The sequence below is a fragment of the Oryza glaberrima genome, chromosome 12, assembly GCF_000147395.1.
Source record: "Oryza glaberrima chromosome 12, OglaRS2, whole genome shotgun sequence".
In the NCBI taxonomy this organism is placed as follows: Eukaryota; Viridiplantae; Streptophyta; class Magnoliopsida; order Poales; family Poaceae; genus Oryza; species Oryza glaberrima.
Genome location: NC_068337.1, coordinates 8,266,636 through 8,338,724, shown reverse-complemented (window position 1 = coordinate 8,338,724; position 72,089 = coordinate 8,266,636). Strand labels below are relative to the sequence as shown.

General features: G+C 41.7%; 3 protein-coding genes and 1 pseudogene across 5 annotated transcripts; 3 read left to right on the top strand and 1 right to left on the bottom strand.

The window, feature by feature from the left end:
- The first annotated feature begins 14,025 nt into the window (after positions 1 to 14,025).
- LOC127756441 (isoflavone reductase homolog) lies at positions 14,026 to 17,407 on the top strand. The gene is made up of 4 exons (XM_052281773.1): positions 14,026 to 14,454; positions 15,507 to 15,747; positions 16,481 to 16,684; positions 17,022 to 17,407. The coding sequence occupies exons 1-4, from the start codon at positions 14,125 to 14,127 to the stop codon at positions 17,183 to 17,185; spliced, it is 939 nt and encodes a 312-aa protein (XP_052137733.1). The 5' UTR covers positions 14,026 to 14,124; the 3' UTR covers positions 17,186 to 17,407.
- A 15,451-nt stretch (positions 17,408 to 32,858) lies between these two features.
- Positions 32,859 to 45,555, bottom strand: LOC127758040 (3-hydroxyisobutyryl-CoA hydrolase 1-like). Of its 3 annotated transcripts, none has more exons than XM_052283658.1 (15): positions 45,534 to 45,553; positions 45,324 to 45,440; positions 41,460 to 41,540; positions 41,264 to 41,332; positions 40,746 to 40,809; positions 40,469 to 40,548; positions 40,289 to 40,372; positions 40,053 to 40,137; positions 38,780 to 38,869; positions 38,482 to 38,620; positions 36,702 to 36,762; positions 36,524 to 36,622; positions 33,643 to 33,744; positions 33,523 to 33,564; positions 32,859 to 33,418 (listed from the first exon to the last, which is right to left on the bottom strand). In XM_052283658.1, the coding sequence occupies exons 2-15, from the start codon at positions 45,330 to 45,332 to the stop codon at positions 33,281 to 33,283; spliced, it is 1,143 nt and encodes a 380-aa protein (XP_052139618.1). In that variant the 5' UTR covers positions 45,333 to 45,440; positions 45,534 to 45,553; the 3' UTR covers positions 32,859 to 33,280. The 3 variants fall into 3 exon arrangements, 2 of the variants coding, with proteins under 2 accessions (XP_052139618.1, XP_052139619.1); XM_052283659.1 differs by having other exon boundaries at positions 38,482 to 38,603; positions 38,784 to 38,869; positions 45,534 to 45,552; XR_008013576.1 differs by lacking the exons at positions 32,859 to 33,418; positions 33,523 to 33,564 and having other exon boundaries at positions 33,901 to 36,622; positions 38,482 to 38,603; positions 38,784 to 38,869; positions 45,534 to 45,555.
- A 2,808-nt stretch (positions 45,556 to 48,363) lies between these two features.
- On the top strand, positions 48,364 to 53,663 carry LOC127756880 (uncharacterized; annotated as a pseudogene).
- A 12,303-nt stretch (positions 53,664 to 65,966) lies between these two features.
- LOC127756791 (isoflavone reductase homolog) lies at positions 65,967 to 70,149 on the top strand. The gene is made up of 3 exons (XM_052282164.1): positions 65,967 to 66,192; positions 66,742 to 66,945; positions 69,986 to 70,149. Exons 1-3 carry the CDS (start codon positions 65,982 to 65,984, stop codon positions 70,147 to 70,149), a joined length of 579 nt encoding a protein of 192 aa, XP_052138124.1. The 5' UTR covers positions 65,967 to 65,981.
- The last annotated feature ends 1,940 nt before the right edge of the window (positions 70,150 to 72,089 follow it).

The window sequence follows — 72,089 nt, the reverse complement described above, 5'->3', positions numbered from 1 at the left end:
CAAGTATAACAGTGAGCTATAAGCCTACTATAAGTTTAGGTGGAAGAGAGAGGTAGTGAAAAATCAAGGGGGCTGGCTCTCATGCAAGAGCTAGCTTATCACAAGTTTCAAGACAAATACATTAAATGTATAAGTGAGAGATAGAGAGAGGAGAAAAAAATTATAGCCAACCATATAGCTAATCTATTATATATGTTGGTTTAAGATGAGCTAATAGTAGGAAGTGGGCTATACTATTATCCTTGCTCTTAGGCAGTCCGTCGAGGCTGAAATACGCAAATTGCATTCAATTGGGAACGTCAAAACATCATATACACAAATTTTTAAGACATTTTAAAGTATCTCACATGTGTGGAGATTATGGGTACCCCATACCCACACGGTATGGTTATCCGACTAGTCATAGGGGATAGATTATATCTATGGAATATGTAACAGATCATAACTTAGGTATTACGTTTCCTTTTATATAATGGAGCGGCCTAAAGTCTTGATTTGATAATATTGTAAAATAGATTTAGGAAACTGATAACGTATTGGTTAAGGTTTCTATCTTGTAATCCTGCCCCTCATCCTATATAAGGTGGGCAGTAGGCCCTCTAGAGGGTATGAGACAACCAGATCGTCAGAATTTTAGGGTTCCTTTTTTATCGAATAAGAAGTATTCTTCCATTCTCTTTTCTTTGCTTTGGGGAAAACCCGAACTAAAACTTTTCGAGGGAGCGGAATTCCTAGTAAAAAAATCCTGGACCCGTCCACTTAGATGAAAAGGAAAATCTATACTGCACCCGGCGGATTCAAATCCCCAAACAGGAGTAGGGTATTACCTCTCATTGAGGCCTGAACCTGTCTAAATCCTTGTCTCCGCATCCATCCACTTTTTAGTCTCGTGCGCTACCCCTTTTTATTATTGCTGGCGCGTCAGGTAGGGCTTGCGTCGAGTTTTTCGTCGAGAAGTGCGATGGAACTATTTTCCAGCATCGTTGGTGCTACTCTCGTCCTAGCCATGTTCTTCTCAATAAGATCGGCCGGAGCCATCATCGCCAAAAATTTCTACTGGATCAAGCCAAGTCAACTAGAAGATTAACCACCGATCAATCTAATCTGCAACGGGCGTCGGTCGCCGAGTTATTTTCTGGCCATCAAGATTTTTGGCCGACCAATCAGGAGCTATCAGCGACACTTTCATCCCAGATTGGCATAATGTGCCCCGCGCCATTATTAATCATGAATTGGCGTCGACGGCTGCGCTCAGTTTCCCAAGAAAAACGCTAGTTACAGCGCTTATCAGCTCATCAATTAATTTTCCTCGAGATTGAGTTTTTGCACTTAAAGTCCGAAGCGGAGTCTACTGGCATCAGATCAATCTGGAGCCATACACAGCAGGGTAATTTCCGAGTTGATTTATGTCTGTTAGAAGAGCACGTCAAGCAATCAGGAAGGAATTGTCTAGTTACTGCTCTTGATGGTGTATTACTTGGCCTATGCTGTGCTGTACATGTCTCCAATTATGAAGCTATCAACTGGCCAGACAATCTTTAATTATCTGTCTACAATGCAAGCATGCTTCTAGCGACATAGTCTTGCATCAAGATAACCAAGGTCCCAGTTCGGCTATTTCGAGTTGATTTATATAAGTCACAAAAATCCGGGCTGCCATGGTTTGGATCAAAGAGCCTGGATCACTCACAATTACCAGTCGACTGCCTTCGTCGCCGCTGACTGGTATCTTCGCCTTCACAGTTGGTTGGTCACACCACTGTTGATGGGCGTCTACGTCTTCACCACCGGCTTGTCTTCGTCGCCGCCGACTGGAGTCCTCGCCTCCATGGTTGGTGTGCACCGCCGCCGTTGATGATGGCAATAACGTCTTCACCAACCGGCCGCCTCGTCCGCCGCCAACTGGTGTTTCCGCCTGCACGGCTGGCCTATTATGCTGCCTTTGATTGGCGTCTACATCTTTACCGACCGGCCACCTAGTCTGCCGCCTACTGGTGTCTCCGCCTGCACGGCTGGCCTATTAAGCCGCTGTTGTTGGGCGTCTACGTTTTCACCGATCGGCCGTCTCGTCCGCCGCCAACTGGTGTTTCTGCCTGCACGGCTGGCCTATTATGCCGTCGTTGTTGGGCGTCTACGTTTTTCACCGACCAGTCGCCTCGTCCGCCGCCAACTGGTGTTTTCCGCCTGCACGGCTAGCCTATTATGCCGCCGTTGTTGGGCGTTTACGCCTTCATCGCTGGCCTAACTCCGTCGCTGCCGACTGGTATCTCCACCTACACGGCTGGCCTATCATGCCGTTGTTGGGCGTCTACGTCTTCACTGCTGGCCTGCTTCCGTCGCCGCCGACTGGTGTCTCCGTCTACACGGCTGGCCTATCATGCCGTCATTATAGGACGTCTACGACTTCACCGATCGGCTTGTCTTCGCTGCCGCTGACTGGTGTCTCCACCTCCACGGCAGGCCTATTATGCCGCCATTGTTGGGCGTCTACGACCTCACCATCGGCCTGCCTCCGTCGCCGCCGATTGGTGTCTTCGCTTACACGGTTGGTTGGTCACACCACCGTTGATGGGCATTTATTTACCTACACCGTCAGTCACCACAGCTGCTTGCACGGTTGGTGCTTTTATTGCCATTGATGGACGACTTTGTTCCCACATCAGCCACCACCGCCGTCATCAAGAGGACACAAAGCTAAGTCATCATTTTTCCTTATATGATATTTTCCTTTTCCTCTGCCTCACTACATCAAATGGTTCGCCGTTGACTAGTTAGTCGGGGGCTACAGATATTATATCATATTTTTCAACAATTTTTATAATATTTATCTTGATTGCTTGTGAAATAATCCGAGTAATAATAAAGTGCCTATCGAGTTATGGAGTTCTATCTTCCTATACTTTCCGTTTGGTTTGTCAATGGATAGTTGCCTTTGGGCCGATTCCTTGCACCCGGGGGCTCGTTTGGATGGACCGAGTAACGCAAGGTGCTAAGTATTACTCGGAAGAAATCAAAAGCATAGAGATAAGATAATTTATTTTCTACTCTTAAGAATTGCAAAAGTACCTGAGTAGTAAACTCCAATCTGTGAAACTTTGTTCCAGTAATGACGAACTCATGTCACTCATATGCATGTTTAGGAAGTGCCTAGGCCGACTCCCAGTGCTAGGGGGTTATGACTAGTCGGGTAGAGTGTTTAAACGTAAGGAGTCATGTTCTCGGGGAAATCAAGATTGACAAGAGGAGAAATACATATTTAAAAACATTTTACATCAGATACTACTCATCCTATATATTTGTTCTGCAGGATCCAGATCCAGATATGCACAAAAGGGATTCATAGCTTTAAGCTTATCTCTTACGCTCCAGGAATGGATCAGTCAGAACATCACCACCGGCTTGCCGTCGTCGCCGCCGACTGGTGTCTTCGCCTGTACGGTTGGTTGGTCACACCACCATTGTTAGGCGTCTACGTCTTCACCGACCGGCTTGCCTTCGCCGCCGCCGACTGGTGTCTCCGCCTGCACGGCTGGTCTATTATGCCGCCGTTGTTGGGCGTCTACGTCTTCACCGACCGGCTTGCCTTCGTCGCCGCCGACTGGTGTCTTCGCCTGTACGATTGGTTGGTCACACCACCGTTGTTGGGCGTCAACATCTTCACTGACCAGCTGGCCTTGTCCGCCGCCGACTGGTGTTTCCGCCTGCACGGCTGGCCTATTATGCCGCCGTTGTTGGGCGTCTACGTCTTCACCGACCGGCCGCCTCGTCCGCCGCCGACTGGTGTTTCCGCCTGCACGGCTGGCCTATTATGCCGCCGTTGTTGGGTGTCTACGTCTTCACCGACCGGCCGCCTCGTCCGTTGCCGACTGGTGTGTCCGCCTACACGGCTGGCCTATTATGCCGCCGTTGTTGGGCGTCTACCTCTTCACCGACCGGCCGCCTCGTCCGCCGCCGACTGGTGTTTCCGCCTGCACGGCTGGCCTGTTATGACGCCAACTGATGCTATCTTCTTCACGGCTGGTTACGTTGCCGTCACCGCTAATAGGCGTCATCATCTTCAACGCAAGCTATCTACGTCTGCTGCCGACTAGTCTATTCACTTCCATAGCTGCATGATTCTGCTAGTGTTGATTGGCCTTATCTTCTTCACCGCTGGTCGTCTCGTCTGCTGCTGACTAGTGCCCTTGCCTCTACAGCTGGTTTATACCTCTACCACTACTGATGGATGTCATCGTTTTTTATTGCTGGTCGCCTTGTCTGACACCGGCTGGTTTGTTCGCCTTCATGGCTGCGCGTCTTTGCTACCGGTTTGCTTCTGTTGCCGCCGACTCATGTTCACTTCATCACGGCTGCGCAACTTTGTCACCATGGTGGAGCTACTTCATCTTCATTATTTTCGGCACCGGCAAACTCTATAGCCTCTACTTCGCATGATTTGCCACGTCACCAACCACGACGTCTACAAGAGCCTCGACATCTCGGCATGTCTCACGAAATATGATGCCGTGTTATTTTACTACAACAAGTGATATTCCAATCTTCAATATTTCTACTCGGACATCTTCAACACATATCTTCACTAAAGCAATGGCTACTCGACGACAAGAAGCTACAGTTCATTAGCTGCCTCGCCTGTCATCGACTGATTATTTCGCTGCCATGGCTACACAACATTATCGCTGGGCGCCTTCATCTTCATTGCTGACTGACCTGACTGCTGCCGACTGGTTTCTTCGCCTCCACGGCTGTGCAACTTCATCACTTTTGATTGGTATCACTATCTTCACTACCACCAATATTTTTGCCACCTCTGGTGGGCAATATTATCTCTATATTGGTCGTCTTATCTCTATGCCAACTGCGTCAGTTACCATCAATGGACAATTGTGACTATGACAGAAGGACAAGCTATATGCTCAGGGGCTTACTAGCTCAAACACAAGTATCATACCTTCAATTTGGACTTGTTCCAGATACATGCAACATGAATTCATGATCATGGGTCTATTTTCTATGCTCAAAGACTGGACTATTTATTATTCCCCGTAAGGGTTATCAACCGAATACTTGTGCCAGTCGGGATTCAATTATTATATCTATTTTGGAGTATCACATCTATACTAATATAAAAAGGAGGAGTTGGCTCCCTGCAATCGTATGGTGAAATCACCGAAAAAATCGCTCGACGTGGGGACGTGCCGAATCCTCGTCCCCGCCGCCGTAAATTCCTCCAAGCACTAACCTACCGCAACAAATCCCTTGCCCTACTCCCTCCATCACCGCATCGTTGTTTCCCCTCATCCCGCCGCCGATAGCTTCCTCCTCCCCCTTGATCTCGCCCTCCACAAAATCGCTCAGCCTACACACGATTTCGCCATCCACAAAATTGCTCAATCTCCTCCTCTCAATCTCGCTAACCATCTCCTTCACCACCACTGCACGCAGCCTCGCCGGAGATCCGCCTGACGGTGGGGTTTGAGGCGGCACGACAGAGATCAACGAAGACCAGTCCCTTCCCGCGAGGATGGCCTCGACAGCGCTTCCTTCTTCCCACCTGACCCCAAGAACGGTGCCGCCGCACCTCATCCCAGTCATCATCGCCATGACGAAGCAAGGTAACATCCTGTTATTGACCTATTGGGTGATTGCTTATAAGCTTGGAATTATATTGGCTAAGTATTAGCAAGTTTAATCTCTAATTTCTCCTGTGTGTAGAATTGCAGATCATGAGATCAACAACGGTAGGGACAGAGCGAAGGCAAATAAATTGGTAACAGCAGTTCCTGCTCCTCTACTTTCTTAATTTCTCTATAAAACAATGGATGCTCTGATACAGGATGAGCACACCCAGTGATGAGTAATTTCTATAAGATTAGTTGCACGCCTGATTTTACATGACATACGGAGTTGTGAAAGTGATGGGCAAATATCTTATTCGTACACGGTATCAGGTCACAAAGATATCCTAGCACGCCATGACCTACCTGCTCCTGATGCCCCTCAAACAGCAACAGGCACAACTGAACTGAACATGATTATGCAAAACCCAAGGTGATTCTCATCTTCCACATCTTTCTTTCTATGTTTTTCCCATGGGATAAATAAGTATTCTATTAACCTGTTTATAGTGATATATTGTCATCTAATTGAAGTAACATTGTCATCATCTGATAAATGTAATGTGCAGGTTTTGGGTTCAAGCATGGTATAAAGCGATGAAAATTTTGTATCATAGTTGCTGCAGTAGTTAGTGAAGGAATATCTATTTTAGAAAATAAAATAGCTACTAGAAAGATATTTTATCTACAACATGGTCGATTTGTCGAAGCAAGAGATAAGAGGAGTTGATCAAGAAGGCACACTTCTATTCCATAATGAGTCAGTGTTGCAGGACAAAATGCATGCAGCTCTGATAGGCATACCACATCAATTGAGATCTGTGAATGTTCTTCCTGATGATTTATGACAAATTGTTTGAAAGCTAGAGCTTTCAATTGTGACCTCTGGTTTTCTGCCCAGGGGTTTGAAAGCTGTGGTGGTTCAGATACTTGGTGCTTATATTTTGGATAGATATGGTTTTGTCCTTTGGTTGATGCTAAGATGAAAAGATGGTGCTGGATGGAAGATGGAGTTTCCAGCAGTAGAACTTTTTACTTTTCCTTGTGTAGATTTATCTTTCAGTTTGTTCTTCGTTTGTGTAAGACTCTGTTTCAGTTTGGGCTTTCTTTAAAAGCCAGGTAATGCAATGGCCTGTTCTGTGAAAAAAAATTGTACTGTGGGATGTTGAGGACTTAAGGTATGATAAAGGATTTGAAGGTATGTTTTCAGAACATTATTTACTTGCATGATTTTTCATGTAAAGAACTTTGATCCACTGCTGTAGAAACAACCTGTGATGATTGCCAGTTAGTTAACACCGGGTACATGTATTGTTGACCTGAACATGGAGTTGGATCAACTAATATAATTTCCAACATGAATCGAGTAATATATACTATGCTAAAATGAGCTGAAATGACATAAATTGGCTTCATGTTGATGTGTCTGTCTTTTGTACATTACTGCTTATAGTTATACTCTTACAATGTCACCTTCCAAACAAAATCTGTATAAATTAGCTATTACTATTTCAAATCCAACAATTGTACTACATGAAACAATCTGGACTTTGTCCTACCATTTTATGCAAATGGTCGGTATAGTTGTAAAAAAAATAAATAGGTCATTTTCTAATATAAGTATAGCGTAAATACAGTCTTGGGAAACATAGTCTTAAATTTTTTGTAATGTGCATCTGAATATAATTGCACATAATATATATTGTGAATAACGTGCATTGCACGTGTATGATTACTAGTAAGGGATAATCACTCAGATCAGAAGCTATTCATATGAGCTACACTTGGTCTATATTACCCGGAAGATTTATTACTCGGGAGCATGTTACATGCGTTATCCTTTAAAGGGTGTCGAAGGCATATTTTTTGGCCTAGGCCTAATATGTCTACAGCCCATATTTTCAGGTGTGGCCTGTCATGTTGTTTTAGGGACTTAGGCACTTTTTGCTTAGGCCAAAGTGTGTGTGATCAAGTGCCCAATATCTTAAAATCCTTTTATATCGCAGTTACTCAACTTTTTAGGAGTTGGTACAATGCATCTTAAAAAGTATCAAACAGTAAAGCTTTATATAGCTGCCCCGCTGACTTTTTTATATAAGTCAAGGTGTTGTTTGGGTTTTTGAGCAATTGATTGGATACAATATCATTGCTTTTTGCCACGTAAGTGTGTATTTTTATTGACCAATATTATGGCTTAGGCTGATTATATATTGTGGTCATTTTCTAGGCGGTTGGTAAATCTTTTATGAGTTTATTTACTCGGATTTTTCATCACATATGCCATATATTTCCAGGTGTGGTGAAACCATGTGTCTTTTAGGAACTTCAGCACATCTGTTAAAGCAGTGTGCATATGGTGTATGCCCAATACTTTGGAAATTTCTTTATTCACAGCATTCAAGCTTTTTTATAGCTGTTTTGTTATGTGAATTTTCAATGATGTAGTCAACTTTAGGTTGCTCGCATCAATTTTTACAAAGCAGTCGGTATATCACTTGGATCATGTTATTTGGGGGATTCACACCGCATATGCTATATATTGATATCAAGTCACTTGGTTGATTACAATTATCAAAACCACTCGGTTGGTTGGATTATTTATTCCTTGACTACATGCTTAGTTTGTTCAGCTAACCACATAGTCGGGGGTTACACCTATTAGGAGCATCTAGTCGATTCACCTGACTTTATTTTTCATCCCTCCACAGTCTTCATATTTGGTAAAAGTACTCGGGAGACCATGGCAAAGATGATTGAAGCACTTGGCTTTGGAGTAATCTGGTTCGAGAGAAGATTATCTTTTCAACTGTGAAGATCTCAGGGGCTACTATGGAGATTATGTGTACCCCATACCCACACGGCATGGTTATCCGACTAGTCATAGGGGATAGATTATATCTATGGAATATGTAACAGATCATGACTTGGGTATTACGTTTCCTTTTATATTATGGAGCGGCCTAAAGTCTTGATTTGATAATATTGTAAAATAGATTTAGAAAACCGATACTGTATTGGTTAAGGTTTGTATCTTGTAATCCTGCCCCCTATCCTATATAAGGTGGGCAGGAGGCCCTCTAGGGAGCATGAGACAACTAGATCGTCAGATCTATACTACACCCGACGGATTTAAATCCCCAAACAGGAGTAGGGTATTACCTCTCATTGAGAGGCCTGAATCTGTCTAAATCCTGGTCTCCGCATCCATCCACTTTTAGGTCTTGTGCGCTACCCATTTTATTATTGCCGAATTCATGTTTCGACACATGTATGGCAAGGAATCATATTGAACAGCTAAAAAATATATTAAAGATCAAACTCGATTTCAGGAAGAGCCTAAGGTTGCAGGCTTGCAGCCAGCAGCTTAATTTGGCCGGTCAACGGTGAGTTCACTAGCAGAGAACTCATTTTTTATACAGTATAGGTTGGAAACTCTATGAATCCTAGTTATAACAACTATGATTAATAAATTGAGACACCGGTTAAAATAACCTGTACTAACTATACTTTCTCCGTTTCATAAGGTAAGTCATTTTAATATTTTTCACATTATTACAATGTGAAATGGAGAGAGTACTAAATAAAAAATATATACGGGATGACTAGAGAGAAGATGGCTTAAGGGAGAAGATGGCTTAGATAATGGTTATGATGTGATCCACGAGAAAACGACGCGTTGCCAGAACTTCTCGTGTGGATGGGTGTGAGCTTGGTGTGCCTGCTCGATTGTTCGGCCGTACGTGGCGTCTATGCGTACATCTTTGCTGATCCAACTTGTCGTCCAACGGGCGGAGACGTCCTGCTTACGAGAACCTTACCCCAACACACACTGTTGCATAATATGTCATATGTGCTGGTTTAGGTTTATAGGTGCTGGATTTTCATCCGGTACCAATTTATCAGAATCATCAATAGAAGATACCGGCACCTATAAAAAAAAATAAGGCTCGCACAGGCTTTTAAAAAAAGAGAGCTAGCTCGAATCGAGTTAAACTCACCACCGTGTCATGCCCCACATCGAGTTGCTCTCATTGTGCCTCAAATCTAAATTGAAATCCGCAAATCAAAATTAGATCATCACCAAGATCGATTGACATCACAGAATGAATTAACATATACAACAACAAAAATCATCCACCATTCCAAAAAACATTCACAACCGAGACTGTAGAGGGCTTCTCTGCTCTACCAGGGTGTCGCGCCCCAGCCACTGCCTCCCTTGCCGTTGCCTCCCCTCTCGCCGGACATGGCGGAGGGGAGGGCACCGTCACCGCCCACCACCACCCCTTCTGCCGGATCTGGCGGATGGGAGAGCGCCGCTCGCTACCAACGTCGCCTCGCCTACCACCGCCGCCATATCCGCCATGGGAGAAGCTGTCGCCGCCGCCGCCGCCGCCGCCGGATGCGGGGAGAGTACAGGGTGAGAGAGAGAAGCGCGAGCGAGATAGACGAGAGCGAGAGAGAGATAGGTGAGAGTGGATAAGGATAGGGGTGACAGAGGAGACGGATAAGGATAAGGGCGCGCCATCGGCTTGGCCAGTTTGGCTCGGTTTGGGATGGGTGCCGGTAACTATAATATATTATGGGTGTCAGTTTTTAATTAACTGACAACTATAATACATTAAATGTGTAGTTTTTTTAAGAAAAGATAAGCACATATAGCATAAGTGCCGGTTAGAACCGGCGACTATAATTGCTTAAAGGTGCTAGTTTTGAATGTCTTCAGCTCGCGGAAGTGGGAAAAGCACTATATGTATTAGTTTTATTTGTTCCGGTACCCTTAGTATCTACCCCTATGTGTATTTTTTAGTAGTATGTGCCGGATGTGACCTCTCCAGACTAGTAGTATTAGAACGTCTCACATTCATATTAGTATTAGGTTTGTTTTCATGGAATAGAGAGAGTACTGTGTAAGTGCGAAAATTTAGGATGTTAGCAGTGAAATTTCCATGTGTATCACTGTAATATTTGTTAGAATTAAATGACTTAGGTCCAATTTAATCCTAGAAAATTTCATAGGTCCACAGCTAATATTAAGAGATTAATACAACTTTGAAAACTAACGTGGATGTGTCTCGACATAGATAGGTAATTAATTGCGAACATATGTTGAGCGGTTAAAGTGGTGATGGGACTGACACACGCATGCATGCGGAGCTGGACCGTGGGAAGGGCTACTGCTCTCTCTAATGTTATGTTTTGATGGAAAACGTAACTGACCGAGGCACTCGTCACTCCAGCAATGGACGGGAATTTAATCGGATTGATTCGGTAGTTAATCATGTAACATGGGATAGAAAAAACCTATTCCTTTCGTCTAAAAAATCTAAAATCTAGTACCGAGGCACTTTAATAGGATATAATCTAGTACAATAAATTTGGACAGGAGTCTGTTTATATTTATTATACTATATTATGTTCTACCAAAGTACTTGGTTAGATTTTTTTGGACTGAGAGAGTAACCGACACACGACACAGGTGCTCGTCACTCTAGTAACGGACATGAATCTCGCTCTAGCAACGGACGGGAATTTAATCGAAATGACTTGGTAGTTACTCATGTAACGGATGGACAAATCAATCCTGATTTCATTTCTCCCCGGAAAGTTTCTCTCACAATATAACTCCCACCTCAGTTGATAGACAGAGAAAATATGCTCAGCCTATTAGTTCAAACTGTGGGATTAAAGTAATATATTCTAAATTCATAGCCTAAGATGAACCGTACGCACAACTCCATAGTTATTTTTTAAGTATAGTAGCCTAATTAGTATAGGTATAGGTATAGATATATGTATAGGTATAGATAGATAGATATGGTCTGTTTGGCATAGCTCCATTTCCACCTCCACTTTTTCTGAAGCTGGAGCTCAGACGAACAAATTCAGCTCTACCTAAAATGAGAGCGGAGCTAAGTGGAGCGCTCTGATCACAAAATGAACTAAAGAGGTGGAGCTAGGTTCAGTTTGCTCCATAGCTGCACTTCAGATCCAACTCTTGGAGCTACATTTTAGAGTTGGAGCTCTAGCAAATATGCTCTTAGTATAGTGATAGATAGATAGATCCAATGGTCTAAAATAATTAGTTCTAAGAAAATTAATTGGTAGATATGTTGCTATCATTTTCATAATTATTAGGTTGGTTTTCCTAATTTATTAGAGTGTCACATGACAGTTTTGGTGCTATTTAAGAGTTGAGAGCATTTGTAGAAAACTTAATGGATTTTTATTATATAATAGATAAATATATATTTTTAGTGAAATGGTATGTAGCTTAGTGGTTGTAGTGACCTGAGTAGCACCCCAAGGTGCTGAGTTCAAATCTCCATAGGATCCTAATTTAAAAAGACTGTATGCACTGCTGGAGAAACCATCTTTGATCGGATTGGGAAAATCCACAATAGTCCCGTTCCAAAAAGAACCGGGACTAAAGATTGTTTTTAGTCCTGGTTATAAAAATTTTGATCTTTAGTCCCAGTTGGTGTTTTAGTGTTACCAACTGGGACTAAAGATAATCTTTAGTCTCGGTTCATCCCCTGACTGATGTATATCAGGGGGCCGAGGATCTTTAGTCCCGGTTGGTGTCAATAATTGAGACTAAAGATCACCACTTTAGTCACAGTTGGTATTACCAACCGGAACTAAAGATCAAGTAAACCAATCGGGACTAAAATTGAACACGTAGTATATAATCCCTATCACTTATCATCTCCTCCACAGTTACAACTTAGGCAGATCGAATCTTTCCCCCTCTCCTCAGATCTATCCTCTCTAACTCTCTTCCTCATCCCCTCTCCTCCAACTCCTCCCCTTCCTCTTCTCCTCCCCCTCCTCCCCTTCCCATCTGGCGGGCCGGCGGGTGGCGGGGCAGCGCCCGGCGGAGGGCGACGGGGCCGCGGCCGGCGGCGGGCGGCGGCAGCCAAGGCCGCGCGGAGGGCGGGGGGCCGTGGCCGGCGATCGTGGCGAGCGGCGGTAGCGGCATTGTTTTTTCTTTTTTTAAAAAAAATTGTGATTCATTGAGATGTACAAATTTGTGATTCATTGTTTGGATCTGTGTTGTATTTGAGTAATTTTTTTAGGATTTTGTGATGTATTTTATTTGTGTGTATAAATAACTTTTTGATTTATGATGTGGATTTGGTGATGTGAATTTGGGATGTTACTTTGATTTGGGGATTTACCTACTTGATTCGAGAGAAAATAAAAAAGGAAAAAAAAAAGAAAAGGGGACCATCTGGTACTGCCGCTATTGTCTCTTTAGTCTCGGTTGGTAACATCAACCGGGACTAAATATCCTCTCTCTTTAGTCCCGGTTGGTGGTGATGTGCATCAAAACCGGGACTAAAGGGGATTTCCAACCGAGAGTAAAGATGGTTTCTCCACCAGTAATATTGGTTGGATGTAGAGGCTAGATAAAAATACCCTTCTCTAGAAAAAAATAGATAAATAGATAATAGGGACATTAAATGCAGAATGTTGAGGTGAGTAGGGGTGGGTGTTTGTTTTTATCAGGTTAATTGGCTCGGTTTGCTTGTTTTCTTCATAGATCAGTTTTTTTAAAATATTAGCCGAGAAAAAAAATACAAACCGAGGAAAAAAAAGGCCGAACAAAATGGTTTCCTTTTTTCGGGGTTTGGATTTTACGGAAGTACTCGGGTGAGAGAAAAGGCACAGCTACTCTCGGAGGATCGCGACTCGCAAAAGAAATCCCAGAAAAAACGTGTGGTGTGGGCCGTGTGGCTGCAGGTTCTTGTTTGCCTCCTCATCTCCTATATGTGGGCTTTTCTATCCCAATTAGACCCTATTTAGTTCCGAAAAAACTTTTCTCAAAAGCATCACATTAAATCTTTGGACACATGTATAGTGCATTAAATATAGATAAAAAGAAAAACTAATTGCACAGTTTGCATGTAAATCACGACACGAATATTTTTAGCCTAATTAGTCCATGATTAGCCATACATGTTACAGTAACCCACATGTGCTAATGACGACTTAATTAGACTTAAAATATTCGTCTCGCGGTTTCTAGGCGAGTTATGAAATTAGTTTTTTCATTCGTGTCCAAAAATCATTTTCGATATCCGGTCAAACGTTCAATGTGACACCTAAAAATTTTTATTTCACCAACCAAATAAACCCTTAGGCTTTAAAGTAACGAGATCACAAGGGACTTTACAAGCAGATCGGTTTATACGGTGTCCTCGGTTTTTTCCCTCTCGCAACCGAGAAAGACGGTGAACACCGAAGTAGAGTAATAGAAACCAAACGTCCCACCGAAGAAAAAAAACTAGTTCGGTTCGGTTCGGTGGTCGGTCTTGGGGAATTTTTTGCCCACCCCTAGAAGGGAGCAACACGACCCAAGCTATAAATGTTGTCTACAGTTGTGCTGGTGATCACCATCATTGAAATGGACTGTTCACTGCGATCACGCACCATACCGCATTAATTAAACTCACCGATATTTTTGCATCGATCGTGTCAGAGAGCTGAGGGAGCCACGGCCATGGAGGAGAGCCGGGTCCTCGTGGTCGGCGGCACCGGCTTCGTCGGCCGGCGGATCGTGGCGGCGAGCTTGGCGGCGGGCCACCCGACCTACGTCCTGCTCCGGCCGGAGATCGGCCTCGACATCGACAAGCTCCAGATGCTGCTGGCCTTCAAGGCGCGGGGCGCGCGGCTCCTCGAGGCGTCTCTCGACGACCACGACGGCCTCGTCGCCGCCGTCCGGCAGGCGGACGTCGTCGTCTCCGCCATGTCCGGCGTCCACTTCCGCAGCCACAACCTCATGCTCCAGCTCAAGCTCGTCGAGGCCATCAAAGATGCTGGAAATGTCAAGGTGATAAATTTATTTTTTTATGGCAACTCAACTAATTACATATCTAGAGGAACATGATAAATCGTATAGTTAGTAAATTTGTGGCGATTTTTGTTGACAGGATTTTTTTTACTGAAATTAGTTTGTGTTCTTTTACTGACAATAATTTGTGCACATCATAAGTAAAAAGTTTTGTCATATATAGTAAATTTACAAGATACTCCTATAAAGTACTAGGATAGAGCCTATTTTTTCCATTGAATTTTGCTTGGATTCTTTTTTCACTCCAAATTACAAAACCGGTTGTTTTTCATATTCAACTTTCAAAACGGGAGAAATAACTCTTCAACTCATATTTTACAGTTGTTAATTGATATGATAGTCTTCCAGTGGAAGCAATCTCATCCGCATATGCTTTCATCTTTCCAATGTACTCAGAAATTGACATAGTAGTACCTTTTTGAGTGTTGGTGAGAGCGAGCCTGATGTTGATGGAGCGTGCACGTGTTTGGGACCCAAACAAGTCACCAATCACTTGCCATGCCTGCGCTGAAGATTTTGCACCGGCGACCTGGCCCAGCATGTCACGAGACAGGGACGAGAGCAGGAACCCAAGAACTTGTTTTCCATATTCAACTTTCAAAAGGGAGAAATAACTCTCTGTGTCATATTTTACAGTGCTTAATTTATATGATAGTTATTTTCCGCCAATATGAATTTCAGTTAGGATTTTATACCAAATTATGTGACATCTACATTAGTAAAATATGATAATTGAGAGACCGAAATACCAAAACCATCTCCATTTGAAACAAAAACATAAAAGATATATCCCAAGGTGGTACTTATCCACTTTTTAAAGTTGAGAGTGAGAATATAACTGGTTTTGTATTTCAGGATGAAAGGAGCAATGTTCAACAGTCCAGAAAGGACTTTGCCCATTCAAGAGCAACACACTATTTCCTCTACCCCATATAATATAGATATATAGAACTTATGCATATATACTACATGATTTTTGCAAAATGCTCATGATTAACATATATTTACTGTGCATAATTCTGCGTGACCAGCGATTCCTGCCATCTGAATTCGGCATGGATCCATCAAGGATGGGAGACGCTCTAGAACCTGGGAGGATTTCATTTGATGAGAAGATGGTGATAAGGAGAGCAATTGAGGATGCAAACATCCCCCACACATATGTTTCTGCCAATTGCTTTGCAGCTTACTTCTGTCCTAACCTCTGTCAGATGAAAACTCTCCTCCCACCCAAAGAGAGAGTTGGTGTGTATGGAGATGGCAACGTCAAGGGTAAATTAACACTAGCTAAGCTGTTGTTTCATTGCATTAATTTCCAGGTGTTGTTTTGTATTTTTCTGCCGGGAACAGTTAAGATTTGCACCCTTTCCCTGTTGAAAAGTTCAGACTTGTCTTTGAAACCAAACATCGAATTGATAAATTGTTTTAAGACTTTGTGTGACCAAGACTGTGGTGCTTATGATTAGCACTTACCTGTTTTGGTGACTGGTACAATTATATATTTTTCAGTCTTGCTCTGTTTCAACTTCCAAGTTTGTTGGCCCTCCGAAACCTTCATTTCATCTACAGTGTATTCACCTTACAAATATTTTCTGCCTACGTTCCATTGCATCTACTAGTATTTAACAGAGCATAACAGGATTGCTGCACTCTTTTTCTTTCCACTGTTTACCACCTTTTCCGCCTGAAACTTTTCTCGTTGTAAATAATGATGATTTCTTCTCTAGTTAGTTCAAAATAGTATGTCCTATTAAGATATTTGTATTATAGTAAAAATGATCAAACACCAATTTGTGTTGCTTCGTTTACACTCGACAAGATTTTGGTCAAACTATAGGAATTTTCTCGAAAACAAAACTATAGGAATTAAGGCCTACTGAAAACTATTCTTCAGTAATAGTACAACCAGAAATATATGAAATAAATATAAGTGCTCTACAGAATAATGCAGAGCATTTGTTTGAAATTTCTACTACTGACCAAGCTGCAATATTGCTCTATACAGTGTTTTTCGTGGACGAAAATGATGTGGGAACATATGCAATAAAATCAATCGATGATCCTCGCACCTTGAACAAGACAATATACATAAGGCCTCAAGATAACTGTCTCACTCAGAACGAGTTGATCTCAAAGTGGGAAACACTCACTGGGAAAAGTCTTGAGAAATTCCACATACCTGGTGATGAATTTTTGGCTTCTATGAAAGGTACCTGGTCAAACTAGAATATGTGTTTGGCTTTTTACTGTTTTCGATGTACAATTTTGACAACAATTTCTATTATAAAAGGTTTATAAAATCTAATAACTTTACGGGATACATAAGTCCATCTAAAGAAGATATACATATACTATTTTTAAGTTTAAAACTAAGCATTTTAAAATTTATCAGTAGTTAAAGTTCTAAAAGTTTGAAAAAAAAAACTAAGCATCCTATATCCGGGTTTTTTCGATACCATTACTCCAGGGATGAAATTTCAAAACATATGTGGTAGTAAAAAAAACAATCAAATTTACAACTGATACGCAATTGTCGATGTGTGCAGATTTGGATTTTGCTAGTCAAGTAGGAATAGGACATTATTACCACATCTTTTACGAGGGCTGCCTGGCAAACTTCGAGATTGGTGACAATGGTGCCGAGGCAACTCAGCTCTACCCAGAGGTTCAGTACACCCGCATGGATGAGTACCTGAAACGCTATATCTAACCGGTTCAAATTTATAGCATCTGCTTGTCAAATTTAAAGATTGTAATCCGCATATGAGCATCCCTGGTCGATCTTCCCCTACCAGAATTGTTCAACGACAATATGCCTGCTCGAATTTATGGTACTAGTAGTCTAGTACATCCCCTCTTGTTTGTTGACTCTGTTGTACTATCAAGTTGGATGGGTGGAAAGTTCAAACGATGGTTAGCATGTTCATGTTCAGACCGGTATTTTGGAACATTGAATTCTCTCATATTCCTGCTATATATGTATTATTCCTTGCTTTAGTTATTAACGCTTTAGGCTGTGTTAGATATGAAAGGTTCAAATCCTTTCTCCTGCGGATGAAAAATACCAGCTCATCAACACATGATTAATTAATTATTAAGAAACTTGAATATAACTTTTTAAAGAAACTTTCTTCTTGAAATTTTTTTAAACAGACACATCTTTAACCGTTTAGTAAACATGCGCGTGAAAAACCAGAGAGTAAGTATTAGAAAAATGTACATGATATGATATCTTGAGAGTTAGATCAATCTTGAGTCTTGACTACTCATGGTGTAAAAGTTGATTGGTACTGTAAGAAAGAGACCGTCGCCACTGCTCGCCTGTCTTCCACTGCGCTTGTGCTGTTGCCGTTTATGAACGCTACTGCTCGCCTGTCTTCCACTTCGAGGAGAGCCAGCCAAGGAACCAGGAAAAGAAGAGAAGCAGGGAAATAGGAAGAAATGGAAGTAGAGCAAAATTTAGGAATTTTGTATATTTGTGGTTCTGTTTGCAAATTAAGTATTTTGGTTGCAAGGGGAACACCCTCTCCCAGGCCCCCCCTCTCTCTCTCTCTCTCGCCCTATTGCCTTATGATAAGCTCCTTAACATTCTTTCGATGCTCGTAACAACTTTAATAGAAAAGTTTTTTTAAAAAATATCTTAATTAATTATCTAATTGGCACCTTTTTATTAAAATTAAATCTTTACAATAAGATATCAAATGATTATATTTTGATAAAGAAAAAAAATATATGTTTGAACTGTTGAAATTCGATGTTCCATATGCAAGAGCAAAATGTTTCAACTGCCATTTGTTTGTATTTCAAAAATAAATTCAAATGTTCTAATGACTCAATATTTTGTTTCACCGTTGGTCAACTACAACATTATCTGATCGCTTGATTGTTTTTTATTCTCCCAATATAGCATTCCCATCATATTTGAAGTTACCCTGTTAGGAATGGCTATTTTACCATTCTACAACTTGTACATTAAAAATTCAATCAGTAAAATTTGACATATGCCGCTTCTAAACTTGCGATTTCCAAAAGCACAAATAAAATTTTAAAAATGAAAATATGCCACTACGTGACGACGTCAAGAAGACACTGTAAGTAAAAGCCGGATTTTAATCCATTCTCTAAAATGACTATCAGTATTGTTGCCATTTCCCCTTCTCTTCCTCCATTTCGCTCTTGGCTTCATGGGCCTTTCCTACTTGATAATCCAAAATTTTTTGATTTAACAGTTTAGTTGTTACCACTTTGATTATGTTAAAATTTCATAACATAAAAATTTTGTATTAAAAAATTCCATAACAGTTTAGTCGTTACCACTTTGAAATATTGTCACCTCCATTTTATTTGTATCTATTGATAATAGAGTAATTTTGTGGATATAATTTTCTAAAAAACTACCTAGCCACTCTACTTTTTTGTTCCCTTGCACCAATCTCTGTTGAAGTTTATCGTACAGTTCTCAATACGGTCACACTAGAACGCAAGAAACAGCACAAGTCGAACACTATAGATAAGATGAATAGGAACACACAAAACAGAGCAATTTTGGCGCTGCTCAATCCGCCACAGCTTAACGGTTTTCTCTCCTCTAATTATTCTTTTCTTTATTATACTACTTAAAATAAATATAGTGGTGATGGTTAGTCCTGAACGATCAAAAAGCTGAGATCCATTGGAGGATCCTCCCGCACAATCAATGGTCCAGCCAATCCTGTCCGTGAGCGTTCGCTCCGCAATCACTACAGGATTTATGTCATTTAAAGGCATTTTGTGGAAGGCATTTCTTTTAAACTGCCTTAAAACATCTCTTTTAAAGGTAATTTCCATAAAAAGCCAAGAAAGTATTTCTATACATGGCAAATTTTATTAATGCCTTCAATACTTTTATCATTAGAAGGCGTTTTGAAAAAAACGCCTCAAAAATTCTGTACTTTCAAGGCATTTTCATTAGCGCCTTAGAAAATCTTCTATTTCAGGCGTAATCACATAATGCCGTAAATTTTATGTTATTTGTGAGCATTTTGTAAAATCGGCAGGGTATAGAAATGCCTCCTAATCTATGTCACACATAAAAAAGAACCCTGAAAGAATTTAAGGTATAGAAATTATATGTTTCAGCAATTGCTCTCCACCTCCTTCGCACGTAACCGCGTACCTCTACGGTGCCGTCAGAGAGATGCTCTTCGTGGCTGTCGCGTCCGACAGCCTCACTGGATTTGGTGGCATGTAAGTGAATGCTCCCGGATTCGGTAGATTCAAGTCGCACCCAATCATCTATTGTTCAATCGTAATATATGATTGGAGTTTCGATGGCGTGTTTGCAGTGCACAAGATTGCTTGCTTCTGATTTTTACGATTTTGGAGCAAATAGAGCATCAAATAATTTCATGCATGACTCAATGCTGTCATGCTGAAATTACTGGTATATGCATCCAAATTAAATACATTCACGAGTTTGAAGAGTCATGGCTTTGAGCGATCATAGCGCTGTTGATCACGGAAAACGGAGCGATTCATTAGCGTGTGATTAATTAAGTATTTGCTAATTTTTTTTCAAAAATGGATCAATATGATTTTCTAAGCAACTTTCGTATAAAAACTTTATGCAAAAAATATACCGTTTAGTAGTTTGAAAAGCGTGCGCGCGAAAAATAAGGGAGAGAGGTTGGCAACATGGGATTGCAAACACAGAAGTCTAGAACACTCCGATGACCAATAGGAATCTAGATTTAGATCACTGGGGCTTTGGACGATGAGACATACATGATGAAGAAATGAGGGGTCACTAATTAAAAGGCTGTGGAAAGGTTGGGAGAAACTTCTAAATTGGGTTGAGTTAATTTGCATATACAATTTTGAGTTAATTGGGTTGAGTTAATGACAGTGTTGATATGCCGCCTGTTCAAATTAATATGCAGCTTGTTGATCTACATACTGTCAGTGATCGTGGTAAAAAATAAACTTTATACTGCATAACAGTTGGTGGTCGGCCATCCATGCCAGACATTCCAACCAGGAATATAGCATGCCAGTGATTTGGATGCAGCATTGGACCTGCCTTCAAGACCTGAGAAGACAGATAGTAGGAAGAGGGTATTTTGATTGGAGTTTGTTGGCATTTTCACCGAAAGTGATTCACGTTTTGTTTTTCGGGCAGAAGAAAGTGCGAAGAGAGAGGCTTTGATGAACAAGTGAGTACATATATCCAATAGGAAAATAATTAATACTTATATTGAATGCTAAATTAATGGCCAGTAATACTTACATCTTTTAGAATGTATATTGTGATTAACATCTTTCTGATATGCAGGTTGCTGCATTGCTTATATTTGTCATTTTACGTCTAATGTATCTATATTTCTGGTATGTTCTGATTCTATAAAATGGAATAATTAATTTTTTTTGTTTGCTGCCATAAAATCTGCAAGGAATCACATTCAAATTTTGTATCACACTTAAGCCATCACAACAACATGGAGTAAGTTAGTATATTTGATCCACCGAACATTGTACTTGGTTCTTCAGATATTATGTTAAAATTTTAAGCTTCTTCTTGCTAAAGAATATATGTAGGTCATCTATACTGAGCATCACCTATTTTTTCTATCAGTCTAGCATAACAATGTTGCATGTTCTTCATGTATTGGAGCGATCCCGATAGTGTTGAATATTGACCATACAAAAGCAATGGAGCAATATTTACGAAACCTAAAAAAGAATCAGAACTACTGTGCAGAAGTGAACTTTCTTTTGGATAAACCAGATGACAAATAATACTATACTAGAAAATCCGCGCGCCAGTTGGTACGCCAACTAATTTATACCTTGGTTTTTCCATGTATAATATTTTATTTACATAAAAACATACACTTATCCCTTAACTGGATGTTATTATTATTATTTTGCGAAAAGGTTTAAGGATGGATTGATGTACGGTACTCCCTGTAATAAACTCTCTCCGTTTCATTTTTCTTTAACTTTTTCCATAGTAATTTTTTTTTACGTTTGATCAAATTTATAAAAAAAACTTTAGCAATATCTACCGAATCTAATTAATTTCATTAAATATAGCATTGAATATATTTTGATAGTAATTACTATACTTTTTTATTAACTTGGTCAAACTTATAAATGTTTGACTTTGAAAAAAAATAATAACGACATATAATATGATATGAAACAGACGGAGTATTGTTATATTATTTCATTCAACATAATTAATAGTCCCATTGTTTTGCCTATAACTGATTTTAAGAAACAAAGCTTATTAGCTTAAAAAATAATTTATAGATAATATTTTTATATATGTGCACTTTAGAAAAAAATTAAGTACTCCCTCGGTCCCAAAATATAAGCATTTTTGAACTTTGACACAGTCTTTGAGATATTAATTTGACATCAGTATATATAAAGATGAAATGTTTTAAATAAAAAGAGTTGCATATTATGATAGTTTGATTAATGATAAATCTAATAACATCAATTTACATGATTGATCTTTTTTCCTATTAATAGTTAATGTTAAAAATAGTTGACTTAGCACTATGCTAAAAATGCTTATACTTTGAGACAGAGGGAGTAACTCTTTTTGTATGATTGTTCTTTGCGACTTAAAAGCCAACGTTAGAAAATAAATTACAAAGAAAAAAAATTAAATTCAACTTTAAAATTAGGTTTTGAAATTAAAAGTTTTTTTTGGCTAATAAGTTAAAGAGTAAATGATAGATTTGTTGTAATATAAAATGTCTCATCCGGTATCAGGTTGGACAAAGGGAGTAATCTTTAAGTCTTAAGGAAAATAAATAGTGGTGCACCTGAACCTAGCCATTCGAGCTGCAGATACATAATCGATCTCTGGACCCTAATTGACCACACACTTCTAACATAGTACTACATGGTCTATACACATATACGGTAATTTATAATAAAACCCAGTAACTGGTCTAATCCTTCAGTTGGATCATTCTTCAAAATTTAAATACCATAGGGTTGTGGCAACAAATATACAAATTAATGATGGATATATTACTCCTTCAGCTGTCCCTTGGTCTTCTTTTTCCACCGAGCCGAACTGCCACGCGTTTATTTTTCATCTGAGTCAAACCGCTTTTATCTCACCGTGGCGCTGGTTGCAAGCCGATCTCTTTCTCTCTCTTTCCACTTCCTCTCTTTTTCTCTCTCTCTCTCTCGGTTCCTTCGCTCGCCATCAGAAATCGCCATGGCCTATGGCTGCTGCTCCCTCTCCCCTGTCGTTTGCTTAGCGACTGCTGAAACCAGATTTGGCGGTGGTGGATTGCTAGAGGATCAAGCAGTGGTGCTCGGTGGTCCGGCGTCATTCATCCCCTCCCTTCCTTTCTTTCTTCTCAACGGCTCAGCCCCCTTTTCTCCAATCACGTTGGTCCAGATCCGGTGGTGGAGTGAGAGGATGGCGGTTGAGAGGTGGCGGGGGTGATGGTCGCCCGATCTAGCAGCCAAAGATCCTGCCGTCCTTTCTCCTCTCCTTCTCGGCGACGGCATGGTGATTAAGGAGAGGGGGAATCTACTGTTCTTGCTGGATTTTTTTTTGCTTCGATTTTTTTTCTTCTGGGATTTTTTTCTTATACTCGGGACTGTTCTAGATGATATTGTGCTTTTTTAAAAGAAAATCTTAAAACTTGCAATTTATACGTAAGTCTGCTGGGAATTTTTTGCACCGTCGCTATCTCATCGGACGGTTGCGGGCGAGGTGCAAATACGTGTCACGCTCTCCAGCCGAGAATCCGGCAGGAGTTCTACTCTCGTTGCCACGTGGCCCAATCAAGAGCCAGGGTTCGGACCCTGCAATCGGTATATAAGATAAGATTTTGAGCTCATTATGTGACGTATCTTACATCAGGCTGTCAAGCACAAACCTTTTTGCTTTATAAGTTTTTCTTTTGTCTGATATTGACATGGATATAAGCAAACTAGATTTCAGGAAGCCGATCTGAACATGTTTTTTTAGTAAGTTTAAGACATAGTTTTAAGTATCAGCAAACTACAAAAGGATGTACTTCTTATTGCTACTTAATTATAGAGCTGAACAATTTAAAGTGTTTCAGTAATTGTTCACCGCAGGGTGGTTTAGCTAGCCTACCATCTGTTCACACCCCGCGCACGCAGCTCCTCTGTTGTTGAATCTAGTGGATCGATCGGTTGCCATCCCCTTGTCTGTGCTAATCAGGCTGGCAAGTACACGTAGATGAGTTAGAGCTGGGAATATGTTTGGCCAGCAGGGTGGACGTTGTGGCGCTTTTGGTGCCAATTGCCATGGGATGTTTTAGATTTTTCTGAGATGTAGAGATCTCCTAATTGTATAGCGTTGTATTAAGGCTTGCATCTTTTGATTAGAGTAAAGTGCATAACCGGTCCCTAAACTTGGACGACTATATCATTTGAGTCCCCAAACTCTTAAAATGGATAAAATGCATATCCAGATCTCAAAACTTGTTAAATTGTGTTGGTAACTTTTTGTGATAAGTTGACAAGCACGATCGTAGCACCTAAAGCTTTGCGGTGATAAGTAAAGTCACTAACCACCCTAACCTAGCAAGCGCTAAGTCAAGATGGGTTTTGATAGATTAAACCGGCTAGATGAAACGATAGATAACTACCCGTCTCGTGGGCAAGACGGAAGATTTTTAGGACAAACATATAAAGAGGTGTCGCACTCTCGCAGCGGCGGTGGACGATTTACAGCGCAAATCAACAAAGATGGATAAATTAAACTAGAATTAGAAGCAATATCGAAAAAACGATTCGATTGATTGATTGTAGGATCTTCTATTACAATTGAATCGGCCTTGTCCCTTATATAGGGGTTGGTCTTGGTCTTGGTCTCTACAGGCCCTCCTCCATGTCCAACTCGGGATAGAAACTAGAAGAAACCCGAAACATCCCTTCCCAAGCAAGGAAAACCCGAGACCTGACGAAACAGACTCGGGTTCAGACTTTGCCGGTCTGACTGGCCTTCTGGCGACGGTCTGACCGGCCAACATACGGCAGTCGGACCGGCCTCCCTGGAGGAAAACGGCAGAAATCCAAACTTTGGCAATTTCCCCTATTTTAATCTTAGGTGCTAAATTTAGGTGTAAACACATACCCCCTGCCTTTTTGATGAACATCGTGAATCTAAAAGCATAGGCCATATTTGTCTTAGGGCGATAATCCACGTTACCGGCTATAGAACTTCCTAAGCATCTTGCCAAATGCTTAGAAAGTATTTCTTCAAGTATTTTCCACTGATTGCTCTCTGAAAGTGCTCTCCTTTAAGTGTCTCCAAAAAGTACGCATTACCTCGAACAATCCCGCATACTCGATAAGGACATTCCCAACTAGGAGACAACTTACCGAACTCCTTAAATCGAGTACCCGAAGGCAAAATTATCTTCCAAACCAAGTCTCCCACTTGAAACAACTTTGCTTCACCCTTTTGTGGTATGCCTTAGCCACATCTTCTCTCTCTATTTCTTCCAAAGTCTTCAGACGCTTGTCGATGACTTCATCAAGATTGTTTCCCATCAAGGTCTTGTTCGATCCAACTATGTTCCGATCGGATGAGCAACTTACGGCTCATCATAAGCTGTGGAAACGAAATAATAAGAACATTTTGTTGGAAAAGTTTTTATATCTGCCTTACTCGCAATTTAAATACCAAGTCTAGAAATAAAGTAGTAGTACTCACTAAATTTGGCTGTTATTACTTGATAAGTCAACAAGCTGACAATAAAATCCAATCCATATAAAAAAAAGATTTCGTGGGTATCCTCCGACCTTTTCTTTTTCAGCTAGGCTAAAAACAATATTCGTATGTAAAAAAGAAAAAAGAAGAAAGGAAGCTACCCAATTAAGGCCCACATGCAAAACAACTTTTCATGCCACCTCGTTTTCCCTTTTCTTTTTAACCCCTTTCGACTCCCCTCTCCTCTGTTTCTCTCTCCCTCTCTCCCTTAATTTATCTCCTCTACTCCTCCCCCTTTAGATACGCCGGTGAAGGCAGCATCCCGCGGGGCGCCATGACGAGATCCGCCACCGGGTAGCCCCACGATGGGTGGATCCATTGTCACCGGCCCCACACTACTGGAGAATGCCTCATCTCTCCCGGTTTGCAACCCCCTTTACTCCCGGGTAACGAACCGGGAGGGAGTAAAGATAGCGGTCTTTAGTCTCGGTTCAAATATCCAGGAGTACATCTTTAAATCCGGTTGGTAACACCAATCGGTACTAAAGATATTTTTTTATTTTTTTTAATTTCGTTGTCCTGTGTACTGCCTATACATATATATTAATATATGCATATATATTATGCATATTATGCATATATATGTTTAAATATATGTATATGCATAATATATAAATGTATATATTACACACATACATGCATATATAGTACACATATATATATGCACTTAATTAAGTAAATATGGCCTATATTTACTTAAGTGCATATTTGTGTACTATATGTTTTTTACACATATATATGCAATGTGCATACATGTCATCACTAACTCCTAGGGTCCAACGGAATTATATCATTACTGCATTAGGTTTAGAAAAAAAATATAGGACACTAATGGAGTAAAACTTTTAGAAAAAGTTCAGTGCTTGTATGAAAAGTAGGAAGTGATATATTTGACCAAAATTCTTCAGAATTTGAATGAGATGCAGAGCTCGACGATCATTGATTGAACCACATGCATAAGTAGCAACTGAGGCGAAACACAACAACCTCTTCACATCAAGTCAGCCTTACGCTACCATGATCTGTTGCTTTAGAGAACACATATAGAAAATCTACATGACACACAGGTGGAGAAACCCCAGTTTGTAACATCTGTGGCACCACACACATCGAGGAAGGTAGCCCACCAAACCAAACTAACTGATTGTGGAGTTAAAAAGTAACTGGCGGAAAATATGGCGGAAACGAGCCGCACAGACCATACGTCCAAGCAAAGCCATGTGAAAAGTTAAAGTTTAACTGATACAAAGAATGATGCGCTTCGATGTTTTAGATAATGAGTTAATATTTTACCTTTGTTTCGGTCGAATGACAGAGCCATGGTTAGCTTGAATTATGGGTTGGTGGTTGGTTATGATGTTGATGGCATGAAGTTAAAAAATAACTCGCATAAACCGATCGCTGATCTTTCTACACGTAGATAAAATTTTACTGTCTGCAATTAGGGGCTCGATAAGATCAGAAAAAATTCAATCCCCATTATACTTAACAATATATTTACTGCTCGTCCGTATTTTTCGTTTTCCTCCCGATCCAAATTGTTCATATTTTCCGTTTTCCGTTTTTCTGCTACTATTCCTGGTTTTCCGTTCTAGCATATCCCTCCCTATTCAGCTTTTACTTCAGTAATTTTTTTCACGTACAGTTAAATCTCACATCAATCCACAGTAGATTTTTTACTTGCCGAAAGCAAAACTTCATAACTCATCGTCCATTAGTGACTCCATATCCATCGTTTAGTGACTCAATAATAGTAATTTTTTTACTCCACGCATAATATGTGGATTGCACTTTTGATGGAATACATCATGTTGCATCCAATGATATGAATCACACGTTTAAAAAGCTGGGTACGGTAAATCAGGCGGTGGCTTCGCTCCTACTACAAAATGCGAAAAACAAACAAAACAAAATACAAAATATCTGCCTCCGACGACTCCTGTGGTAAGCAGTTTCTCGGAGCCGACGACCACAAGGAACTCCTCCCGTCCTCCCGACGCTGCACATGCACCTGATTGCTCGCCGGCTTCCACCTCCATCCCATCGATGATCGATGGCTGCATGTGACCGGTCGCCGGGGGCTCCAGTCTATCGCCGCCGCACAAGGTGAATGCCACCGTGCACTGGCGGCGACGTGAGAGGGATGGATGGGACTGCTGTGGATGGTGGGCTGCTGTCTCCTCCACCATGGTTCCCACCACCCCGGATCCTACCACCCTGATGGCAGCCATAGACACGGGCGACGGGGCCTGCCCCATCTCTGCGCTCCTCGTCATGAGGGATACATCGCTGCCCTCCTCGTCATCTAGAATTCTAGATAAACTCCATCTGCTGCTCGTCGGTCATCGTTAGGAGGACAATGAATGAACCATGTGAGGAGCACGCCGCCGTAGCCGGATCCACGGCCGCACCGCCTGCAACCGCGCCGGATCCGCGCCGCCGTAGCAAGAACCATGCGCGTGGGATGCGGAGCGGCGGCCGGATCCGCCAACGCCTCACCTCCCGCTTGTCGTCGCTGCGCCTCCGCGCCTCCCGCCCCGTAGTCGTCCGTCGCCGCTGCACCCGCAGTCGCGCCGAATCCATCCCGCCGTGGCGCAGAGTGGCGGCCGGATCCACCGTCGCCTCGCCTCCCGCCTGCAGTCGCCCATCGCCGCCGCCGCCGCCGCCGTGCCTGTTGACGCTGCACCCACCACCACCGCGCCCGTCCACGCACCTCGGCGTCGCCAGGATCCGCTGCTCCTCCTCATCCCAGAACCGCCACCGCCACTCCTCCTCGACGCCGCTCCTCCTCGTCCCTGAACCGCCGCTGCCGCCGCTCCTCCTTGTCGCCAAGCTATCACCGGAACCACCTCACCACTGCTCCTCATCCCCTAACCATCGTCGCCATTCCTCTTCTCTCCACGAGGAACCATACGCTGTCGCTGATCCATAAAATGTGGAAAGGGAGAGGAAAGAGTGGGTGGATGATTTCTACGATGCGAATCCGTAATATGTATACCAGATAAAGTCAGTATGTCGAGTTAAAAAATAACACAACGTGCAAACGTCGTTGGATTACAACACACATTGGCTATCTCGCTAACAGTTAAAAAATAACTGGCTTCGTTTTTAACAATTCATTGTATAGTTGAGTTAAAAAATAGCTCAGGGTGCAAACACTGTTGGATCATAAAGACACACATTGGATAACATTAAATTAATTTGGATCATAAAGACACACATTGGATAACATTAAATTAAAAAATTACTCAGATATAGGAGCGGGGGAGGGGCGTAGGGGTGAGATCAAGATTGGTCGTCGGTGAGTTAAATTTTAAATTCGTACTATGGACCTGGTGGGGAGCAGGATAGGAGCGTGGGTGAGTGGGAATGGAGGCTGTATCAGGTGTTGTTTAATACGTAGCACCTTAAGGTGCCATATAGTAGTTTTACATATATATATATATATATATATATATATATATATATATATATATATATATATATATATATATATATATATATATATATATATATATATATATATAATAATGCCACGTCATTCGCAGCTCCTGATTGGCCAAACACGCAATCCACATGCATCGATGCATTATGGCAAGCATGCGAGACTTTGACTAATTAGCACTTTAACACCACACAAACAAAACTCAGTATTAACCGGTTAAAACTCTTCTATGTACGTGCTCCGATCTTCTCTCTACTAATTTATTTATGCAGTGATCGATCGATTGAGTATCCATGGAGGGGGGACCTAGCTAAATTATTACTGTCATGAATTGACTGGATCGATCTTGAACGGCCATTAGTCACAGTAACTGCACTAATTAATCATCACTTCTCCTGGCAAGTGCTGCGTCTCGTAAAAACTGGTACCAATATGGCATTAGCTATTCCTGCTAGTACAGCAGTACTGCAAAACTACTTCACCCGTCTCCTCTAAAGTTTTTTCAATAAAATTAAATAAGAAACTATTTATAATTTGTTGAGATGAGTAAGTAAATAAAGGAGTAAATTGCGTTGACGGTACAAGAAATTAGTAGGTGGGTGCGATTAGGTGAAAAACTTGAAAACCGAGCGTAGTGGTACAACAACTTAGTTAGATGGGTGCGCTCATGGTGTAAAAGTTGTCACGTAAACAAAAATTGCCACATTACTATTCCACCTTAGCACAATTGCCGTATCGGCTTTAACACGAAAGATCTATCTCATTTTATAGAAAATCCCCTAATATGATTTGTTGACGTACAAATATATCCTTTTATATTTCTTGACATGATCCTGATCGAGAGGTGGTTGTGCTGGTCGCGACGCAGCGGCGGCGGCGACGTAGCGACGATGGTGGTGGCGGCGGCTGCGGCAACGATGACGACAACAAGGGAAGCCGTGCAACTACATCGCGGCGGCGACGAGGGCTCTGTGTGCCGCACTAGTTCAAGCCCTAAACCATAACCAAACCAATTCAAGTCCAGAAACTGCTGCTGTCGACATGATTGCCACAAGCTTTGGGATGGCTCTGACTCGGCGAATTCTTGGAGCAGCTGCTCCTTGTTATGGTAAATCACTTGCTGATGGTTGTAGATTTCTATTTTTCGTTCAATTGATGGGGGATTGCAAAGTTAAGGTCTCATTGATCTGTACGATGGCTGTATTATTTTGGTCTTTCACTTGAATATCCTGTTATTTGTTATTACAATGCAATGAAGAGATCTAATGGTACTAGCCACGAGATTGGTAGTACTGTAATTATTGTGTTTCCTGTAGCTGTATACAATATAAGAGTAATATTGGCAATGAGAAATTCTTGCTAGATGTATTTTGTACCCTTATCAGCAGCATATAATTAGTTCAATAATCTGCAAATAATCTTAGTGTATTATTTTCCTTATGTGGGTATAACACATCACCAATTATTTTGTATTGCAGGCCATGAGAAGGAAGAATTCACAATTGAACTGCATCATGGTGGGGTTTTTTTTTCCGGAGTTGGCAGTAGCAGAATTTATTTGGATGAGAAGGTGGCTGGTTTGATCATTGCGACACTGACACATGGTCTTCCTTATGGCTTGATGATTTTATTGAGGCATAGCTCCTGCGTCTGCTGGTTGCTTGTCGTGCGCGACAGGAGGTCCGGTGGGGATCCCGTGTACTCGTCGTGTCCGGTAGGATTCCTAGTACTCATCGTGTCTGGCGGAGGTGGCGCTGCTGGCTGTGGACGAGGAGCGAAACAAGGACTTGATATTGTCGGAGACTCAATCTGCACCCAGCGAATGTGGAAGGAAGGAGCCAGCAGTGGACGCGGCGCTGGTCATGGCGCCGCCGGTGTTGCCGAACCTGTAGGACGTCGAGGTCGCCTGCTAAGTAGCCTCGGGCTGCTCCGTCGATGCCGCGGCGGGCGGCGGCGGGGCCTCTAGATCTTTCTAATCTATATATCTAGAAGATTCATTAACATCAATATGAATGTGGGAAATACTAGAATGACTTACATTGTGAAACGGAGGGAGTACCAAACAATGGGAAAACAGATACATCTGAAAAAGAAGTGATTGGAATATAAAAGTTACTAGGAACTTTTCTGTAAAATGAGATGGTCAATGCTAATGTGGCACTTTCGCTGAGGTGGAACAATGGCGTGGCAACTTTTGCACCATGAGCGCACCCACCTAGCCAAGTTATTGTACCGTTACGCTTGGTTTTCATGTTTTTCACCTAATCACACCCATCTACCAAGTTCTTGTACTGTCAACGCAATTTACTCTAAATAAAGAAATTAAATAATATATAGTTATATTTCGGGATAAAATCTAAACGCAAAAAAAGTAAAGTAACTATATTATGGGATGGTGAGTCGGTGAGAGTATCAATCAGGTTTTCTTTAGATCAGGGTGAAAAGGTTTACCGTGTCACATCGGATATATGGATATATACATTTAAAGCATTAAACATAGACTAATAACAAAACAAATTACAGATTTCGGCTGTAAACTGCGAGACGAATTTATTAAGCATAATTAATCCGTCATTAGCAAATGTTTACTGTAGCACCACGTTATCAGATAATGGAGCAATTAGCCTTAAAAGATTCGTATCGCAATTTACACGTAATATATGCAATTAGTTTTTTTCCCTATATTTAATACTCCATGCATGTGTCAAACATTCGATGTGATAGGGTGAAAAATTTTGTCTAGAGTTTAAACGGGCCTTCAATGTGAAATTTTCCTTTTGGCAAACAGTAGTACAGTTGCAGAGAGCTAGCAGTAGCACTCACTGCTAGTGCAAATCATCAATCAATAACCAGCCTGACCGTACCATTTTTCTCGTTTTTTGAATTTTTTTTGCTCCTCATTCCGTGCGACACGTAAAACACTGCGGGGAGAGGCTCCTCAATTGGGCGTATAGACTGCCACTGAGCAGTTTCTTCGGTCAAATCCCTGTTCCCCATGCATGTGATCTGCCTAGTGTCCGGTTTGTCTCCCCGCGCATCTCCGATTTAGCCATGCATGCATGCCACGCGCATATTAGGTATTTTGCAAAAAACTTCTTGTCCATGTATAAAATTTTGATCTGACCCTTACCCTGCCTAAATGCCTGTTATGTTTTTATTTAGAAAACCCCTTGCCTTTCAGAGAAATACAATAAGAAGAAGCACGGTATCGGCTCTCTGTCTTCGATTTTGTTTGAACGGGGAAGCTGATTACCGCATCGCGCACGATTGTACTGACGCGAGCGATAGGTGACAGATGAAAAATTACCGCAAGTCTTACGAAATTTTTTATTAGGTATAAATATAGATTTATTTATTTTAGACAAAGAGAGTGGACCTTCGGGAATGCTACTAGACAGTTTTGTGCAACCCCCCCTCCCTCCCTCTACCTCTCCACCTTATTTCCTTTTTTATCACCACATTATTTTTCTATTTTAGTAAATTTATACACCTAAAGTTTACACATCTAAAGTTTAGAGACTAAAAATTTATAAGTCAAAAGTTTATATATCCGATTCAAATTTGAATTTGAATTCAAATATTTTTATATATATAGTATTTCTATACATCTAAAGTTTATACACCTAAAATTTATAGACCTAAAGTTTATAAGTCAAAAGTTTATATACCCGTTTCAAATTTGAATTTGAATTCAAATATCCAATTCAAATTTGAATTTGAATTCAAATATTTTTCATATATAGTATTTCTATACATCTAAAGTTTATACACATAAAGTTTATAGACCTAAAGTTTATATACCTGATTCAAATTTGAATTTGAATTCAAATATTTTCTATATATATAGTATTTATGTACATCTAAAGTTTATAGATCCAAAATTTATAAGTCAAAAGTTTACATGCCCAATTCAAATTTGAATTTGAATTTAAATTTTTTATATATAGTATTTCTATACATAAATTGTTCTAACTTTTGTTTTTCAAAAAATTTTATGTGGTGTACTGTAATAGAAAGAGAATAAGGGGAGGAGGAATAGGGGAGAGGAGGGAGGAGTACAGGGGGAGGGGGGCCGGATCCGATCGCCTGGCGCTCGATCGCCATTAGGGCCCCCCGTGGACCTCTCCCATTTCATCAACGAAATGCAATCAGTTCAAGTGCATTACAAAACTCACTCGATACTAGGGATCTACCTTTCCGAGGCCTTACTTAAAAAACAACACAGTGCAAACTTATGAATTTCTTTTATACAATATATAAAAGATTACCTAGAATCTACAAGCAGAAGATAGCTTCAAAGCCTAATAGGATAGCCTGATAGCGGTATCATATGGGCCTCCGTTATGCAGTTGGGCTTTGGCTTGAAGCGTACCTTCACTCTTTGAAAAAGCACAATAGCGATACCAATATAAGCATCGCATGAGACTGAGATGGACTTCTCTAAATTGCTACTAGTAAAATTGTTAACCTATAGTATTATGTTTCAGCTTTATTATAAACTTCATCGCTTGTCTCCACATATCCCTCAAATTGGGGACGATCTGTTTGTTATTAAGAAGCACCAACAAAGCCTTCAGTTTTTCACCAGAGGCTTCATTCAATCAAAGCTTGGGAACAAGCCTCCTTCCATGGGAACGTCTAGGAGGTAGGTCCAAATCTTCCCACTCTGGATCATCGACTTTGGAAAAATATTTTTCGACCACCTCGTCGTGCACCTCTTCCAACCTTGGAGGCATCCACTGCAATTAGCAAAGATGTCAGGGTTAGATTTAATGCTATGCCCATGCCAGATTAGACAATATGTGAAGAACGAATTTTCTGACAAACAGGATGTTAAGCTGACCTTTGGGTTTCGATCTCTATCCAACAATATAGCCCTGCATCCCTGCAATAGGAATTGAATCGTCCAAAGTATGTTCATCTTAAGTGAACATGTCATGGGGAGATGTAGATAGATATTTACCTCAAAGAAGTCTCTACTGAAGTCACCACGCATCACATGGCAAACCATTCTATATTCTCGACGTAAGCATTCACCAACAGTTTGTGTTCGCCCTTCTCTTATCTGAACTCACAGTAAATACAACAAGCTAAGAACATAATGGGGGCACAGATGGCTAGCGTCTCGCGAACTACATATACTACAGTAAAACAAAGACCTTCCCTACTGAATGTTAGGTGTAAAACAAACTTTTCTTAGAGACTAAGCTCCACTTTAGACCTTAGTAGGTAGTGATAGCTGGAGGTTTGACACCTCGAAGCTCATGGTGAGATTGGAACTCCCATTTGACGCAGTAGTAATTCTAATCTCTTGGATAATGTGGAAAGAACAGAACGCTCAGATGTTCGATGGTGCCAGCAAATCGGCCTCTGAGGTATTCTGCTGCATCATAGAAGAATGGACTTAGCGTGATGCATGTTTGGGAGGAATGTTGATCACTGAAGTGCGCCGATAGAGGGCTGCCCTGTTGTGGCAGCAACCAATTCTGTGCCTCTCCCGGACTTAGGGCCAATTCTGAGCTTTTAAGTTGTGTTCCTGTGTTAGGGTGATCCCTAAACAACCATGTTTGTTGTAAACAATACTTTACTCCTCTTGATCTTAATAAAATTGGTCAGGGCTTCCTTCGTTGTCGGCCTGGTGAAAAAGACCAGAACTCCCAAAAGATAGGTCACATGATCTTAAAAGGCTAGAAACTAACCATAACACTATTTTCTATCAAAATTGTAGTGGTTATACAAAGTGAACCATCTAACTGCTTTGTTCCGCTAGTTGTAGCGAGCGCGCATTTCCGGCCCAGAAGGCCCAGCGCCGCTGCGCCGGCGCGCGCGCCTTCGCTATAATTTTTTTCGTTTTTTTACCCTTTTTTTTCCTTTTTTTCTCACTTTTTTCTGATTTTTTTTATCTTTTAGCATATTTTGAGTTTGAAAGTTTTTAAATTTGGAGTTGAAAATTGTCAAATCTGAACTTGAAAGTTTTTAAATCTCGACATGAAAGTTTTCAAATCTCGATTTGAAAGTTTTCAAATTGAAAGTTTTCAAATTTTCAAATCTGCACTTGAAAGTTTTCGAATCTTGAGTTGAAAGTTTTCAAATCTCAAATTGAAAGTTTTCAAAATTTTCAAATCCGGACTTGAAAGTTTTCGAATCTCGATTCTCGAGTTGAAAGTTTCGAATCTGAGTTGAAAGTTTTCAAATCTCAAGTTGAAAGTTTTCAAATATGAGTTGAAAGTTTTTAAATTTTGATTTTAAAATTTAAAACTTAAATCAAAAGATTTCAAATCTAACTTATACCAATGGAAGTATTTTGAGTACCAATTGAATTTTTTGAAATGAATTGAATGAAGAAGAGTTGGAAGAAGAAAAGTTTTCTCAACACGAGGGAAAAGGTCCCTTCGAAATTGCATTATTGTAAGGGGATTTTGAGTATTTATCTAAAGGAAGGAACAAATGAGGATAAGAGAAAATTGCTTCTAATTTGTCCAAGTGGGATATATGGCGTAAAATTTTTTTAATCTATTAGTAAAAAAATCTCCCAAATCTTTCCTAATTACTATCATTAGTGTTAAGTATATTAACTAATATAGGTAGTTAAGACTAAAGGGAAGGGGGGAGTGCTAGCCAGCAACTTTCCTAGTGCCCACGCGCGCGCTAGCCACCCCCTCCACAGTTTCCGCCGGACGGGATGTTGTGAGAAGGGCACTAACTCTGTCCCAAACAGTGTACTACTATAGGCCCTACTAAACAATACTCCCTCCGTCCCACAATATAAGGGCTTTTGAGTTTTTACTTGCAACGTTTGACCACTCGTCTTATTCAAATTTTTTTTGCAAATATCAAAAATGAAAAGTTGCGCTTAAAGTACTGTGGATAATAAAGTAAGTCACAAATATAAATAATAATTTTTTTAAAAAAAATTGAATAAGACGAGTAGTCAAACGTTACAAGCAAAAACTCAAAAATCCCCTATATTATGGGACGGAGGGAGTACTACATTATGTTTTTCAATAGATGACGCCGTTGACTTTTTGTCAGACGTTTGACCATTCGTAATTATAATTTATTTTGTTATGAGTTGTTTTATCACTCAACGTACTTTAAGCATGATTTGTATCTTATACATTTGTATAAAATTTTTAAATAAGACGAATGATCAAACATGTGTTTAAAAGTCAACAGCGTCATCTATTAAAAAACGGAGGGAGTATTTACCTACACAAGCTTGATCAGGAGATAGGGAGGATCCGGCAGAAGCACGGAATTCCTCTTGTAGTGAAAATCAGATCGGTTCTATTAAGAATAGGTCATAAGCAAGGGTAGAGAGGCTGCAAGCTCCAAGTCGAACAGAAAGAAGCAAGCAGGGGGTGTTGCCATAGCACGCCAGAGATCAAGCGTAGGCAACCAAACTAAATAAGGCTTAAGAAAGTAGTTGGTGTTTTTAAGCTGGCTGCCTTTTCTAGCACATGTACTCTTCTGTGGAGTGAACGAGCCTTGTCTTCCCTCCAACGACTAGTTTCAAAGACATTTACAAAGCTTTTAGAACTGGTATGCCCATACATGCAATTTGACTATGCAAAAGCTATAATCCTAGAAGGTTTGTTTTTTTGGCTATAGGGCTGATCTGTTGTGCCAACTGCCAAGACAAAAGAGTAGGGTTCAGTTCATAAAGCTATCTGAAGTATGCGCTTGAGCAATATAAATACTGGTCATATGAAACCATATAAAGGATTGATGGGTCTAAATAAATAGTAGTGCCTTACACTACAATAATTTGCATCAGAAGGCACCAAGATAGAATGACTTGAGTAACATAAAGACATATGCTTTGGAAATGTTTGAGAGGATACCGATCTCAAGGATATTTTCATACTAGTAGGAGAAGCCTTCCTCATGGACTGGATTGCAGAAGCAATCCATTCATCAGCAACATTTGGAGCCTCTTGTTCCTAACATGATACACATCAAATTTAGCACAACAGAACTGGAGAGTCCATAGAAAGCAAATGAGGACTTAGCATAACTCACAAGAGAGGCTATGATTTCTTCTACTGTTTTTTTGGAAAAGCATTTGTTGATGATTTCTAGCCTGCAATCATATGACGGAAGTAGCAGATATGGATTAGGCAATAAAAGTTGACCTGAGAATGAAATGAGAAAACAAAACCTTGAAATGAAAGAGGAACAAATGGAATCTCCTGATAAACTATAATAAGTCCTTCCAAGTTACAATGCACTGACAATTGCCTTTTTGGCCTTCAAACAAGATTAAGAAAAGCAATACCCAAAAATGAGTTCAAATGATCTGAACGTAACGAGGTTGTGGCCTAGGGAAGCCACTGACAATAAAGATGAGGAGAATATAGAAAACACACAGGTAACAGGTTAGGCCGTTAGGGCATAGGGAACGGCTTATTTAAAGCCAGGCCAGACAACCATTACCAAGCTTTTTGATAAGTTGAAGCCCATCCATCTATTGAAAGAAGACACAAGATGTGGGAAGTGCATGCTGTTGCTTTCCTACATCTCCCCCATTCCAATTCCTTACATTTCTCCGCTTGGCCTTCTCCGTCGGCTACGTCAGTCGGTTCATACAGCGACCGACGACGGAGCACCAGCAGGCTGTGAAGAGGATCATCCGCTACGTTGCGGGGACTCTCGACTACGGTCTCTACTACCCGAGGTGTCTTGGCAAGGCACACTTCGTCGGGTACAGCGACAGCGACTACACCGGCGACATCGACACCAGCAAGAGCACGAGCGGGATTCTCTTCTTCCTCGGCAAGTGCCTCGTTAGCTGGCAGTCGGTCAAGCAGCAGGTGGTGGCCCTGTCCAGCTGCGAGGCCGAGTACATGGCGGCCTCCGCCGCTTCGACCCAGGCGCTCTGGCTTGCTCGACTGCTTAGTGATCTCCTCGGCAAAGACACTGGAACGGTGGAGCTCAGGGTGGATAGCAAGTCCGCTCTGGCCCTGGCAAAGAACCCCGTTTTTCACGAACGGAGCAAGCACATCCGGGTGAGGTACCACTTCATCCGAAGCTACTTGGAGGAAGGGAGCATCAAGGCGAGCTACATCAACACCAAGGACCAGCTTGCGGACTTGCTCACCAAGCCTCTTGGGAGGATCAAGTTCCTCGAGCTCTGCTCCAGGATCGGGATGGCCCAACTTCCCCACAAGACGACGCACAAGACTTAGGGGGAGAATGTTGGATAAGTCTTTGTGGTCCTTGGTGTGGTCCTTGGTCGTGATTCTTCTTTTTGCTTTTGGGTAGTTTCACCTTTTTCAGGACAGCGTCTACCCTTTAGCATATTTTTCAGTTGCTAGGACAGCTGCGGTTAGTAGGACAGCAGCGGTTAGCATCTCCTTTATGCCTCCTTTATGCTTTATTCAGTTTGGATGCCCTCTAGGACAGCATCCCATTCAAATTTCGAATTTTAGACTAGGAGGGTGCAGCAATAGGCTAGCAGCCAGCTATGGCTATATATATGTATCCAACCTCCCTCGGGTAGGTATGGCTTTTGTGTTTTGTGAATGAAGAAAACCAGAAAATTGCCCCATCCCGAGTGCCATCCTCTTCTCAATGAGAGTAACCATTGAAATTCTAACATCTGTAGCTACTAGTAACTTAAAAACTGTAGATTAATCAATCTAAATTTAACATGCCAAAAAGGATTTATACGACAAGATTACTTGGTGTGAACCAGAATATCCCACCTGTCCAGGATACGTCATTTTTACAGGGTACACAAAGGAAGTAGAATAAGCTTGACGTGCATGAAATGGTAATGTCTGGACAATTGCACGCTTACCTATTCAGAGCGCTTTTTTCTTTCAGAGATGGTTGTTGCGAATATTGATCGATAATTCCACATATAGCAAATGGATCAGATGTATCAACCTTTTTAAGTGATTCTTCTAGCAAAGACAGCCTCTGCAAGAGTGAGTGCACTAGTAGGAATTAGAAAACCAGCAATACTCGGGTTATCTATAATCACACTTGGAACAAGTCAAGTGTGTAGGACATGTTATAACAGTTGACTTCCAAACATAAAACGAACAAATATGTGGTCCCACACTGAACATAAAATTCAAAAGCCACTGGCAGACCTACATCTGAAGATACAAAATGAGTTGCTAGGCCACAAGCAAGCATTTCAGCAGCATCCAACCTTACACCAGTAATACCAACATACTCTCCTGAGAAAGACATAACAACAAATCAGTGAAAACGATCTCCAATGATAGTTTCCCATCAAATTATAACTTTGTATGGTGTAACTATAACAAATTCACCATTATATTAAAATTCAACAGATGAATCCTGTGGACAGGCAATAAAAAATCTGGCCACATACATTTCTTGTTTTTACCAGATCATGATGGAGGTTTGGCCAAAATTTATTAAGATGATGGGAGAAACAGAGTGGCCATATATATTTCCACACCCACAAATTTTAAAATCATGTAATAGTATGATCATCCTAAATAAAAAATAGGGACTGTCTATACATCTGTTGACAGAATATCCCACCTCCAATCTTTCAAATTTTGGACCATTGGATATGCTTTGAGATTCGTGCACAGCCTTAACCCTAACCTTTTTTCTCCCGTTCCTCTCCCCCTCGCGCATTCCGCCGCCGCCGCTCCCCTCGCGCGCCCATCTCGCCACCACCTAATCCGCCGCCGCCGCCTGCCTCGCCGGCTGGCCGAAGGGAGTCAACGGCGCAGGCGAGGTCCCCCCGGCCGGCGCCCTCCCCTCCCCCTCCCCCTCCCCCTCCCCCTCCCCTCCCTGTCCTCTTCTTCCCTCAAGCCGATGGCAGCCGTCGTCCCCGTCTCTGGCTGCAGGGCGCCACCACCGGCCGCCTCCTCCTGACATATCTTCCGCTTTGCCCCCGTCTCCTACACCGGCCCACCGCGAGCTTCCGACCCCGCGGCTTCGGCGGCGCCGCCGCCACCTCGCCGCCCGCCCGATCCGCCGCCCACCGCCGGGCTACCGCCTCCCACGGCCATCCCTCTAAAGCCGGCGAACTCTTCCTCCTCTTCTCCCCTCCCCCTCCCCCCCTCCCACCCCCACCGCACCCCGGACCCTAATTCGTCGGCCCTCTGCCGGAGTTTGGGTTCGCCGGCGCTGGCGCCGGAGAAGAAGAGGTGGTCGCTGGAGTTGGAGAAGAAGAGCACGAATCGTGAAGCACATCCAGTGATCCAAAATTTGCAAGATTTGAGGTTGGATTTTCCCTAAAAAATAAGCACACAAGGATGCATAACTGCACATGGGTTTCCAGTATTCATAATCAGTTTTAGACATTGCAATGAGAATTCATATGATCATGTGTGAAAGTTCAATTGAATAAAGGAGATATGAGATAGGAAAAAAGTTCACCATAGAACCCAGGAAGTCGAGATAGAAAATATGAGGCCCCAATATCTGGAAAGAGACCCAACGCTGTTTCTGGCATAGCAAAAACCTGTATAAATAGTAGTAAAAATACAGAGTCAATCTCTAGGCATATTCTGGTAAGCTGTTTATCCCATGAAAAGAATCAAACAAGCTTTTTATGCACACCAGCTACATCCTTTTTGAAATGATTCATATAGAGTTTGTTCCGTAATATATACCGTGCTATCTGTGACAACTCGGAACCTTCCATGTATAGAAACACCAGCACCTCCACCCATGACAATTCCAGTTAGAAGCGAAACCTAGATAAGAGTGTTGTAGCATTCAGTGGTAAGAATTGAGCAATAATGACAACAATTATGTGGACAAGCAGTTTCAAAGCCATAGCGACAGCTTACCTGAGGTTTGCTATATGTTGCAATGATATAGTTTAACAGAAATTCATTTCGGAAAAAATGAGCACCATATTTCCAGCTATCTGATATAAGAAATGCATAGTAAAACTAATTAGATGTCAAGAAGAAAATTCTCTATATGTTGCATGTTAACAGTGAATTAGCATATAGCATATGGAAAGGCAAAGGAAGTCAAAGCAAAACAGCTAAAAGCCAAAAATAAACCAGCTCAAGATATTTGACATCATAGTCTCAAGGATGCATCATATGTGTTGTTTACCATTATTTATAGACCGGACAACTGCAGCAACATCTCCACCTGCACAAAATGCTCTTCCTTTTCCCTGACAAAGGAAAAAACAAGTGATGACAAGAATGGCAAGGAGTTATAAAAATCAAGCTGAGCACAAACAGCAGCAGTAAAGGTAACAGCAGGAGGTACTAAAGATGGAATTATCCCAATAAGTCAAGACTCATATATCAGCAACAGAAAATCAATTACATTTCATCCCGGCGAAAATCAATTACATTTACAAATGGCAAAAGGACAGTTAGCATGCAACAAAAGGCACGGGCAGCATTGTTGTTTTACGTTACTACAACTTGGTTGTACAAACTTCAATAAGCGGATGAAACTTTGAATTCATGATTTTGGAAATTTAATCAGGCAATTCATGTTTGATGTTAGCTACTACCTCGTTATTCATTTTTTAAAAAAAGATAAGCCTCTAAATACATTGTTCAAATATGGACCACATTAGATATTTCATTATTGTAGGACTCAAACATGATCGTTACCTTCACAATCAATAGTTTAACTCCATCATCTTCCTCATAAGCAGTGAAGCACCTCAAAAAACACGTTATCTAGAAAATGAAAGCAAAAAAAAAATTCTCAAATCAGTGTTCCTGCACCCTATATATAGCCACTAATACCATATATGCCCCATTACTTATTGAATCATTGTCATGTTTTTGTCTTTAGAAGTCATACCATTTCAGAGGAGAGGGCATTCAACTGCTTTGGCCTATTCAAAACCAATGTCCGTGTTACACCATTTGCTTCTACCAAAACCTGGCAAAAAGAGAAATAGTAGAAGATATTCTCAGTAACAGGTAGAACCAATCATAAAAAATATGACATCTTACAGATAAGACTTGTGGTAGACAGCACATGAAGAAGATACAGATTGTAACAATAGTTCCCAATATGATAAATTGTTACATCGAATGCCAGAGTGTGGCCATTTGGCCGTTTGGCAAAAAAAACATGAAATAGGAAAATTAAATGCCTAATAACACGCACAACAGACAAAACCGAACAAAATTAGAATGGAGTTTAAACTCTCCATTCTGCTTATATATTCCTTAAAATAGTTGTGTTCTTGAGGCCAGTTGAGACGAACAGAGGATACAGAAACAATCTGGGTCAAACACAAGACTGCTATTTTTTTTTTATTTGTAGGAATTCTATGGCAGAATGGTTTGAAGTTGAATCCTAAGATAAAACCGACCTCCCCAGATGTAACCAGTGTTACCGGGACACGCGAGTCCAAAAAAATTTTCCATGTCGACACGCATCCCCGTGTCAGCTCGTGTCTGACACGGTTCGACACGCATCAGACACTACTAGCGGTGTCTCTCTCAGCTGCCATAGGCGAGCAGTGCCGGTGGTTGTCTGGCAGACCTGTGGGAGAGGATGGGAAAAAGAAGGCAGAAGAGAGAGAGAGAATGGGATGGGAGAGCTCGGTGGGAAAAGTAGCTGCGTGCGTGCGTTTGCAATGCACAGGCATACTAGTAGTACTCCAGAGACAACTAGTAGTACTCATGAGTAGTATTGGTAGTGGCATGTGGATGGCAGGATAGCAGTGCGTTTTTTTGTGCACAACTGCACAAGGGATCCTCTACACATGAAATTCACTTATTTTGGCTGTCAGTGTGTCCTAACTAATAAAGAAGATAGGATCTTCTGTGCAGAATAATGTGTGACACCATATGTTTTAGTGTTTTACTGACTAAGAGTATGTTTTATTTGATGATATATATATAATATTTTCACTAAAAATCATATTTATGGAGCGAGTCCCCGAATCCTATTTTTTCTTAGCTTGCCGAGTCGGACTCCGACACCCGTGTCAGTGTCCCGGTAACACTGGATAAGTAATTAGCATAATCTGTTTGCAGTAACCTAGTCGAATTTCTGAATTGCCTGTGAACTACTACAAGAGTATAATATAAAAATTAGTAGAGTGAACGAAATATGACCATGTATGTGACTACAATCGCCATGGTGATTAAAGAATAATAAAACATTCACGCCATCCATAGGCAATTGTCTACTACAGTTGTACACAGCCGCATCAACAATCAAATTAGAGATCAGATTGCTGCTACAGACGCAATCGAGCATCTTAAAACAACCTAAATGGATCAATTGATACGACCGAATCGAATGAGGAAAAGTAGCGCCTAATTCGCGGATGGTTGATTGGGCTCCGATCCGTGAGCCAACGAGGCAAAGCGCAAAAAAACCAGGAATCGAATGCAGGAGTGAACGACGAGGTAGGGGAAGGAGGAGGAAGCGGCGAACTAAACTGGTCGGAGTCGGCGGGAGGCATCTCCACGCGGTCTCAGAGTCAGAGGATGCAAGCAGCAGTGACGACGAGGAGGAAGTCAAGTGAAGTATGACAAGCAACCAAAACGTTTGGATTGAATATATTTTTGAGATTTACCCTACCCGTGGGATTCATGTCAGTTAGGTTTGGTTGCTTGTCAAAAATATATCCAGTCAAAACGCTTTGGATGCTTGTCATACTTTACTTGACTTCCTCCTCGTCGTCATCCCTGCTTGCATCCGCTCACCAGGTTAGTTCGCTGCTTCCTCCTCCTTCCCCTACCTCGCCGTTCACTCCCGCGTTCGATTCCTGTTTTTTTTTTTTGCACTCTGCCTCGTTGGCTCACGGATCAAAGCCCAATCAACCATCCGCAAATTAGCCGCTGATTTTCTTTATTCGATTCGGTCGTATCGATTGATCCATTTAGGTTGTTTTAAGATGCTCGATTGCATCTGTAGCAGCAATCTGATCTATAATTTGATTACTGATGCGGTTGTGTACAACAGTAGTAGACTATCGCCCATGGATGGCTTGAATGTTTTATTACTCCTTAATCACCATGGCGATTATAGGCACATACATGGTCATATTTCATTCGCGCTGCTAATTTTTATACTCTTGTAGTAGTTCACAAGCAATTCATAAATTCGACTAGGTTAATGCAAATATATTATGCTAATTACTTATTACATCTGGGGAGGTCGGTTTTATCTTAGGGTTCAGCTTCAAACCTACTCCCTTCAAGCATCAGACCTACTCCCTTCATCCAACTCCAAATTGGCACCTTCAAACAAAATAAATCATGGAAACTGGAAGCGAGAGGAACCTGGTGAGTCAGTTCTGACTTCTTATATAGGAAACATAATAAGATCTAATCTAGCAGTAAGCAGTTACCAAAACTCAAAAGACTAACCGACTAAAGATTGATACTAGTACCACAGTAATTGTTCATTGATCATGTGACAGCACCAAAGTTTTAATGATGAAGTACTGAATTCCAACCACACTATCATACACGAAGGTAAGTTCTGCTTCTAGACGAACTATGAAGAACTATCAAGCCACCGAAACTAGAATATCTTTTTATGTCAACGTGAACATATCTCCCAGATCCTCAAAAGATATCCATTGCAGAGTCAAATCATTTATTCTAACTTCATTCATAGTTGACATATATGATCATGCACACCATGTTCCATATTGTTAATCCATGAATGAACAACATTTTCATGGGAAACTAAACATGCATCATTTGTAATTTAAGATAACGCAAAAACCTTAAAATTCATGGACATGGAATAAATTTCACCATTGAAAAGGAAGCAAGGCAAGATACTGAATTATGTGGAAGATGACAAATATTACCACAAAAAAATAATTGACCACGAGGAGATTATAACTCATGAAAGATTATAAACAGATTATTATGTATAAATTAAGTATTAATAAGTACATGATACTCTCGAGGATGTGGCATCTCATTGACTTGGCAAAAAAGACACTAAAACTTATCACCAATTAAGAAGAACTTACCTTCCAGTCCAATTAGGCACTGCTATATTTCAAGATCGATACTTCATACAAGGCCCATTGTAGAAGAGACATTAGTTTATACACTTAAGATGTAATAAGCGAGGAAAAAACCAGCACTCCCTTGACGCAGTAAAATTGTGTTTCAGTCAACAAAATGCATTTGCATTGAAGCATTTTTGTGTAAAAGAAATTCATTTCAAGTTTATGGAAACTATTAAAAATGAAATGAACAAATGCTGGAACCAGTTCTAGAAGGTATCAATAAAATGACATCAACACAAACCATAAGAGGACACAAATTTAATTAAGCTGATTGAAAGAAATCACAGGTTTACTCAACAAGAACCAAAAAACACCTTCTATATTTCTAAGACCTCTATTATCAGGGAGCACAGAAAAACATATTGAATTATACCAATCATATCATACGAAGATGGTAAGGTCATGCTAGAGACAATAGGTTCGATAATACACACCATGATTCCAGAGCAAGTAACAGAAATTCACTTTCAACGAAAAAATAATCACAGCATGACTAGAATGGAAATGCATAAAGTACAAATTTAGCATCTCATCATCATATTGCATCACCCAGTTCTTCACAGCATGATTGAATTGTACAATCATTGTGTGATCACAGCATCATCTAATATCACTAGTTATTTACAGCATGAAGGAACAGTTAAAAGCAAAACACAGAATCACATTACCTGACTCATAGCTTGCTTAATAATATCTTTTGCCGCTTCTATCTGCTTCTTATTCCCAGTAATACGTACAGTTCTTTCTGTCAATGTAACACCTTCCAGAGGATGTTGGGGAATCAACTACATGAACATTTATGACCACGATCAAGCCTAAGTTGATGTAAGCATCGGCCATTACAGCATAAGAAGTAACCTCGGTAGGAGGAATCTTGCCGTTCACAGCATCTACAGATGCCTCAGCAGGAGCAGCGTCACTGTTCTCTGTAGCTACCGGCTCATCGACCTTCGCGGAGGACTCGTTGCTCTGCACGACACCTGATTCAAAGAGAGAACACAATCAGATGAAACGGACTATAAACCCTTCGCGGATTATTCAAGCACCGAATGAATTAGAAAACACACAAGCATCATCCCGTGAGACGGAAAACCCTATGCGCAAAACACGCGGGGAAGGAGGGAGGCGGGGGGGATGAGGAGATCCACCTTCGCCGTCGCCTTCCACGCGGGGCCGATTGGCTTCCTCGCCGCCGCCGTTGGCGTCGGGGGCGGCCTCTACCTCCTCGATGCTCGCCGGAGATCTGACAGAAACCGAGTAGTAGGGAGGAAGAAGAAAACACAGCAAGAGAAAGAAAGAGAGAAGCAGAGCACGGGTAGTATTTTTCCTCTCTCTTTTTCGATATGCCTACAGGCTGGCGATTTATACACCACACACCCGACTCAACAACCCTTAGCCCCATAAGCCAGTGTCAGAAATCAGTACATAGACTCAATATGCTATAGCCACTCGAAAACGTCTTTTCGCAGTACGTCTTCAGTTCGGCACACCTCCTTCGGTCGTTGCCAGTAGCTCATCCGGCACAGGCATAACAGTTGCCCCTCCCCCCTGGAATTGGAGCTTGTCCCCAAGGGATAGCATCCGAAAATCTAGTGCGAACAACGTCAGCATCCTCCCAGGTGGCCAAAGCAGCAGGAAGAGAACCCCAACATGCTAAGAACTGGACCACGGCAGCATTGTGCTTCTTCACCATTCGCCGATCCAAAACTTCAGAAGGAATGAAATTGGCAATATCCAGTTGATCAGCCGTGGACAACTGAGAGCACATCGGTTTATTGTCAGGAACAAATTGCTTTAACTGGGACACATGGAACACCGGATGAATGGCCACCGAGCCAATTGCCTGCAAGATTTCAAAGGACCCAAAATACTTGAATGCCAATTTAGGAAAGGGACGAGAGACCACTGAGCGCTGAGCATATGGCTGTAATATCAAGAGTACCAACTTAAAAAGAACGAGCAGTGCGCTTTGCATCCGCTAACTGTTTCATATGGTTCTGAGCGCGAGCCAGATGATGTTGCAACATAGATGAAAACAGAGCATGTTCTTGCAGTAGAGCAGTAGCACCAATGTCACCATCTTCGTCAGGCTCAGGTACTTAAGGCAAAAGACCATAGGTGGGATCACTGCTATAAAGCCTTGTGGGGAGATCACTTCAATGCTGAATGAAAACTAATATTGTACCAGTACGGAGCCAAAGGAAGCCAGGAACTCCATTTAGTGGGGGCTGAAGCCACAGCACAATGTAAGTACATTTCCAACCTCTGGTTTACCCGCTCAGTCTGTCTGTCTGACTGGGGATGATACGCAGTAGTTAGATTCAAAGGAATGCCAAATCTCTTGATCAAATTGTAACATACCCGAAATTCTAGGACTTAAAATTTCTTGTTAAAATAGTTAGAGGTTAACTTCTCCAATTTTTGAGAGCCAAAAATTTCCGTTTTAATTTAGGTGATGACCAACTTAAACCATTGCATGATTAAAATTTGAGAACAAAATAAAACCTTTTCATTCCCAACATTAGACTAGAAATGTGCATAATGCATGCCTAGGCTCGAGTCCCTTGTGCATTTGGATTTTGGGCTCGCTTTTCATAATAGGTCTCATAAGCATAAATTAAAAGGGTTAAAATTACTAAACAAACCTATAGTTAATCTTGGGTGATAACATGCGGACTTAATATTAAACTTAAATATCATCTTCTCAGCCCAAAAGAAGTTTAATGTAATCCCTGTAACAATATGAGGTGCAATTATGAAGTGGGAACACATATACAAAGTAAAGTAATCCTAATTCTCTAAAATATTATGTGCAAGTTAAAATCATGGAAAAAAATTAGATACCCAATGTTTAGCACAAGCAATTCACTGTAATATTGGTACAAGTTAATAACTAAGTTTAATACCACAAATTAATCAGTCAAAGCAGAAAACTAAAAGGAATCAAATTAAATTTTAATCGGCTAAAGCCATACTTCATCCAAAAGTACATTTAACTGCTCATAAGTGAACATGGAAAATAATTTATTCAAATACTAGATTATTTATCATGCCTAAATATAATTTTTCTAGAACTTTCCTCCTTGTTTAAGCCTCCTAAAAATTCAATCTAGCTTTCTAATAGCCCATCTTTGTTTAAATTCTGTGAGCAGTCTACCCATTATTTTTAAGTGCAATCAAAGAAAATGGAATGTAGATATAAACATCTACCACCAATAAAATCTACACTAATTCTTCTGGTCCACATATTAAGATATTGAGTTGCAAACTTAGGGGGAAGAAATAATTCCGAAAATTATCCAAAAACTAAGTCTACCCAAACTACTACCCATACCTCTCTTCCTAGCCTAGCTTCCATCGACTTGGCCCCACCTGGCAGCCTCTCCAGGTCGCCCTTCCTCTGTCCCTCATCCTCAGCCGACCAAGAAACACAGAGAGGGAGAGATCGAGAGCTGACCGAGTCCTGGACGCGTCGACGCGTGGTGACGACATGTCGACGCCTTCAAGTCACTGAGTCATGCCTCCATCTCCTCCAGACCAAGTCGCCCAACTCCACACATTACTCTGGAGCTGAAGAAGCCGAGGGAGAGGTCCTCAGCCTCTCCGTCATCCTCAACCTCGCCGCCGGTCGTAGTGACGACGACCTTCGCCATCTCCGTTTGAGTCAAGGTCACCTCCATCTCTTTCGCGTTCCCATCTCTCCACACAATGCCGAGAATTTCCTCTTTTGACCTAAACCCCTCTCGTACAGTGCATCGCCGGGAACGCAAGCCACGCCGACAACGCCCTGGAGCACGCACAGGAGCGCCGCCGCTTCAACCATCGTCGTCGTCCGGCCATTCTCGACCACCTCGGAGCAAGCCGCTGCGCCATCGTCATCGCCTCAACCTCCTCTTCAATACGCCTCAAGAACCCCAGCCGGAGATGTGAAGGACTCGGAGAGCGCATCTTTTCTTCACCGGCACCGATCTAGAATCGCCTCCGCCGTCATCATCGATTACCGCTGCCTCGGTGAGCCATTGTTCAATTCCTTGCGCATACACCATCTCCTTGACCTCACAACTCTCGTGCATGCTTGCTTGAAGCAGCTCATTGTCCCGTTCGAGCCGTCGTCGTTCACCCGAGGAGGAGCGCCGTCGCCGAGCCATTCCACAAGTCACCGCTGCCGTCAAGACCTCGACAACCCTAGCTCGACCCACGGTGAGCATCCTGAAGGCTAGAATACCACATGCATGCATCCTTTTCGTTCGGAATCGACTTCCATGCACACATGTCATGGACCTGGGCTTATGCGGGCTGCTAGCCTCAGCCCACTCGGCTGGGAGCAACTATAAGGAAACAAATCCTACAGAGGAGGAGGCCATCGAACAGATCGATCGAACCGGCAACGGCGGCGGCGGCGGCGGCGGCGACTTGGGCAGCCGGTGGGCTCCCTTGTCGATCTTCCTCTCTACCCTTCCTCTTTCTCTACTTGTCTAGAAGCTGCTAGAATCTTCTACTCAGCTTGTATGCCATAGTTTTCTCCATCTCGATTCCACCTTAATCCTCCATTGGTGTATTGGATACTACCTGTTGAGATTTGAGTGTGGGTTCTTAACAAATTGGTATCAGAGCTGTTCGGTTCACTGGGATTCTTCTCATGGAGGTGTTTGGGAGGCAGTCATTCAAGAGGGAGGAGGAATTGGGTTGGGGAGGTGTTCACCCGAGCAGCGCCTGTCACCTGTTCGATGAAATGCCTAGCCGATATGCAGTGTCCGAAGAAGAAGTTCTTCTCGTCATGAGCAAGGAGAAGGTAACTAGGGAAGAGGCGCTACATTTGATACATGAATTGCGGGATGCTGAGCGCAGAATAGATGAGAAGCTAGATCGGTTATTGGAGATGTTTGGTGTGAAGCTAGATGGGGGAATCAATGGGGCTGAGGAATACAATACTTTCACTGAGGAGCTCACCCCTACTACTGAGGCTGTTGCATCTCCACCACCCCAGGAATCTCCTTCAGCGCCCACCAAGTGTTCGACGGTCGGCCTCAACATCAAGGGTGGCACTGAACAAGCTATGGTTGTATCGCTGACCAACACATGTGTATCCGAGGGTGTTCCAGGATCAGATGCAATAGTTGAAGCCTTCTCACCAAGATCATTCATCAACAGCAAACTCGTCACAGTGATGCCCACAAAGTGTTTGATAATATGTGAGGAGCTATCGACTGGTGGTGAAGAGGATAATGTGGCCACCAACGATTGGGTTGAGTACACTGTGGCTACTACAAGGCTCACATCTATGCCCACAAACTTCAGTTACATGTGGTTCAACTACACTACAATTGCTACCAAAAGTGTCACTGCCTTGGGCTCAATACACATTACTGGATATGCACCATTGCCATCCCGGACAGCCGCAGTTGCAGTGTACAAGGCTAGGGTGTTCTCGGGTCCTCAACCTTCGCCATGGCCTGGTCCATGGTTGAGCCAAGGCAGAAGAGGTGTGGCGAAGTTTCTACCACCTTGGCCATCACCTAATATATGGTGCGGGTGCTTGTTTAGTTTTGGTAATTCTGGCGAGTTATCTCAAAATCACTTCAAGTCGTTTCAGATGGAACAAATGGGAGTCATTGATAAAGAACTTGGTTTGTGCATGATAAGACTAAGGGCATGCTGGAACTTTTGGCATCTTTATTTTTGTTGCAAGCAGCTTTCTACAGAAGCTACCATTGTACATTCACGTGATCAAAGAATCCATTGGCATGCTCAGTGTTGGACTATTCCAATTCCAATTTGGGTTCAGAGCAATATTAGTGATGGACTGTTGAAACCAAAACTACTGCCGGTCAGTTCCCTCTCATGTTAATGTGATGGCTGAGCTAAAGTTATTGCTTGAGCAGTGGAAACTTAAGGTGTTTAGTTCATGGGCTACAAAAGGGCAAGATTTTTACTCTGCCATTTCTTGGGGTGCTAATTGGACAGAGCTTCAACAGTTACTATGCAGATCTGAGTGTATTCTTCAGTGGAATCAATTGAGACAGATGTATGAGCTATTGTTACAGAGGGAGCTGCCGAAACTTGGCTGGAGCATCATTGTCCAATTCAAACCAATTGATCTGAGGCCCTATACACAGTATTTGGGGAAGGAAAATTATTGGGCAAGAGCAACTATCTCCTATGGAAGCAAATATCTGTTAGCAGTCAAAAGGTTATGGGCAAGGTTAAAGGAAGATTACTCTGTTGTTCCTAGTTGGATGAACTGGAATTATGTGAGAAGAATATTGTGGTCTTTGGGATGTTTGTTGTCTTCTAGTGCTACCCATCTAATTAGTGTGGATTGGACTATATCTGAGAGCTGCAAATCATCATGCAAAATAACACTTGAAGATGGTGAAATAGATGAGTACCTGCTGTATACTAAGGACCAAGAATTCTCATATGAGCAATTGATAGTCCATAAAGAGGAGTTTGTTACAGTTTAGGTTTATCAGAGTGCTAGTTTTATCAAAAGTAAGGGCTATAGCATGACTGTCACCATTGCAGCAAGTACCTCATTTACCAACTCTATCCCAGTGCCACTAGCTGGTCAAGTTTGGAAGGAATTCTCATGGACACTGTATTGTTGGAATTGTGGGTTTGTGCGGAAATTACAGTTCTGTTTTGTGGTGTTTCTGATCAGTGTCAAACAAGCTGCGGCTATGGATATCTTGGATAGAAACTTGGAAGAGTCTGATCCAACAAGATTAAAGATGTGGCCTGTTCATCCAAAATATGTTCAGAGGCAGTGCATAAATCAAAGTGATGAAATCTGTCTTAGTGCACCTGATCTACAAATACCATGGGATCCTGGTGGTTCTCATTAAGCGGCTTGGGGACAAGCCTAAATTTAAGGAAGGGGGAATGTCATGGACCTGGGCTTATGTGGGCTGCTAGCCTCAGCCCACTCAGCTGGGAGCAACTATAAGGAAACAAATCCTACAGAGGAGGAGGCCATCGAACAGATCGATCGAACCGGCAACGGCGGCGGCGGCGGCGACTTGGGCAGCCGGTGGGCTCCCTTGTCGATCTTCCTCTCTACCCTTCCTCTTTCTCTACTTGTCTAGAAGCTACTAGAACCTTCTACTCAGCTTGTATGCCATAGTTTTCTCCATCTCGATTCCACCTTAATCCTCCATTGATGTATTGGATACTACCTGTTGAGATTTCAGTGTGGGTTCTTAACAACATGCACTTTCACCCCAAGAACCACCGCCGCTCACACTCGCCATCGGCGCTACTCCGATGTCCTCTAACCAAGAAAACTAGAGTGGAATCGCGAGAGCTTGCTCTTCATTTTATCTCTTGACCTCAACCTCAAACGAGCCACCGTTTGCCGCCGGCGAGCTCGAGATTGAGCTCAGCCATGGCTAGCTCTGCTCTGTCTAGAGCAGAGGGATGACTTCCGTGAATTAGATTAAGTGCAGGGATCCGTTTACAATTGTAGAAACACACTGACATATGGGCCTAGGACTGCGGGTTGATTCCTAGAAACCTCAAGGGCCTTTGTGCATATTGGTCCCTCACAGCCATGTGGACCCCATCCTTTAAAATCTGAAGAATAATTAAGAAAATGCCCAAACAAATATATGTTTAGCAGAAAAATGCACAAAGTTGTAAAATCTATATAAAATCAAATATAACTCATTTTGAAGTGATTCCAGTTGCTGTAGATTCTTGAAGTTATGAACTTTATTCCAGGAGTATAAAACTTGACACTCACTGTACAAATAATGTCTCTAAAATTTATCTAAGATAGGTCATACATAAAACATGTACAAACTTATAAAATACATAGAAAATTCATCTCAACTCATTTTGAAACAAACTCAAAAACTGCAGATTCATCATCATGCACTCTCTGATTAGGTGAAATAAAAGTAATTACTTACTTTGCATCAAATGCCTCTAAAACTATTATATCTAAAATGATTAGTTTTAGATAAGCTAAACTTTAGAAATTCATGTAGAACCCAATTTAGCTTCAATTTGAATAAACTTAAGTTCTGTAGGATCATCAAAACATGTATTTCCATGTTATGAAATAAGATTATATACTTACTGTGTAGTAAAAGTCTCTAAATATTCATATAAGGATTTACTAACATAGAGCAGCCTTTAATTTGTAAAACTTGTAGAAAATTCATTTTTAGTCCAAATGAAATGAACAAAGTTTCCATAGAACCAGCAAATAGTTATCTTAAACATAGTAAAATAAAATTTGGCACCTTTTGTAGAGAACATAGATCAAAACCTTAACTTAGTGAAATAAGAATTTAAACACAGTGTTGTTTAAGTAATACATAAACATGTATAAGTATATATACACTTTAGGTCTAATTAAACCTAAATAAAAACTTGATTGACCAGTGAAACCATCCTCATCCACTAAAACTTAGACAATTTCTAGGTTAATATAATATATTGCTAGTTTAGATTAGAGCATCTCTAGTTTATAAAATATGAATCATAGTAGTAAAGACCATAAACATGTGAAATAAAAATGTTTTAGTTAACCAAAATTTTCCTTTTATTCAACTTAAACAGGAAGTAGCATGTTCTGAACCTATAACTCAAAAGTCATGAACATATAAAACACTATATGCCTAAAACACGTTGTAACTTGTAAAATCTATAAGAAAATCATTATAACTCCAAAAATTGTGAAACCAAATGTGTTAGTCTTAGAAAACACATCTCCACACCCCTGTGAAGTCTAATCTAATAAAAATCACTTTACAAAAGTATTTCATAACACTACCTAAGACTATACTTCTATAAACCGATAAAACTTCTAAAAATTCATAACTCCCTAATGGAATAAGATAAAATAAAAATTCTTTCACCTAAATTCATTTTGGATCAGTACCAACCCACTATGCATAAATCATGCATTTCAGAGCATTTTGAATTTTCAGCTCTTTTAGTGTTTAATTGCATATCGTATCCTTTATCTAGATAATTGCATAATCGGTGAAGGAGTGGATTAGGTGCTAACATTTATCTGATCAAGGCAAGTTTTCTCCTCCCATCCTTTGAACACATTAAATCCCATGATTTGAGGAATGAAAATGTTTGTTTGCAAAGTTGCATGTGAACTTAGACTATATCGGTATTTAAAATTGGGTTAAGGTAGTTATGACCTATTTGCTGCATATCCCACCTTGAATAATTGATCCTCTTGCTATTTGAATAGCTAGAAATGGTTAGAGTACAGTCTTTGTGCTCAAATGGGTTTATATATGCTCTATGTGCAACTACTTGCTTAGCCATGCTTAGAACTATGCAGATGCTCATTCCATCTATAATTAAAATGTGGTTTTGATACTTGAACCTTTGCTGGAATAAAATGAATATGATGGGTATTTGCGAACTAAAATATGTAAAATGTGATTTTATACTTGGGCGGCAAGTGGTGTGCATATGGTGTTAGTTGCATACCGATAGGGGGAGTGTTTGCCCAAGTCCATAAGGACCGAACTTGTGTCACCCATTTAAAGTTATTCGTACATCCACATGTGCTAGTATGGGATGGCCTAAGCTAATTAATCTATTTAGGACTAGCCTTGCATTTTGGTAGGCCGGTGTGTATGAGTTCATATAATTCAGAGGAGCTTCCTATTTACCCCGACGTGGTAGTTTAGGTGACTAAGCGTGTCCAATACAACGGTATTGTGCCATGTGATGGGTTCCCGTCGTGTCCGCCACCACGGCGTTAAGTTTAAGGCGTGGGCCCGCCACTTAATGGTTCTAGGCATATTCCAAGTATGCCTAGGATGGAGGAACACGTATCGTGCTGGTGCAAGGCTAGGCTCTAAGTAGTGTAAAGGCTTCGTTATGACCTCTAGATCACATTCAACATGAAGAGTGTGGTGGAGTCTTGCAAACTTAAAATAAACTAGAGAATTCATATCATGTGGGTAAAGCTGTACAAACTCTGCAGAGTTCTTTAAACTAATCGATTAGCCGTGCTCACGGTCATGAGCGCTTTGGTGATGTGTCATGAGTATAGACTATGTTTTAAAAATGTGATCATGTGACATTGGTTTGAAATTGATAAATGTGTTGAGTTGTGTGTGTGGTGATACATTATGACTTATTGTTAAGTATGGCAATAAGAGATTGATTATGATGGAATTATGATGAACTTAATATTGAAACTTAAAATTTGTTTTGTTAATTGAAGCATCAACTCCTTTACAAAAGAATTGCGAAACAAAACTTGCTTTATGCTGAAATTGAACTACATATTGCCTTTTTATGAATATATGCCTTACATGTAGTATGGTAGGATTGACTTGTGCTTGCCAGTACTTTAATGTACTGACTCTTGCTGTTGATATAACCTTTTGTTTGCAGGTTTAGTCTTAGTCTTTGAGTGATGCGGGTTCCGATTGCTTCTTCTAGGTTGAGAACTTAATGGGGTAAACCCCTAGTCGGTGTGCTTGTGATTGGGTAGTCAAGCTTCCGCTGTTCTCTAATAGGTCTATTTGGCCGGTCGGCCTATGTAATTATTAAGTTGTTGTAAGTCTTAAGTTTCTTTCATCTTAGTTGTGTTTGCTATGTATAATTATTCTTAAGATGAAAGTGTGAATCTAGTGCACATCCTGGGAACTAGATTTACATGAGTATGAGTTAGAAATATTTGAGAGGTTGTAGATCTTTAGCCATTTTTGTCGAGTCTCCTGAATGTGTAACACATCTGGTCGCCGCCTTCGAGTGGTTTGACGGGCACATCTCAGGCTGAAGTTGACTGGCAGGCTAAAGGCTCAGCAATGTCTCCAATATTTCTCTCTCGAGGCGTCGGATGTTTCATTATGCTTGTTCGATGACTTGAATTATTCACTTCATCTCTCAAATATAATGGAAGGTCCGAAGAGCCTACGACACAAATACTACCAAAAATGACTAGTGAAGATTTTCTCATGATCAGACACAGTAGATTTGGGCATGCCATACAAAGAAGCTACTCGATTCAGATAACTTTCAGCCACTTGCAGTGCAGAAAATGGGTGTTTCAATGGCAAAAAATGTGCATACTTAGTAAATCGATCCACCACGACCAAAGTGACATCACTACCTTTAGACACAGGAAGACTCTCAATAAAATCCATAGAGATATCTTGCCAAACCCCTGAAGGAATTGGTAAAGGTTGTAATAACCCAGGATAAGAGCAATGTTCATGTTTGGCCTTCTGACAAACAGTGCATTGCTGAACAAATTCTTCCACTGACTGCTTCAGATCCCTCCAAACAAATAATTTCTTTACTCTCTGATATGTGGCCTGAATGCCAAAATGGCCCCCAATAGCTGAGTCATGGATGGCAGAAATGACCTTAGTATGTAAAGCAGAATTAGTGCCCAGCCAAATCCTGCCCTTCTTCCTGATCAAACCATGAGACAAGGAATAACCCTGGGCATTAGAAGAGGCAACAGCTAATTCAGTGAGCAAGGATTGAGCCTGGGAATCCACCACATAGGAGTTAACCACTTCCTGCACCCACACAGGCTGAACTACTGAAATAGAATGTACATAGAAAAAAATGGCCCACACAAGAAAGAGCATCAGCAGATCAGTTTTCAGACCCCTTTTTTACTGAAATCGATACTGCAGACCAATCAATTTGGTCATAGCCTTCCTTTGCAACTCAGAACCCAAAATCAGATCATCCAAATGACATAGGACTGATGTCTGTTTTGATAACAAAAGGGCCCCCAACAAATATGGTCTCCACTTACCCACAACCATCATGATAGCCAAGAACTCCTTTTCATAAATAGATAAAATCTGATTATTAACTCCCAATGCTTTACTGTAAAAAGCCACTGGATGGCCCTCCTGACAGAGAACAGCACCAATGCCTGAAGAACAAGCATCAGTTTCAATAGTGAAGGGCTTGGTAAAAATCAGGAAGCACAAGAACTGGAGCAGTAGTCATAGCATGCTTCAGTTCATCAAATGCTTGCTGAGACTTATCTGACCACACAAACTTGGTATTCTTCTTTAGTAAGGTTGTCAGAGGTTTTGCCAGGATGCCATAATGCTTAATAAATTTGCGATAATAACTAGTAAGGCCTAAAAACCCCCTGAGCTTAGTGAGATTAGTTGGCACAGGCCACTGCAACATTACTCTAATATTTTCAGAGTCAGTTGCAACACCAGCAGCTGAGATAATATGTCACAAATACTCCAACTGTGGGGCTGCAAAAGAACACTTAGACAACTTGGCACAAAGTTGATGTTGTTGCGGTAACTGTAAAACACAACGTAGGTGATGAAGGTGATCAGCCCAAGACTTGCTATACACCAGTATATCATCCATGAAAACCAAGACAAATCTATGCAGAAAATGGGCAAAAATTGAATTTATGAGACATTGAAAGGTAGCTGGGGCATTGGTGAGACCAAAGGGCATCACACGAAATTGAAAATGTCCATGATGAGTTTTAAAGGCAGTTTTATACTCGTCAGATTCTTGTCTCCTAATCTGATGATACCCACTGCGCAGATCTAATTTAGAAAAGTAAGTGGTACCAGCCAACTCATCAAGTAACTCATCAACCACAGGTAAGGGAAACTTATTTTTGACAGTAAGATCATTCAACCTGTGGTAATCAACACAAAAGCGCCAGGAATTGTCCTTTTTCTTCACTAAAATAACAGGAGATGCAAAGGGACTGCAGCTGGGAGAGATTAACCCAGCAGCTAACATGCCAGAAACTTGCCTTTCTATCTCATCTTTTTGAGCAGGAGAATACCGATATGGTCGAGCATTAACTGGCATAGGATTGGGCACCAATGCAATAGCATGATTCAGAACTCTGTGGGGGAGGCAAGGAATTGATTCCTGAAAAACAGACTGAAATTCTCGTAATAACAACTGAATTTCAGAATCCTGAGAAGAAGAAGATGGCACTGTAACAGATGGTTCCACAGCAGCCATGGCCCAAACATCATTGCCTTTAGTCCATTTCAGAACCTGAACAGCATAAACTTCACTGACAGGACTGAATTTAGGAGGAATCTGCATACCCTGCAGAGAAATCACTGAGCCTTTATAACAGAACTGCAACTGCTTGGCTGCCCAATCACAGGACATAGGGCTGAATTGAGATAAACAGAACTGCAACTGCTTGGCTGCCCAATCACAGGTCATAGGGCTGAATTGAGATAACCAATTCATCCCTAACACCACATCATAACCACCCATATGTAAAACCCTCAAAGGGAAAGAAAACTCATGCCCTTGAATCCACCAAGCAAATTGGGGAACTTGAGCTGAACAAGAGAGAGTCTCCCGATTAGCCACCTTAACAGCAGTAGACTGAAGAGCTATAGTAGGCAATTGTTGTTGAGATTATAGGCATATAATGATTTAATCTATTCCATAAATAAATCATGACATTACAGATGAAAACTAGCATGAACGCATCATTAGATCTACACATGTAAGCTACACAGTATAACATGAACAGATCAAATATGCGCAACATATTGAACACGTACCGAGGTGACAGAAAGACCGGCTGCTTGGTCGAAACTTTTCGCAGGCGTCTACGAAGGCACGAAACACGCGAGCGAAGAGGAAGGCGAGCCGTCGCGAACGAACAGGGAGCAGTCGCGCGTAGCGCTTCCCAAAAACCTTATTGCCGCCTTCTCCCGGTGCAGGACATCGAAGGCAAAGGTTCCGGAGACCTGCTCTCCCGATCGCCGGTGCACGCCGGCGAGCGAGATGGAGTAGTCTACGAGCGACGGTGCAGTACAGAGTAGGAGGCAAACCCTAGATTGATTTCGCGTGTGTTCCGTGAAGACGGCAGGTCGGTTTATATAGAGAAGGGTCGCTTGATCAGGGCGCCCGCACGATCTCTACTGCGCGTAACCGAACCGGATAAGTCGCGCGTAACTTATTCGGACTCCACGCTGTTTGCACGCACCGAATTTTTCGGAACGTTTCCAAAACAAAAACGAATCCGAATTTGTAGCAAAACAAAACTGCAAAAGGAGGCTGCATCTGCGCAAGGGTGAGAAGCCAATTTTTTGGACCATTCGACGCGTACGTCGTGCACGCGCGCCGCCTGCCCTGCCCAGGCGAGGCGAGCGAGCGAGCGCGCGCGTGTGTTTCCCCTCTTCTCTCCACCACACATGCTTCAAGTGGCTAGGAGGGCATCCTCCCTTTTAAGGAGGTCCCCCTCTCCTAGAATAAGCAAGGTGGTACTAAACTCCACATGCATGCCATCCCATGAGGTGGGCTTTTGTGATTTTCCAAAGAATTAATCTTCAAGTGGGCTAAGGCCCATTCATTAATTCCAACAATCCCCCACCAAATCTCAAAATCCCACTGAGATTTGCCTTTTCCAATGTACTGTTTATATACCAGCGGTTCGATGGAGACCGATTAAGGTTGAACATCCACCTAGAACTCCAAGCTACACTTACTCACAACTTGAACAATGGACTACGCCTTGAATTGCAAGTCTTGTGCAAGCAAGTTTCACTCAAAGTCTTATCTGGTACTAGACCGTCTGTAGACTACCCCTCGGGTGGAGCGTATAAGTCATACTCCTAGGTCTTTAGTAAGCTTCCTAGAAGATTCACCCAAAATCTTCATAGACTGCGACCAACAGTTAAGCTCACAAAGGTGAGTTCTTTCAAGAATGCTCTGCAGGACAACATCTTCGCTAATTAAAGCCAACAGAACTCATTAAGGCATAGCCAACCTGCCTTGCAGCTCACGAGAGTACATGCATCTTCACTTGGAGAGGGTATATATTGGTACTCTCCTCTAGTTTACTAATGATTTGTTCTTCCCAGGATCTAATTCACGGGATCTCCGATCACATAGACTGGGTTACCACCATAGTATAACTCACATAGGTCTCAAATCCATCTCCTTCGATGCATTGTCTATCACATTTCGTGATAGTCCCTTCGTGAAGGGATCTGCCAGGTTTCTCGCTGTTTGGATGTAATCCAACGTTATAACTCCGGAGTTTCTTAATTTCCTGACAGACTTCAATCGTCTTTTCACATGTCTAGACGATTTCATATTATCCTTAGAACTATTCACTTTGACAATTACCGTTTGATTGTCACAGTTCATAAGTATAGCCGGCACCGGTTTTTCAACAATAGGCAGATCCATTAATAGATCACGCAGCCATTCTGCCTCAACAGTAGCAGTATCCAGTGCTGTCAGCTCTGCTTCCATAGTTGACCTCGTCAAAATGGTTTGTTTGCAAGACCTCCATGAAACAGCACCACCACCCAGTGTGAAGATATATCCACTAGTGGCTTTGATCTCATCCACATCGGAGATCCAGTTAGAATCACTATAACCCTCCAGTACCGCAGGATACCCAGTATAGTGAAGCCCCAATTCCACAGTACCTTTCAGATAGCGCATTACTCGCTCAAGCGCACGCCAGTGATCATTTCCTGGATTAGAGGTAAATCGGCTCAACTTGCTCACAGCAAAGGAGATATCAGGCCTAGTTGCACTAGCCAGGTACATCAACGAGCCAATGATTTGGGAGTATTCCAGTTGATTCCTAGCAATTCTCTTGTTCTTGCGAAGCAACAAGCTAGGATCATAAGGTGTTGGAGAAGGCTTACTATCAATGTAGCCAAAGCGATTCAAAATCTTCTCCACATAATGAGACTGCAAGAGTGTAATCCCATTCTCACCTCTAATTAACTTAATGTTTAAGATAACATCAGCTACTCCCAAATCCTTCATATCAAAATTTTGAGACAAGAATAATTTAACCTCATTTATCACTTCAAGGTTTGTCCCAAATATCAGTATGTCGTCAACATACAAGCACAAAATAACTCCCTCACCCCCACCATGGCGATAGTACACACATTTATCTGCCTCATTGACTGCAAAGCCTGCAGATGTCAATGTTTTGTCAAATTTCTCGTGCCATTGCTTAGGAGCTTGTTTCAGACCATACAAAGACTTCAACAATTTGCACACTTTGCCTTCTTGACCTTCAACTACAAACCCATCAGGTTGATCCATATAGATCTCCTCATCCAGCTCTCCATTAAGAAAAGCTGTCTTAACGTCCATTTGATGAACGAGAAGACCATGTGAGGCTGCTAGGGAAAGTAGCACACGAATTGTGGTCAATCTAGCAACAGGTGAGTAAGTGTCAAAGAAATCTTCGCCTTCTTTCTGAGTATAGCCCTTAGCAACAAGCCGAGCCTTGTACTTTTCAATAGTACCGTCAGGCCTAAGCTTCTTCTTGAACACCCACTTGCACCCCACAGGTTTACACCCATAGGGTCGCTCTGTCACCTCCCAAGTCCCGTTAGCGATAATGGAATCCATTTCACTACGGACAGCCTCCTTCCAGTAGTCTGCATCAGGAGATGCATATGCTTCTGAAATTGACTTAGGAGTGTCATCCATGAGGTACACAGTGAAATCATCACCAAAAGAGTTAGCCGTCCTTTGTCTCTTACTCCTTCGAGGAGCTTCACTGACATCCTCCTCAGAGACATGTTCATGTGTATGTTCAGTTTGTTCTGGTGGTGTGATTGAACTGGGAATTATTTCAGAGGGTTGGTTCGAACCACTATGTGTATCCTTCATTGGGAAAAAGCTCTCAAAGAAGGTAGCATCACGAGATTCCATAATTGTACCAACATGCATGTCCGGTACCTCGGATTTAACTATTAAAAATCTATAGGCAATGCTATGATGAGCATATCCCAGAAAGACACAGTCCACAGTCTTGGGTCCAAGTTTGCGCTTTTTCGTTATTGGTACATTGACTTTCGCCAAGCACCCCCATGTGCGCAAATAAGAAAGTGATGGTTTTCTCCCAATCCATATCTCATATGGTGTTTTGTCCTTATTTCTGTTAGGAACTCTGTTTAACACATGATTTGAGGTCAACAATGCCTCCCCCCACCATGCCTTAGGCAGTCCCGTGGTGTCCAACATGGCATTCACCAAGTCAGTCAGTGTGCGGTTTTTCCTTTCAGCAATCCCATTAGACTCGGGAGAATAGGGAGGCGTCCTCTCATGTATGATGCCATGTTCCTCACAGAATAAGTCAAACTCGTTCGAGAAAAACTCTCCACCACGATCAGACCTAAGCCTTTTTATCTTTCTGTCAAGTTGATTTTCAACTTCTGCCTTATAAATTTTAAAATAGTCTAGAGCCTCGTCTTTCGTTTTCAACAAATACACATAGCAAAATTTAGTAGCATCATCAATCAACGTCATGAAATATCGTTTTCCACCCTTCGTCAACACCCCATTCATTTCACAAAGATTTGAATGTAGGAGTTCTAGTAGTGCCAAGTTTCTCTCCTCGACAGCATTGTGAGGCTTGCGAGGTTGCTTCGATTGCACACAACTATGGCACTTAGAACCTTTGACAATGGAAAACTTAGGAATTAAACACATGCTGGAAAGCCGAGACATCAAGCCAAAATTAATATGACATAAACGTGAGTGCCAAACATTAGCCTCATCATCCACACTGCCACAAATATGGTTCACAGACTTATTGCAGAAATCAGAAAGGGAAAAGCGGAACAGGCCTCCGCACTCATAACCTTTACCAATAAAATATCCATGTTTAGACACGACTACTTTATTAGACTCAAAAACCAACTTAAATCCGTCTCTAGTCAGACGGGAGCCACTAACAAGATTCCTGTCGATAGAAGGGACATGCTGCACGTTCTTCAGCTGCACGATCTTTCCCGAAGTAAACTTCAGATCTACCGTGCCAACACCATGAAGAGAAGCATGTGACCCATTCCCCATTAGGACGGTGGAACCCCGTGTGACCTGATAAGAAGAAAACAATGAGATGTCAGCACAAACATGTACATTGGCCCCAGTGTCAACCCACCAATTAGTAGACTGATTAACTGAAAAAACAGTAGGTAGATTACCATACCCGCTTCCATCTCTAGTGTTGCCAATAGTCACATTAGCAGACTTAGAAGTCTGCCCTGCAGGTGCCTTCATCCCCTTGCGCTGTGGACACTTCCTAGCCAGATGACCAACTTGGCCACACACAAAGCAAGTCCTCTCATCCTGATTAGGATTGTTGTTGTTCTTCTTCTGCTTCTTGAAGTTGGTGGTCTGCTGAGCTTTGTATTTTCCCTTGCTCTTGTTCTGGGCCTTGTGCACAACATTGGCACTGGACTGCCCACCATCGCCCTTAGACGCGGCATCCTTTTCCCGAGCTTTCTCCTCAACATCAAGAGACGCTATCAACCCCTCAACGGAGTATTCCTGTCTCTTGTGTTTGAGTGCAGTACCGAAACTTCTCCAAGATGGAGGTAATTTCGCAATAATGCACCCGGCCACAAATTTGTCGGGTAAGACACACTTAAGGAGTTCGAGTTCCTTAGCCATGGTTTGTATCTCATGAGCCTGTTCGACTACAGAACGGTTGTCAGCCATCTTGTAGTCATGAAACTGCTCCATGATATACAGATCATTGCTAGCATCAGTAGCACCGAATTTAGTATTCAGTGCATCCCACAACTCCTTAGCGTCGGTCATATGCATATACACCTCGACCAGACGATCGCCAAGAACGCTAAGAATGCATCCCACAAAGAGAGTAGTGGCTTCCTCGAATTGCTTCTGCTGTTCAGCAGTAAGAACTCCTTCAGGTTTGCCAGTACTCACCCAGAAGCATTTCATAGCTGTCAGCCACAGAGTGACCCTGATCTGCCATCTCTTAAAATGCACACCGGTAAATTTATCCGGCCTCAGTGCATCGGCAAAACCAGCCATAGTAAAATCACAGTGCCTATAAAAAGGTTTTTGGATTGTTGAGATTATAGGCATATAATGATTTAATCTATTCCATAAATAAATCATGACATTACAGATGAAAACTAGCATGAACGCATCATTAGATCTACACATGTAAGCTACATAGTATAACATGAATAGATCAAATATGCGCAACATATTGAACACGTACCGAGGTGACAGAAAGACCGGCTGCTTGGTCGAAACTTTTCACAGGCGTCTACGAAGGCACGAAACACGCGAGCGAAGAGGAAGGCGAGCCGTCGCGAACGAACAGGGAGCAGTCGCGCGAAGCGCTTCCCAAAAACCTTATTGCCACCTTCTCCCGGTGCATGACGTCGAAGGCAGAGGTTCCGGAGACCTGCTCTCCCAATCGCCGGTGCACGCCGGTGAGCGAGATGGAGTAGTCTACGAGCGACGGTGCAGTACAGAGTAGGAGGCAAACCCTAGATTGATTTCGCGTGTGTTCCGTGAAGACGGCAGGTCGATTTATATAGAGAAGGGTCGCTCGATCAGGGCGCCCGCACGATCTCTACTGCGCGTAACCGAACCGGATAAGTCGCGCGTAACTTATCCGGACTCCACGCTGTTTGCACGCACCGAATTTGAACGTTTCCGAAACAAAAACGAATCCGAATTTGTAGCAAAACAAAACTGCAAAAGGAGGCGACCATTCGACGCGTACGTCGTGCACGCGCGCCTGCCCTGCCCTGCCCAGGCGAGGCGAGGCGAGGCGAGGCGAGCGCGTGTGTTTCCCCTCTTCTCTCCACCACACATGCTTCAAGTGGCTAGGAGGGCATCCTCCCTTTTAAGGAGGTCCCCCTCTCCTAGAATAAGCAAGGTGGTACTAAACTCCACATGCATGCCATCCCATGAGGTGGGCTTTTGTGATTTTCCAAAGAATTAATCTTCAAGTGGGCTAAGGCCCATTCATTAATTCCAACAATTGTAAGCGCTGACACAAACCAGTATCAATAAAACTATGAGTGCTACCTGAATCCACAAGAATAATGATGACTTGATTTTGAACCAAAGCACACAACTGAACAGTATTAGAAGGACAAGTCCCAGCTAAAGCATGCAATGATACATTCACCTCAGTGCCAGACATATCCAGGGTCATGACAGCATCCAACAGGGCATCAGACAATACCTCAGACTCCTCCTGTAACTGAATAGCTTTTAACTGGACATTGTCAGTCTTAGCACAAGTATGACCAGGAACATATTTCTCTCCACATTTAAAACAAAGTCCCTGAGCTCGCGATACTCCTTGAGGAGCCTTCCAAAGTTCCCCAGGGGCCAACTTAGGCTTATCAAAACTCTTGACAGCAGAATGCTCTTTCTTAGAGGCCCTCTCTTCACACCAGCCCCATTCTGAGCAGATTCATGTGCAAGAGCCACTAAATAAGCTTGAGTTACTGTAGTAGGCTGTTGTGCCTGCACAGCCGACCTCAGTTCATCCTTTAGACCCAACAGAGAGTGACGAATAAAAAATGTGATATAGAGCAAAGGATCATAAAGCCTCAACTGATTAAACTTAGAGCGGTATTCAGTCACCGAACCAGTTTGTGTCAACAGCAACAACTCATCCATCTTCACACTTTGCAAATTAACTTCAAACTCACTCATAACTGCAGCCATAAACATTGGCCAATCATGCCACCCTACTTCCAATTTCCATGCCTGGTACCAGTTAGCAGCATCTCCCAACAAATTGAGAAAATGGACATTAAGCCACGTTCAAAACTGGGCTTCGCCGGAATGCCATCCCGAAAACGGGATTCGCTAAAATGCCAGGATGAAGCGCGCCGCACTCGCCACTTTGCTATTTTCCTCCTTTTGCTCATTTTCGAAATGAATTTCCCTTCTATGCGAGTTGACCTGACGGAATTGCCCCTTCGTTCGGGTAGAAAGGGGATCGAGATTTTCTGATATGCTATATCAATAAATATGAATGACATGAGTAAAAGGTTTTATCTTCTGTATAGTACAACTGACGGACACAAAAACAAGTTATTTAATTGAGCGATACCCAATGTTCTTCATTGATAGTATTATACAACCAGCAGAAATGATTATGGGTTAATTTATCATTTATATTTTTTTCCCGTCTAGATCCATATGTGGTCATCCATTGCATTGGCATTGCTTGTATTCCATGGAAATCAACAAACTAAATTACGTTTTTTATAATAATGTCCCTCCATGTTTCTATTACCGTTAATTAGGGTGATAGTAGAAATAGATCTGAACACATCGATCAAATTAGATAATGGATCATATTGATTTCTACTTTTATAGTATAGAGCACCATAGTGGACTCAATTACATTTTCAATGAGCAGTACAATAAGATTATTTTTTACCTAAATAACTAGTCCGTTTGTTTTTTCTTAATGTTTAAACTAAAAAAGGTCAGACATTAAAGGATGAGGATAATATCAGATTGCCATATATTTACTGTGAATATTTCTCTGCGAGCAGCATTTCCTGCCGTCAGAATTCGGCATGGATCCAACGAGGATGGGGAATGCTCTTGAACCTTGGAGGGTTACATTTGATGAGAAGATGGAGAGAGCGATTGAGAATGCAAACATCCCTCGCACATATGTTTCTGCAAATTGCTTTGCAGCTTACTTCAGTCCTAACCTCTGTCAGATGAAAACTCTCCTCCCTCCCAAAGAGAGAGTTGGTGTGTATGGGGATGGTAACGTGAAAGGTAAAAAAGTTAATTACTTAGCTATAAACTGTTGCTTCATTGCTTTAATTTTTTTTTACATAATGGAAATGTGTTACCATTGCTTTAATTTTTAGGAGATGGTTTGTCTTTTTCTCATGGAAAGTTAGATTTGTACTTTTTCTTCTCTTTTTAGAAAGTTGAGATTTATCTTTGGATCCAAGCGTACGTCCATCTTTTTTTTTCTCATTGTCAGTGGTCCCATTCGATCCAGATCCTGTGCTGCAAATGACCTGTTTTCAATTCTTCATTATTGGTATTTCCTTTTCTTTTTCAGCCATTTTTAGTTGCACGTTTTGTTGCCACTTCGTAAAGTTCATTTCATCTACCGACTTTTCATTTAAAAATATTATTTATTGATATTTTAATGTACAAAATAATAATACATTAATCACCTTCCTTTTCACTACTCATTATTTGATGAAACCACAAGAACTAATTTAGGGCCATTGAAAACCATTCTTTAGTAATATTACACTCAGTTTAGAATTTCAACTATACTAACCAATTAAGCTGCAATGTTATATGCAGTGCTTTTTGTGGATGAAGATGATGTGGGAACATATACAATCAAATCAATCGATGATCCTCGCACCTTGAACAAGACAATATACATAAGACCACAAGATAACTGCCTCACTCAGAACGAGCTGATCGCAATGTGGGGAAAACTCTCTGGAAAAAGTCTTACCAAATTCCACATACACGGTAATGAATTTTTGGCTTCAATGAAAGGTAAAAATAAACTGCTTATCGATGTATATATTTATTTAATCATGAACACCAAGACTTAATTTAAGTACTCTTGAGGGTTGGAGTAATACATCTACAACTTCAGCACCACACCAATCATATTGTTTTCGGTTGATTACCAAATTGATAATGTACACTTTTGGGTATGTTCCTTTTTTAATATCATTACTCAAGGGGTTAAATTTCAAACAATTACTGACCTAACTTATTGTCACGCCCTAAAAATCGCCTAAATTAATAATCCACATTTTAAATCATTTCTAGAAATTATTTTAAAAGCCTTCAAGTTAAACTCTAATAATCTAGGGAAAATTTCAACATAAAATTGAGCTAGATAAAATTTTATTAAATACTTTGCTTGTTCCTCTATTTTCTAGATTTTTCTGGGAATTATTTGAGCAAGAGAAGTATTTTTAATAAATGAAACATCATTTCACAAATTATTTTAATTGGAAAAGTTTTTAAAACCCTTCCCTAAGCCGATGGGCCGTTTCTGGCCCAACATCTCTCTCCCCGCGCGAGGCCAAGCCGGCCCGAGCCGGCCCAAGCCGCCGCCGGCCCGCTCCCCCTCTCAGGCCACCGACATGTGGGGCCCACATGTCGGATCCTCCTCCTACCTCCAGCCGGCCGGCTGTGCCCGAGCCGCCACCATCCCCGCCGAATTTGCCCAAACTGGTCATCCCCGAGTCCGATTGGTTAAGGGGTTTTTATCCCATTGTTGTCCTCTATCTTTTCCCCCAAAAATCGGAGCTAATTGCTTTGTATTTTATCCGAATCAAACTCGTTTTCGAGTTTATCTCTCCAAACTAACCCTAGTTTTTCCTGGCTTGATTTCTCTCGGTTGGAGTTCGATCTCTCCAATCTAAGTCTATAAATAGCATCCCCTAGTAGTCCTCTTCCGTTTTCCCGAACTCCCGAGTTCCCTCGTCGCTCGTAGCGCCGCTGCCGCTTTGCCCTAGCCGCCGCCGCCGCCGGCGACCGTCCAGCCGCGCCGCGCCGCCGCGGTAGCCGTCGCCGTTGCCGTCCGTCGCCGCCGTCGGGTGCGCACGGAGGAGGGGAAGCTCGGCCGCCCCCTCGCCGCCGTCGCCGGACGCCGGAGCGCCGTCGCCGCCGCCGACCCGAACCGCGCCGCCATAGAACCTCGCCGCCGGCCGCCGTTCTTCATCGTTCGTCGCGTTTTCTTGCATCGGTGAGTTCGCGTTGTCGTCCTCTACGTGTAGATGGCCTTAGTTAGCCCGGCCGACCTCTCTAGCGCCGGTGGAGCCGTTGCTTGCGTCATGCCGGCGATGATGACGTCATCATGACGTCATAATTCCTTTTCTTTTTAGTTTTCTTTTTCAGATGCAAATCGATTAAACTTCGGAAATTCATAACTAAATCATCGTAGCTCGGATTCTAGTGGTTCAAGTTGCTAAATTTTTCTAAAACCAAGATCTACATGTTAAAAATATCCACATGTACTGTTTATGCTTGTTTTTGTACTGTTTTGTTGATTTTGTCTATTTACTTTAGTTTCCGACGTTCCGGAGGATGGCGTTTTCGTTGAGGAAGGTTCAGAAGTGTTTGTAGAAGCTCAAGGCAAGTCACACAGATCCCAAAGAACCCGTTGAGCATGTTGAACCCGTTTAAAGCTAATGTTTTATTTCAACTTATGCATTATTTTAGAATGTCATCGGATGGTGAGCCTTTCCCAATTAATTAATGGCCGAAGATGACTTTATTTTCCTATGGGTTATAACTTGTTTAGCTTGGACCTTATATATTGGATTGGTTCAGCTAGATGCTATATGTATAATTGCTTAGCCATGCTTAGAAACATTAGCTCATTAATGGGATGAATTATATTACATTATTAATTATGGTTATATTTCATGGTAGCTCACGATGGTTAATCGTGTTATGTTAATTAATTGAATTAAAACCCGATTAAAGGTGGGTTGTGAGCATATGGTTTTGATGGTTGTGCTCATGACAATTAAGGACCGGTTCGCGAGCTACTGTTGTGAAACATTTACCGTGCCAACCACAAGCCAGCGTGGGCAACAGTTTTATCTTTTGTATAGCATGATTCATTATGGTGTGCCAGACTATGAAGCGGCGAGAAGTCCGTGGGGGTCGCTGGGGAGTCCATTGCCTCTGGTTTTGAGGGGGAGATTATAATCCAGGAACGGTGCACTGTGGTGAGTTGTGTTGTGCGAGGGGTATTGTCACAGTTACTTTCCAAGGTACTGTGATGGTACTGAGGCGCATGGTGACATGTTGTGGAGCTGTGTCTTGTGGGTACAGTGGTACACCTCTGATCAGAGTAAAACTATTCGAATAGCCGTGCCCGCGGTTATGGGTGAGTTTAACAATGTTTTTCGTGATTAGTCTCACACTATTCATTAATGATGATTAATTTGACTCCTGGTTTGGAATGGTATATTCCTGGTATGGAGGTTTGATTTGTACAACCGGGGTTGGTTGTTCAGATGAAGTTGGGCCTATGCAACACGGGTGTGTTTTGTAGTGTTTATTTAATACTGCTTAATTATTCAACTGTTTTACTATTCTCTAAAATATTTATTAAATGCTGTTTATGCAAATGAGCTTTACTATACCATCCTTTATTATCCTGTGCACTTGCATATTTGCTGTGTAGCTTGTTGAGTATGTCATATGCTCATTCTTGCAATATTCATTCATCAGAGGAGGAGTACTTCAGTGAAGGTGATGATCGGGAGGACTAGGCTTGGTCCGGGTTAAGTTGCTTGTGGAGTGGAGTCGCCATCGCTGTTCCGTATTTTATTTTATTTCCGCTGCGTAGAATTTTATTCTTTGAGATGAACTATCTACCTCTGTAATAATTTATTATTTTACGAATATGAATTAGTTGTTTAAGAGTACTCTATTATCAATTTGTTATTGTGTGCCTCGGCTGATTCCTGGACGAGGGTTTAACAGACATGTAAGCGTTTGGAATTTTGGATAGAAATTCTGGGCGTGACACTTATCATTGAGATCCAGTTTTTTATGCAAGCAGATACGGATTTTGCTCATCAAGTGGGAGTAACACATTTCTACCACATTTTCTACGATGGTTGCTTAACAAACTTCGACATTGGTGACAATGGAGCCGAAGCAACTCTACTCTACCCAGATGTTCAGTACACCCGCATTAATGAATTCCTAAAACGCTATCTGTAACGGAGTATACGAAAATATTATAAATATTTATGTTGGTTTATGGTTTGGCAGCTTGCTTCGTTAAGTCAAATTCTCTCTAGATATGAGAATTCAATAACACAATGCTTGTTTGAATATATGGTATTTGTACTGTTCACAACCCAGCTCGAATATACTCTGTTTTACTAATTACTATCAAGTTGATTGGGTACGTGGAAAGTTCAAATGAGTTAATAATCATGTTCATGTTCAGACTTTTTTGCGACTCATATTTCTGTGATACGCAACTTCTACATTGCTGGGGGGGGGGGGGGGGGGGGTACCAAAGATACTATATGTGAATCGTGCGGACCGTGAAAATGGCGTGAAATATTCACTCGAGTATATCTGTACAGTTTGTTTAATTTTGAAATGTGTTTTTCGTGTGTTATGAATGTTGGTATTTCTTACGACCACAGATAAATCCGCAAGCGCACGGAATACCGCTGTAGCACTTCACCTTCGGGTGACCCCAAAAGGATATCGAACTCAGAGAACGTGTGTAATCTACCTAAGGCTAAGACTATCCAAAGACAACAACTGATGATAGGCAGGCTAGAGTAGAGAGGACTTTCTATGTGCTTTAATTATCTACGCTAAGCAAAGGTAATTTTCTATCTGTTGCTTCGGGCACTGACCCCTGCTAGTCTGCCAGCGTGATTCTGGCTATCGCTTTATGATGTATCCGAACGTGGAGGATTACTAGGACGGGACTCAGGGCAATCACCACCTGCCATCTACCTCTGACAAATCCATGGGATACACAACAAATAAAGGTAATCTCTAACCTAGACACCACGTCTAAGTTATTAATTACTACTCTAATACTTGCGCAGGAACTTCCTTCTCTATCCGGAGTCCTAGTACTAGAGCACTTAGTATGGAAACTAGATAATGAACCAGTAAAGATGGAAATATATCTTACTCAGACTAAGTAACTAAATAACATAAGAAAGGAACACGAATGGTTACTTTATAGAAGAAGTTCTCCGAACCCGGAGCAGAGTGTACCGACAGCTCTGGTACTCCTCCTGAATTCCTCGTAGGAAGCTACACTCGTCAAGGTAGAAGTCAGATGAGCGCCAAACTTCCGGACACTCCTCAAGAGCTTCCCCTCACTCTCTACCTTATTCTAATGTACAAAAGATATAATAGAACCTCTTGTAATTCAACTCAAAGTTGTGTGTTGGAAATGAGAGTGAGCTCCTCCTTTTATAGGCAGGTATGACGGTTACAGCCTATGCGAAATGACTAAACTACCCCGGAATCGCCATTAGGATGTAATCAGGGCCATCCACGCAAAATTTGGCGATCAATGGCCACCAAAAGGGTGGAGGTTCAGCCGAACCCAGGACGGCTCTGTTCGGCCCGTTTTTCGTCGTGGACACTAATTTTGAGGCCCTCAGCTCATTGGTATGATGGTTGGGCCCATTTGGAGTTGCTTAATTGACTTATGGGGACTCCAATCCATGTAAATATGTCCTGAATGATCGGAGGTGCAGTTTGTCACTTGACGGATGTGTTTTCTTCTCAAAATACCTGCATACACATTTCACCAACACTAGTGGAAATGATTAGTAATAAACCCTACCACTTAGTTGGATACCATATTTTATTTCATTATATGCAAGTATTGACGGTTTAAGGACCGTCAACAACACCCCCACACTTAACCTTTGCTCGTCCTGAGTGAAGGCTATGGACTCTACAACAGGGTTATGACTTCCTTACTAATAATCATGCAAACAAATTATTCAAAGCCATACCTGTACTTGTGGTCTTTGTAGTATCTACCATGCGATCCTGAGCAATTGAGAAATGGAACAATCTTGATTGAAGTCACCCTACCTTTTCATGAAGAACAACTTGGGGTTTTTTTATGTAACACAAAATTATAACTTTGCTTTACTCCATTGATTCTC

What these genes read in the sequence shown, in the direction of transcription:
- LOC127758040 (XM_052283658.1), bottom strand. An exon ending in TTAAACTATTGATTGTGAAG is followed by an intron (nt 40,810 to 41,263) that starts GTAACGATCATG and finishes TTCCTTTGTCAG; the next exon opens with GGAAAAGGAAGAGCATTTTG. An exon ending in ATAGAGATCGAAACCCAAAG is followed by an intron (nt 33,419 to 33,522) that starts GTCAGCTTAACA and finishes TGCTAATTGCAG; the next exon opens with TGGATGCCTCCAAGGTTGGA.
- LOC127756791 (XM_052282164.1), top strand. Translation starts at nt 65,982, where the DNA reads ATGGATCCAACGAGGATGGGGAATGCTCTTGAACCTTGGAGGGTTACA. An exon ending in TGGGGATGGTAACGTGAAAG is followed by an intron (nt 66,193 to 66,741) that starts GTAAAAAAGTTA and finishes TGTTATATGCAG; the next exon opens with TGCTTTTTGTGGATGAAGAT. An exon ending in ATTTTTGGCTTCAATGAAAG is followed by an intron (nt 66,946 to 69,985) that starts GTAAAAATAAAC and finishes TTATGCAAGCAG; the next exon opens with ATACGGATTTTGCTCATCAA.
- LOC127756441 (XM_052281773.1), top strand. Translation starts at nt 14,125, where the DNA reads ATGGAGGAGAGCCGGGTCCTCGTGGTCGGCGGCACCGGCTTCGTCGGC. An exon ending in AAGATGCTGGAAATGTCAAG is followed by an intron (nt 14,455 to 15,506) that starts GTGATAAATTTA and finishes CTGCGTGACCAG; the next exon opens with CGATTCCTGCCATCTGAATT. An exon ending in ATTTTTGGCTTCTATGAAAG is followed by an intron (nt 16,685 to 17,021) that starts GTACCTGGTCAA and finishes CGATGTGTGCAG; the next exon opens with ATTTGGATTTTGCTAGTCAA.